The 72,089-nt window shown below is 35.2% G+C and overlaps 5 protein-coding genes across 6 annotated transcripts in view; 2 read left to right on the top strand and 3 right to left on the bottom strand.

Annotated features, from left to right (window-relative positions):
• Positions 1-4,254: 4,254 nt before the first annotated feature.
• Positions 4,255-7,563, bottom strand: LOC117913785. Its single transcript, XM_034828823.1, has 5 exons — positions 7,368-7,563; positions 5,098-5,212; positions 4,900-4,989; positions 4,724-4,822; positions 4,255-4,626 (listed from the first exon to the last, which is right to left on the bottom strand). The coding sequence occupies exons 1-5, from the start codon at positions 7,433-7,435 to the stop codon at positions 4,525-4,527; spliced, it is 474 nt and encodes a 157-aa protein (XP_034684714.1). The 5' UTR covers positions 7,436-7,563; the 3' UTR covers positions 4,255-4,524.
• Positions 7,564-17,947: 10,384 nt separating this feature from the next.
• On the top strand, positions 17,948-22,070 carry LOC117915458. Its single transcript, XM_034831053.1, has 5 exons — positions 17,948-18,118; positions 20,923-21,037; positions 21,140-21,229; positions 21,356-21,454; positions 21,550-22,070. The coding sequence occupies exons 1-5, from the start codon at positions 18,051-18,053 to the stop codon at positions 21,649-21,651; spliced, it is 474 nt and encodes a 157-aa protein (XP_034686944.1). The 5' UTR covers positions 17,948-18,050; the 3' UTR covers positions 21,652-22,070.
• A 2,388-nt stretch (positions 22,071-24,458) lies between these two features.
• On the top strand, positions 24,459-66,155 carry LOC117914700 (actin-related protein 9). Of its 2 annotated transcripts, XM_034830144.1 has the most exons (20): positions 24,460-24,707; positions 24,783-24,855; positions 29,576-29,694; positions 29,818-29,877; positions 29,972-30,037; positions 30,757-30,859; positions 34,570-34,778; positions 35,067-35,187; positions 40,119-40,183; positions 42,809-42,898; positions 43,843-43,893; positions 48,788-48,919; positions 55,797-55,886; positions 60,816-60,886; positions 60,979-61,178; positions 61,709-61,752; positions 61,840-61,889; positions 62,884-62,929; positions 63,435-63,485; positions 65,796-66,155. In XM_034830144.1, the coding sequence occupies exons 1-20, from the start codon at positions 24,705-24,707 to the stop codon at positions 65,937-65,939; spliced, it is 1,788 nt and encodes a 595-aa protein (XP_034686035.1). In that variant the 5' UTR covers positions 24,460-24,704; the 3' UTR covers positions 65,940-66,155. The 2 variants fall into 2 exon arrangements, with proteins under 2 accessions (XP_034686036.1, XP_034686035.1); XM_034830145.1 differs by lacking the exons at positions 63,435-63,485; positions 65,796-66,155 and having other exon boundaries at positions 24,459-24,707; positions 62,819-62,904.
• Positions 66,156-67,872: 1,717 nt separating this feature from the next.
• LOC117913828 (enoyl-CoA delta isomerase 2, peroxisomal-like) lies at positions 67,873-68,897 on the bottom strand. The gene has a single exon (XM_034828880.1). The coding sequence runs from the start codon at positions 68,844-68,846 to the stop codon at positions 68,130-68,132; it is 717 nt and encodes a 238-aa protein (XP_034684771.1). The 5' UTR covers positions 68,847-68,897; the 3' UTR covers positions 67,873-68,129.
• A 1,990-nt stretch (positions 68,898-70,887) lies between these two features.
• LOC117914371 (enoyl-CoA delta isomerase 2, peroxisomal-like) overlaps positions 70,888-72,089 on the bottom strand; it is a 9,053-nt gene continuing 7,851 nt past the window's right edge. The window contains exon 2 of the mRNA XM_034829682.1: positions 70,888-71,753. Coding sequence (XP_034685573.1) covers positions 71,080-71,753 — 674 coding nt within the window. The 3' untranslated portion in view covers positions 70,888-71,079. The remainder of the gene's footprint in view (positions 71,754-72,089) is intronic.

Here is a 72,089-nt window from a genome sequence, read left to right as displayed (position 1 = left end):
GACCGCTTTCCCATTCCCACGGTGGAGGATATGTTGGACGAACTCTATGGTGCCTCGTACTTCACCAAGCTAGATCTAAGAGCTGGGTACATCAGGTACGAGTAAATCCCCAGATATTCCTAAACTGCTTTCCGAACTCATAACGGACATTACGAATATTTGGTTATGCCATTTGGCTTGTGTAATGCACCTTCTACCTTTCAAGCTATTATGAACTCTATATTTCGTCCTCATCTTAGAAAATTCATACTAGTTTTCTTCGATGATATATTAGTTTATAGTCCTACTTGGGACAAGCATTTGGTGCATGTAAAACAGACTCTGGCCATATTGAAGCAGCAACAGTTCTTTGTCCAGGCTAGCAAATGTGCTTTCGGGCAACAAGAGTTGGAGTATTTGGGGCACATAGTCACCTGTCAAGGAGTGAAAGTAGACGACAGTAAGATTGCAGCGATGGTGGCATGGCCACGACCTACTAACATTACTGAGCTACGTGGTTTTTAGGGTTGACAGGATATTACCGGAAGTTTGTCAAAAATTATGGCATTATAGCACGGGCCCTCACCAACCTTCTTAAGAAAGGCAAATTCGGGTGGCACGAGGAAGCGGAGGATGCTTTTCTGGCTCTCAAAAAAGCCATGACCACCACACCAACACTGGCAATGCCCAACTTCAACGACATCTTCACTATTGAAACCGATGCATCAGGAGATGGTATTGGAGCTGTGTTGTCCAACAAGGTAAACCAGTAGCTTTCATGAGTCGGGCCCTTGGGGTAGCAAAAAAAAATCATGGTCCACCTATGCCAAAGAGATGCTAGCCATCGTGGAAGCAATACGACTATGGCGGCCTTATCTCCTAGGCCGAAAATTCTATATTCAAACGGATCAAAGAAGCCTAAAATATTTTTTGGAACAACGCATCTCTACGCCTGAACAGCAAAATGGGTAGCCAAACTCTTAGGCTATGACTACGAGATCACTTACCGTTCGGGACGTGAGAATTCGGCAGCTGACGCCCTTTCACGAAACAAGGTAGCCCGGTTCTTCACAATATCTTTATTCCTCAGGTTAACATATGGAGGAAATCAAGCGAGCTGCAAAGGAGGATCCGTATATTCAAACATGAGTCGGGTAGCTGCGGACCAGCCCACGACCACTATGTGTGGCGCAATGGTCTACTACGTTACAAAGAACGGGTCATCGTACCAGCCGATCCTGCCTTACGTTCCAAGCTGATGCACGAGATGCATGACACCAAGATGGGCGGACACTCAGGCATACTGCGCACATACAAAAAATTAGGGCAACAGTTTTATTGGCCAGGGATGCTCAGATCGGTCCAGGAGTACGTCAAGGGTTGCATGGTGTGCCAGAAGGCAAAGGTTGAAACCTTGGCACCGACAGGACTCCTACAACCGTTGCCCATTCCAAATCAAGTATGGATGACATCACGATGGATTTTATTGAAGGGTTACCGATTTCACAGGCAAGGATACCATCATGGTAGTCGTCGATAGGCTCAGTAAGTCAGCCCACTTCCTTACTTTAACCCATCCCTTTACCGCTAAGGGTGTTGCAGAAAAATTTGTGGAAGGTGTCGTTAAGCTACACGGGATGCCCAGATCAATCGTTAGTGACCGAGACCCAATTTTTGTGAGCAACTTCTGGCAAGAGCTCTTCAAGATGTCGGGCTCCAAACTGCAGCTCAGCTCCGCGTATCACCCGCAGACTGATGGACAAACGGAAGTTGTCAACCGCTGTGTTGAACAGTATCTCAGATGCTTTGTACATCAGTGGCCACGCAAATGGAACTTCTACTTACCTTGGGCTGAATACTGGTACAATACCACTTACCACATCTCCACGGGAATGACCCTTTTCAAGCATTGTATGGTAGATTGCCACCCACCATTCCTTCATACAACGAGGGCCTCTCACCAGTGCATGAAGTTGATCAGCAACTACGAAACAGGGATGAATTACTCCAACAACTCAAGGCCAACCTTACACGCTCGGTTAATCGGATGAAACAACTAGCAGATAAAAACGACGAGACGTGTCGTTCGAGGTTGGAGAGCGAGTGCTGCTAAGGTTACATCCATACCGCCAGCAAACCGTTTTCAAAAGAGTTCACCAGAAATTAGCCAGCCGTTTCTATGGGCCTACGAAATCTTGGAGAAAATCGGTCCAGTCGCATACAAGCTCCACTTACCAGAAGGGTCGCGCGTTCATCCAGTATTTCACGTATCCCTACTCAAACGATACAACACTAACGAAGAAAATGGGGTGAACCACAGCGAAGAGTTGCCACCATTCACAGACGAGGGGATAGTCATGCTGAAGCCACGGGCTATACTAGATCGCCGCTGGATAAAACAGGGAGCCCAGATTATCGAAGAGAGTTTGGTCCATTGGGAAACTCTACCAGTAGAAGAAGCAACGTGGGAACCCACCAAACAGCTGTTGGAAAGGTTTCTGAGCGTGGACCTTGAGGACAAGGATCCACCTAATGGGGGAGGTATTGATAAGCCACGACGGTCAGCAAGGGCCCTTAGGCCAAATCCCAAATATTTGGGATGAAGTTGTACGTGGAAAGAGTCGCAGGCGAAGTGCATGTAGCTGGGGTAGGACTGGGTCACTGGCGTTGTGGTAGTGGCGTTGTGGTTGCGAGTTTTTTTAAATTATACGTCAATTTCTGTTAGTCATGGTTTGTGTTTAGTATGGGTATTGTTTTGTTTCCATTTCCAGCTTTTCTTTTATTTCGGTTTCCGTGTATGGCTTGGCTTATTTAAAGCAGCCGGAAGATATCAGTGGAGAATAATCACTTGCTATTCAGAATTTTGTGGTACTTTCTCACCCGAAGAGAAACCCATTTACTAATTTTTTATATTATTTGAGTTTGGGACCTATCACAGCCCTGATGGGAAATTGAATTTAAGCCAAAGGTTTAAGCAGAAAAGGTTGAACACGATCATTTTGGAACAAACACCATTTCTCTTCTTCCCACCTATTCTAAATTTCAAGGACTCAATATATACCTTCCGGGGAGGACAAGTGATAAATTTATGTGCTCCTTTGTACCACATACAAATTGTGAACCATAAAAAGCATGGTTAACAGCAATAAAGTATATAGAATCATGTTCAGCATAATGCAAACCAGCCCATCAAAGATCTCCAATTTCTGCAACCAGATATTCCTCTACTTGGGACACATGGACTAATTTCCATTGACAACTTGAAGATTTAGTAAAGAAAAATGGTAAATTTAAAAGCAAAAAAAAAACAGCGTATTTATTCTTTTTCTTTCTTTTTTGGTACTTTTAAAGATCTAATCATTTTCACCACCATTTTGAAAATTAAATTAAATTTTATATTATAGAGGAAAATAAGTGAAATAAGTGAAAAAATATTTAAAATAATTGATTAATTTTACATTTATTTTTTTATTTTCTTTTTTTCATATTTTTTTAAATTATATTTAATTCTCAAAAAATACTAAAAAGGAAAAAAAATAACAAATGATTTTTTTATATTTAGTTTTATTATAAAAAATTAAATATAATTAAAATTATTATAAATTATATATTTTTAAATTATTTATTTTATATATAAAAAAATTACATCCATAAAAAAATTAAAATAACTTATAAAAATAATTTATTTACCTTAAATCTATTTTTTTTACTTCCCTCCCTTTCTTTCCTTTTAAGGAGCCAAAAATAGCCTTGAAGGTTTTTGAAACCAAAGATAACGATATTGGTAGGCTTTCAACACCTAGAAAAGTATAGGATAAACTTACCTTTCAATGGCTTGTAAAAAAAGTGAAGTAACATACAACATTCGATATTACAGCAACCCACCAATTTTCACATATGGCTTGCTAAAAAAGTGAAGTAACATTCGATTATGATAGCGACCCACCAATGTCCACATACTAAAATCACACTAATGTTGTTTGAACATCTGTCATACCACTGATGGTAGTTGGTTGGAAGTCTAAAGGATCACTCTTTCCAATTAAGTGCGCAATGGGCGTCGCCAGCTGTAGCTGTCAGATTAATCCTGACATCGTATGAATTTCCCAACCCCACTGTCAAGGCCTCTCTACCAAGACCACGGCGTCAAGACCTTTTAACACCCTTTTGACTTAACGTAAAATTGGGGTAGAAGATTTTTTTAGAAAATGATCTCTAGATACTCGCGCCTAAGAAGTCACCGGCCGAATAAACAGAAGTGAAAGAACCAAAGGAAGCAGAGAAACACTGTAAATTTTCATGGATCATAAATGCCTCTAAACCTCGATTTTTAAATATCCATAAAACAGGCCTAACAAGAAACAAAATCACACCCTCAAAGGAAATAAGTAAAATCTTCCATGTGAACTGGAAGGGGCAAAACCAAAAGAAAAAAGAACCTCCAATATAAGCATACAAAACTAGGTCCTGAACAATATCTCGGCTGGCTGGCATCGTGACCATCATACAACTTGATCAGGAACTATATACCCAATCTGTCCACTTTTAGACTGTTTTTGCCTTTGGAGCCTTCTTCTTGAGTTGTCTCCTGGGCATTGAGTTCTTCATGCCTATGAAAAAAAGCAATGCTCCGAACAGTGCCAAATTCTGTAAAAGAAAATGCAAAATGGATATATTATAGTTATTTGATTCATGTAGATATACAACACAACCTGCTTATTGGCACAGGAATTTAAGGACTAACCTGAGTGAACTTGAGGAAGAGTACAACAAATTCTTTCTTGTCAACATCATAGTTGTAAAAGTCATACAAGATAGGAATGACGATTGCCTGATGAAGAAGCTGTACAACAATGAACGCTCAATAAGGTTCATTTACTTGTTGTAAAGGGTAAAGGCAAGAGATTTGAGATTACAAACCAAGAGATGCGCTCCAAGAGAACTGCCAAAGATAAAAAGAAGGCCTCCAAGGCCTTTCAAACCTATAGATGCAGCCACTAAATTTTTAATCTGTAAATAGCATGTCCAAGTTAGTTGTATCTACAAAATTAAAGAGAAATACAAGAACTACAATCATCCCAGTTAGATGGGAAAAAGTAAAGGAAGATCATTTCTCACTTCTACTTCTGGCACTTGGACCCCAACATTAGCTGACACATGTTTAGAGAAAACATCTAACTTCGGGGCCAATGACTCTGCTGCAGGCCCTCCATCAACACCAAATTCATTAAACCTATCAAGAGAAAAGGAGCAGGCCATCAATAACCAAAATCAAGGGATACATGATCCACACATCAATAGTGAATAATTGATGGTTTGAATTTAAAGCATATAAAATAGACTTGGAGATTAAAAATCTTACAATTTATCACGTGAAAACCAATTACTCTCAATCTTTGATGGATCAAATGAAAAAAAATAAAATAAACAAATACAATGCTAGGCAATCAAAATCAATACATAAGTGAATGCAATATTGAGCCATCAAATCAAAGAAACTATTTCCATTCTAGGATTTTCAAATAAATAAGATAGGATTTTTCAAGTCCTTAACTTCATAACGGAAAGCAGAGAGGAGGTCTGAATTCAATTTAAGCATCTCAAACCCAACAGAGCATGCCTAGCTAACAATGCCAATCTATGTGTTACAACTAAATTTGAAGTGTTCTATTTGGTTGCGTTATGCCAAGAAATGAATGAATAAATAGAATGACAATTCCATTAAACTTGAAGAAATCAGTTTCTGTGTACACTTTGTAAATAACATAACATTACCCAACTCATTAAACCTCTGCAAACAAGCAAAGAGGACATGAGCAACTAATAAGACCCAAAGCTACCAATTTGTGAAAAAATGCCACCACATATCCAGCATTTTTCAACATAAAACACAACCCAGTTACCGCTTGAAATGACAAAAGCAGCAGATATACATATGCTTTCAAGGACAATTATCCTAAGCACCCAGCATTTTGTCCACACAAGAAGTCCATTTCCATAGTCCAAACCCAAATAACTTCTTATATAGGGTTTCACTAAGACATTCTAATCCAAATCCCCAGATTAAATAATAAACCATCACACATTCTTTTGAGGAACCATCAATACAAAATTTTAATGAGGTACTTAAGTCATTAAAATTTATCAAAATACACCGATTGAAGGATTCACAATCACAGAAGGGATCAGATGGCTACATATGGTGAAAAGAAAAGCAACACAATGTATAACATTCTGTAAGGACATTTTCACAAAAGCAGACAATGTTAATCCATTTCTCTTTCATTTGTTGACCTATATGTTCTCTGTCTCTTTTCTTCCCTCTCTTTCTTTTTTCTTTTCTCTTTCTTTTTTAGCCAGAACTCATGTTAAGGCAATGTGCCACCCATCCTAGGAAGCATGGATTGGGAAAATAAAGATATGGGTGTCAGGCTCTTATCACATGGGTCAAATATAATGGACAAATCTGGACGACCCACATCAATAGTCCATGATGCAAAAAACCCCGTGTCTAAGAGCAACACTACTATTTGCCTAGGCTGAGGCAAGTTAAATTTATTCTGCATGATTTTCCAATTCCCATAGATTCTTATACTCCCAAAAAATCATCATTCTGACTGAGGAGGAAAAACCCTATATAACGATTACATATCCACATAAAATTCCAATTTACAATTAGAATATCTGTGGGAAACATACTTCTAATTATCCGCGTTCTTGGCGCGTCCATGGCAAATTCAAAAATAAATATTAACGTTCCAAATAACAAAAATTTACTCTGCTATGTCTTCATAATCAGAAAACAAATGATAGAAAATTCTGACGATAAACACCTTATCATAGTTTCAAACATCAAATTTACGGAATAAACCCCTCTCCAACATGCGAAAGAAACCAAAGTTAATAACATTAAATAAATAACTAAATAATCCCAGATCTTAAAATTTTGGCAGTTTGGGGCCCGAGAAATAAAAGACCTCCATTAGACTGAGGGCATGGCAGAAGCCAGTTCCTTTTTCTTTATTCAGAAACCAAAACAACTTTAAACGCAAGATCCAATCTTCTCTTTCCTTTTCTTCCCATTCCTTTCTCTCACCAACCAAAATCCAGTCCATACAGCAAAAACCTAAAAAGCACACTATACCGCTCTACTCTACATCAATCAAAAATCCAAACCAAGCACTCAAACTCTTCAGATCCAAGGACAAGGCACACCCCAACCATCTCTATACTACTCAAACCAAAACACAAGAAATAATAATAATAATAATAATAATAATAATAATAATAAAAGACAAGAAGGAAAGAAAAAAAAACTAGTTTTTACACACACATACAGATCAGATTCAAAGAGTGAAATAAATGAGGGAAAAAAAAACTCATTAAACTCTTGCCAAGCAGAGAGAATGAAGACAGAAGCAAAGAGAACTCTCCCAACGAAAGAAACGAACGCCATTGACGTACGGACGCAGCTCAACTGGTGAAAGGCTTTAGAATCGCGCCTCTGTCTTCTCCCTCTCTCTCTTAAATGCAAGACAGGAGAGGCGATATAGGTGTAAAAAGACCTAAAACCCGCAGAGCCGACCTCGCTATTTCTGCTATGCCTCACCGATTTAAATAACCCAGAGCGGCCTAAAAAGCCACGCGTCCCTCCCACCACATCCGCGTCTACCATAAACACAGGTACGCGCTTTGTACGGTGAGTTCGGAGCCCCGCGATGGTTCAGACAATGTTACACGTAGAACCACCAATAGTATTCGGCGAGACTGCGTGCGGCTGTGAGACGTGTCGATTACCAGAAGCGAGTTTATTGGTTTGGTACCTTGGAGAGTACGGATTAAGGTTTCTTGTGTTGGACTCTGGAAATGTCCCTGTACCTGTAATGTTTTTACATGAGTGCCCTTTTGTGTGACTCCGTGTTCCGCTTTTTCACCATGGTCTTCATTTTTTACTTTGAATAATATCAATATGGACTCATATTCAAATGATCAGAATCAATGCTTTTTCCACTTTTTAGAAAAGAAAGCTGGGCCTGCGGTGCTGAAGATCAATATTATTTTTTCTGGCTTTTTCCTTTAATTTGATTTTTTTTTCATCAAAATATTATATATATATATATATATATATGGCAAATATATTTATAGGCCATTTTGAAAAATACATTCAACACAAAATATTAATTAAAAAAATTTAAAAATATTATTTTCTACTAAAAATAATTCAAGAAAAAAATGTGTTTATATCCTTACTTGAATTAGAATTTTTACATTGATGGAATAATTTTATTAAAAGGTTATGTGGTTTAAAATTAAATTTAATATGAAATCCAAAAGAATGTTGCCTTTTAAAATCTTTGTTTTTGTTTCATATAATAATAATAATAATAATATGATATTTGGATAAAGGCTAAAGTTATTAAAGTTATAAATAAATATAAATTTCTCTTAATTTTATAGACGTATTTTAAAATCATGAATATACTTCTAAATATAAAGTGAATAATATCTATATGATTAGGCGCGGATCCTCATAAATGGTACCATAGTTGAGGGTTTGTTTAACCCATAAAAAATGTTTGTCTATTTGATTTTATAATCCCAAATAACCCCTTTGTGATATCATGCATTAGACAAGGAAAAAAACTTTTAACAGTATATAAATATAAATCTCTCTTAATCCTATAGACGTTAAAGTCGTAAAGATCCTTTGAACCCAAAGTAAACATTATTTGCACGAAAATTACTGAAACTATGTATAAAATCTTTTAATCTTATAAATGCATTTTAAAATCATAAAACCTCATTTGGATCCAAAGCGGATATCTACATAGGATGTATAATTTATATTTGATTAAATTTTCATGATATCAACGTTTCTTAACATTTATGATATCTTTTGAGCTTCAATTTATAAGTAAAGTTGAAGGAAAAAAGGACACAAAAAAATGTGTTCTTATATTTTTACTTTGATAACAAGAAAATCCCAAACACAACCTTGCATTAGGAGAATAATACTCAACTTTACGTAGTATTCTTGGAGTGATGAAACGGCCAACTCAATTGGACTCGGACTCTTGTTTTTTATGGTGGTGATGGGAGCATGTCAACCATAAGGTGCTACACCATTATTCTAAGGGGAAAAATTAAAAAGAACACGAAGGCAAAGCGTGAGCGCTCGCCTGAACCAGATCGGAAGCACCAGCCTACCCAGATCACCAAAACAATAAACAAAAAGCAAAAGCAAAAATTGCAGAGACAGTTGCAATGAAATAGAGAAGTCAATGAATAAAAAAGGGAAAATGAAAAAAAATTACGAATCCCAGATCATGCTATTCAATGACGGAAGCCTGATTTTTGCTTGTGTTGCTTGTTCTTTTCTGACTCGTAGCTTACAAAAATATGGACTGTTGGGGAAGATGACCCCCCACCGTGTCATGCGCCTCCACGTGAACATCACAATTCGCCCAAAAACTACATGACACGGAATTAATTAAAGGCGATCGGATCTCATGCTTTTCCACCTCAATTCTTAATTCTCTGTCACCTTAATTGTTGGCTAAGATAAGTGGGCATTGGGTAAGATGGTCCATTATTAATCAATGGTCTGGCTTGCTACACAATCAATCCACTCTTCATTTTCTTGGTGGCGGGTGAGGAATTTTGTAAGTATTGTTCAAAAATTTGAATCATTTATTTAATCCAACATTATTTTTAATAAGGAGAAGCCTACTTATTACTTCCACTTAAATTTCCTCGGCAAGCATGGATTGACTCAAAATTCCGTGATATTGAAGGGTTCTAGTACGGGAACAGTAGACTAAAATGACTCATAAGATTTGACAACTTTCAATGGTTAATAACCTATTAAGTATTATTTGAAATGACTTATTTATTTATTTTTCGCTTAAGTCACAAGTTTTATTCCACGTTAAAGAGGTTTTATATCAGTTACTATAAATTGTATATAGTAAAATGGTATTTTATTAGGTTATGATTGATTCCCATAAAGTATCATGATAAGAAAAATGGTTTTTCATATTTGATTTTATCGTAAAAAAATATATATAAAATTAAATCAAATATAATTAAAATTAATTAAAAATTTATATATTTTAAAATTCTTTAAATTTTATATAATATAAGAAAATAAGTCAATCATATAAAAATAATTTATTAATTTTTTGGTGAAAAAAAAAATTAATAGACGGGTTTGTCATGCATGCATGATTAATGGTTGAATGATTCTTATTTAACCTTCTCAAAAAAGATGTTGTCATGCTTTCTTTTTCTTTTTCCTTTTTTCTTTTTTGCTTGATGTATTGTGTTGGCATTCTAAGCTATTTCAACTTAAATTTCCCAAGTTGCAAGTATTGAATGATGAAAAAAAAAATGGTAAACTAGAAATTTTTATCCCATAATTCTTCCAAAGATTCAATACGAAAAAAAGAAGTCAATCCACTCAACCCAAATATCATCAAGAAAATAATTTCGTAAAATTCTTTGAAATTAAAAGTCTTTTATTTGCCAAAATTTTATTTCATACCCACAATCAGATATTTTGGAACCCAGTGTCTTTCATTGGAAAAAGGAAAGGGTTACAATGAGGTTATATGAATTTATCGTGACTATCCAATACTTATAAATTTTTAATTAAGTATTCATAATCTAATATTTTTGTAAGAGAAAAGTAGATTTCGTCTCACTAATTTAAAAATAGATAGAAAAAAAGACTCCAAATTTTACAAATCAATTTTATTTTTATCTATCTAAAAATATTTTAGAATATATGCACTTTTTCTATAAGTCAAATAATTATGTCTTGAAATAATCTTTTTACTTGATAACATTAAACAAAATTAATAAAAAATTAATTTATCATTTTAAGTTAATAAGGTATCTTACAAATAAATATATCATGAATTTTTTATTATATAATATGAAGTACAAATCATTGTGGAAAAATCTTCTAGCATCCTCGAGTGATAAATAAAATCATTTCTATTGTTGGAAAGAAAGTTTCCTAATATCTTTGAAAAACTAAAGGTTCAAAATTTCCATTATGATGTTTGTGAATATACTAAACATCACCATTTGTCTTTTTCTTTGAGTAATAAGAAAAGTTTTGTTCTATTTAGTTTAATCTATTTGAATGCATATTTGAGGATCTACCGAAGTTTATAGTATATCAAGGGTAAGTTGATTGTTTTGTTTGTTGATGACTGCATTTAGTTTACTTGGAAACAAAAATCCAAAGTCAGCACAATCTTTCCCGGGTTTCAAAATATGCTAAAAAATCACCTTCATATTGTAGCCTTAGTGTTGATGACTACATAATGTACGACTCTTAGAGAGGTTTGCTACCCTTTAAGCTCCATTCTCTCAAGATTGGTGTCCTAAGACATCTGAGGAAAAAGATAATATGAAGGTGATACCCTATGCCTATAAAGTGGGTAGCCTTCCAAATATTTGTTTTTGTTGTAAAGGTGGTAAGTAGATGTTAGTATAATCCAGAACCAAAGCATTGGACAAATGTCGAGCATATACGCAAGTACCTTAGGAGAACACATGAATATATGCTTGTGAGTCTTTGCAATGAGTTAGGACTCCTTGGGCATAAGGATTTAGACTTTCAGTTTGATAAGGGCTCTTGTAGGTTTGCTTTTAGATGTGTGTACGCTCTAAGTGGTTTTTATTACTACTTCTAAAATAACAAAGGAATTTGGCTAAGGATGTTCCACTTGGGATTGAGGGTATTCCCTTAGTTGTATCATTCATGGTCTTATTTTATGATAATAGTAGGGTGGTGACATAGTCTAAAGAACCAAAGAACCATTAGAAAGGAAACCATATAAAGGGAAAGTACTATCTATTTTGTAAGATAGTTCAAAGAGATGATGTACTATATAGCAAAATCTTTTTGCAGTGCCTAGTTTGCTTTTAGGGTTAGTAAGAGTTTGTTAGGATAGAGCCCTTCAAGCATGACATGATGTAATAAAGTTAGACTTGAGTTTCCATTATTCTATCCTTAAGTTAAAATTTATTTGAGCATTTAAGCTAGCATCACTTACATTGTACATGACTTGAGTGTATTGGAAGTTGCACGAAAGATCCAAGTTATGGGTTTCTTGCAAGTTGATAAGTTGCTCATAATTATTTTATGGACTTAGGTAATGCATTTGAAGTTATATTGCATTACCTCTTAATTGAAAAGATGACTTATCTTGGTGAATGATATGAATTCTCAATAGTAAGTACACTAGTATATATGATTTCACATTGGACAAAACTTATAGTGAATCATAATATTAACTATCAGGAAGTCATGATTTTACCAAACTACTATACTGCATAGACTCTCAACATTAAAAAACTATTGAGGTAATGCTAAGATCTTCAATGGCTTTAACCTATGATTGAAACCTTCAAGTGACCATATATTCCTCATGAAAATGGTCACTATTAATTAAGACGAATAATAATAAGTATTCTCAAAATAGGCATCATAATATCTCATAGGCTAGTGTGTCCCCTTTGGTGATCTTAAAAACTTATAATCATGAAATTTGTGGTTTGTAGTAATTTTTTTAGTGAAATTTGAGATATATTCTTAGTGAGCTAGAGAATGTCAATTGAACATATAATAGGGGGACTTAAAACTCAAGAATTGTAGAGATAATCTTGAGAGGGTGATAACATCTACCTTGTTAGATTATAAACATCAATTCATGGAAAGTCTCCATGCAGTGAATGTCGAGTTACAAACTAGAGGAATTGATTAAACTGGATTTAAACAATTTTTATCTCGATGTAGTAATATATGATACTGGAATATGATTGACTATCTTTAGTGGAATGTTGAGTCAAATTTTAAATTAGGTTATGAGAAATATTTTCCTATGAGTCCCCACTCAAGCTCACAATCTCTGTTGGCACAAAGGTTTGAGAGAAATTGAAAATTTAATCATATATGTGCAAAATGACATTTTAGTAAAACATTGCACAAATTTAATGATTAATTATGATGGGTTTTCTAGATAGAGATAATTAATTAATTCAAGCTTAGTAGGACTACTTAAATAATTAAGACTTAGTGGACTATATTAAGTGATCCAAGCTCAAGTTGTGTCAAAGTCACTTAAGCCCACAAGAGTGTCTACATAAACCTCTTAGAGTTTATGATTAGTCAATATATCATTTCATTCTTCCAAAAAGAGTCCTAGCCTCCATCTCTCTTCTTCTCAAGCATGTAGTCACTCTATACATGTGCCAAGGATCAAAGACAAAGTCATCAAGTGGAAGATCCGTGGCTTTTGAGATCTCTTTTACGAAAGAATTTTGCTTTAAGAACATTTAAACCTTATATATGATTTCTAACACACCCAATAAGGCCAAAGCTTTATTATTATTATTATTATTTTATCATTTTTGTTATGTTTAGGATTTTAGATACATATACTATAAAGCCTAAACAAATATCATATCGCTTAACAATCACTTAGTATAATCTTGATCCAAAGAAACTCGTAGATTTTGTGCTATAACCTTAAATTCAACTTCTATATTCGACCTTGTCATCACTAATTGCTTATTATTTTTTTGGATTACTAAATTTCCTTCCAAAAATTTACAATACCTTGATGTTGGTTTTCAATTTGTTATTGACCTAACACATTCAGTATCCTTGTTTCTCCTTTTGGGATGACTACCTTGTCTAGGTGAAGACTTTATGTACTTTAACACTCTAAACACTACTTCCATCGACAATTTTGTAGGATCATGCATAAATTAACTTACCATAGTCACAAATTAGGCTATGTTAGGTTTTGTGTGTGCTACGTATGTCAATTTCCTACTACGAATGATGTATTTCTTTATCCAATAGAGTGCTTTCTTTTCTTTCATTTAATTTGCAAGCTTGTTTTATTAGGGTCTATGTCAATCTACAACCACTAATTCTCATCTCTTTTAGGAGATCTAGAATGTATTTTTATTGTGAGATTACAATTCCTTCATATAGTGTGCAACTTCAATCCCTAAAAATTATTTGAGTTTTCCTAGGTCTTTGATTTTGAATTGCTTAGATAGCTACCTCTTCAATCCCTCCATTTCCATAAGGTCATTTCCTAATAAAACTATGTCATCAACATATAAAATAAGTATTATTACCTTGTTCATTTTTTGATGTTTGAGGAATAAGAGATAATATCCTTGACTCTTGATATATCTCATACCCTCCATTTCCTTTGTAAATCTTCCAAATCAAGTTCTTAGTGATTGTTTGAGTTTGTAAAAAGTCTTTTTAAGTTTGCACACTTTGTTTTTTTTTTTTTTTTCAAGTTTTTCTTCCAACCCCAGTGACACTTCCATATGGACTTCTTCTTTTGAATCTCTATGTAGAAAAATATTCTTGACTTCTAATTGCTATAATGACCAATCAAGATTAGCAACTAAGGACAATATAATTCAAATAGTGTTCATCTTTGCTACGATACAAAAGTTTCATGGTAATCAATTCCATGTGATTAAGCGTACCTTTTTGCCACTAGTCTTGTTTTGTATCTAGTGTGCCATCAACCCTAAACTTTGTGACAAATACCCATTTGGAATCTATTTTTCTTTTTCCCATAGAAAGATCAATGACATTCCATGTGTTATTTTTTTATTAAGGCACTTATTTTGTTCATCATTGCTACCCCTTAATTGTCATTTCTAAGTGCTTCTTTGATAGGTTTGTGTGTCTTTATTAAATTTAGTTTTAAGATAAAGGTTTGGTAAGAAAGTGATAGTTATTCTAGGAAGCTTAGGGATTTGATAAAAATGGTAATGGAGTGATAGATAAAATAATGTTATACCTCCCATAGGCCTACACAGCTAACCTTGCAACTAGAGTTAAAGGAAAATACATCTCCATCATGAAACTTTATCACTTATTGAAAACCTTGTAAAGAATCATAGATAGTGAATTCAAAGTCTATCCACCGTTATATATTAAAAAGTAAGAATATGATGTGTATTTTCATTTTCCTAAAGTAATTTAGGCCCTCTTATTCTGACATTCAAAAAGACCATAAAGGAATCACTTGTCCTTAAGCTTGTTCTCTCATTTTCTCTATTAAACTATCCTTATTTGATATTGTTGTTCTTCCTTATTTTGTTCTCTTATTTTTCCCTTCTTAGTATTATTTTTGCTATGGTGTTTTGTAATATTTTTGGGTTACTTATATCTAGTCATACATTATGAAAAGCAAGTTTTTTGAGTTGTTAATTTTTTTTTGAAAAATACAAAAACCAAAATTTTGCTCATATCCAATTAATGAATCAAACCAAATTGAATTAATCAATGTAAGAATGTAAACTTAGCACAATGGGCTACGTATAGCTTCCCTATCCTACTTGTAATTTTTTTCCAATCCCCACCATCTTAAATTAGGCGTGTCAAGGTTACAAAATCTCTACTACCGAATAGGTTCCTCGTCTTCATCCTTGCATATGTCATTTTAATAAACATATTCAATATGTTTAATCGTATATATACAAAAAAAAAAAAAAAAAAACCACCATCAAGTCTATTTTCTTTTGTATATAAAATTATAAATAATTACCTATTTATATAGTAAATTTATAATTTATTTTTATTGGTGCAAGTAAATAATTGAGTTTTTATTTTTGAAAATAATCATTTTAATGTATAAAAACTTATTTATGAAAAGACAGTCATATAGTACATGCATTTGAAAGATTTTAACTTTTACTTATTCAATATTTTAACTAGATTAATAATTAGTATTTGTATGATTTTCTAATATTGCAAAAATGAACATATTTAAGAAAAATTTTGAAGATCAGGAAATAATTAATTTAAAATTTATTTTTGCTAAATTGTTATTTTCATTATATAATAACTTATTTATGAAAATGTAACCATATAAAAATATTTATTTAAAATTTTTAATTAAACTAATAATTAATATTGATAAACTCTTTAACATTAAAAATTTTGATATATTCAGAAAAGAGTTATAAATTGAACTTGTTATATACATACAATAATAAAAACTTTTAAAAAAATTACTTTTTATTTCCTAAATTTGAGATAATCTCAAAGCATAATAATACCAATAATGTAAAACATCAACCCTTGGAAATAAAATACAATGAAGGATACCTACAAATTTAAAGCTGAGAAGCCATAGTACACTCAAAGGTCACCAAACAAAGACAACAAACCTTCAAGTAAGCTTTGTTAGGGTATCAATAGGATCATTTAGCAAAATGGAAAAAATGTATAATTTTTTTTTAATTATAGGAGAATATTCCACATAAGAAACAAATTGCTTAATTATTAAAGATGCCTATTCATATAAAAAAGTTTCATAATTGAAAAATATAAAATACTTATGAGGTGCTTGATAAAACTTAATACTTATTACTTAATGATTTAAGTTGACTTTAAATTATATTATAATTAAGTTATTAACTTAAAACTTATTACTTAATTTTTACTTTAAGTATTAAGGTTGTTTGATAAAATTAACTTAAAATTTATTTTAAATCATCATATTAACATATTTATATTCATAAATTATAATTAAAATAAAATAAGTCAAATAACAACGAGCGTTGTAGAGTAATAAAAGATATTATTAATTTAATATGTTATTAGTTAGATTTTTAGTTTTGCTAAATTATTTTTGGATAAATTACAAAAATCACCATTTTACTTTATAAATGTCCCAATTTGACCCTAAACTTCTTTTTTGAAACAATGTTACCTTCAAATAGACTACGATATATACATTATGCTTGGATATGTTTGATTTGTCTACATATTTGCCATTTCATCTATTTTTTCTATAAAAAAAATTAACAAAATAACATATTTAACATTTTCGCATAAGGTTGACATTAAGTGTTGTTTTAAAATTATTATTTTTATTTATTTAATATTTTAAATATTAATAAAAATTTTTAATATTAGAAAATTTTCAAAGATATTTAAGATGAAAAGAATATTTAAAAATTAATTTTTCATTGTTTATTTTTAAAATAAATAAAATCAAAGATATTTGATAAATCTATTACCCATATTTAAATGATTACACCATCTTTAAATATCAATAGACTTTTTATTTTTGATTGATAATTGAATCTATTAAGAGGATGATATTTTTGGTAGATTAAATTATTATTTTTATTAGATTGATATGTGACATTATCCATTAAAAATACCAAAAGTATAATGACAATAATAAAAAATTAATAAGTTATTCTTTGACTCTAATAAATGCTTCATTTAAATCAATAAATCATTTTTTAATAAGTTTTATGGTATATATTGGAAAAACTTCCGATGACCATTTAAAAAAATGGAAGAAAAAATTATTTTACCATTAAGTTATTCACCCCAATTCTTAAATATAACTACGCTAGAATCGAAAGTCAATTTATTTCATAACTTAAAATTTTTCCACCATATTCTTTTTCAAAAAACTTTTCTTTTTGAGTTTTCAAGATTTTTTTTTTCTAGAAAAAAAAACAAAAATGAGGGAGGAAGACTCATTGGTTTTTTTAAAAAAATTCAACTCTAATAAACTACTTCCCCAATATCTTATTTGGTTGGAACGAATAAGGTCAACTCAATTTTAGGCGTCCATGCAATTCCAATAATATTAAATAATAATAAGATTTTTACTGTGGATGGAATCTGTTAAAACTATATTAGAAAAACATAATAATAGAGTTTTCGAGCTGAAAATTTCGGATAGGTTTTTATTTTATTACTATGATAATTTTATAAATACCAAATTATAAATAAATAAATATCTTTTATTTAGTTATGAGTCTTATGAAAAGTCTAGATTGTCCAAAAGGCAGTCGTAGCCTCCCAGGAAGCGAGTTGTTCCGTAAATAAATCGAAACACACGACCCAATTGATTGACCCGAATCGCACCCGGTTGCGTGTCCGGCTCACCTCGCTCTCATTGCTTTTTGTTTTAGGTTGACCCAAGCAGCAAGTAGCTTGGTTCGAGGTTATCAAGGAGGACCCGAGATTTGCTGTCTGTGTTGTGAGAATGGGTTTCTTCTCGTTTCTCGGAAGACTCCTCTTTGCTTCCATTTTCATTCTCTCAGCATGGCAAATGTACGCTCTCTCTTCTGAGTCTTCTCAGATCTGCTTCTATTATGTGGTTTTGTGCTGTTTGACTTCTGAGAAATCATAGGGAAAAGAAGAATTTTTGGATCTTGTAATCCTGACGTTTGCCTCAATCGGTTTTCAACCTTTTTGTTCCTTTGTTTTTATCACCAACTAAACGCAGCTGGCTTTTATTTTTTTATTTTTCATCTTTTTGTGCTTTGTGGATTTACAGACAGTAGCCGAGTCTAAGGTGTATAATGTTGGATCTAGGGTTTGGAGCATGTTTTGAAGCCGTTGCTTTAGATTCTTGGATTGTTGCTTAGATGGATTTGTTGTACTTAATGAGTTTGTACTTTTCTTTGAATATTTATTTTGTTGTTGGTGAGGTTGCTACTTATGATGATAATGAATGGCAGAGTCATTTCCGCCATCTGTGATTCCTGCGCATCCTTTTTTCCTGAAAATGCTTCAGGGGCAAAATTTCTTTACTATAACCATATAGAAAGTGTATTAGACAAAGAAATTTTTGGAACATGGGTCCACTTCACCTATAAGTTAGAAATTAACGGCATAACATGATATGCCACATGAATTCAAAATTGACATTTGTTGTGGAATTTATTTCTTTGCCACTGTTTTGACTTTTTGGTGAGTTTTTTGAAAGGGAGGTTGAGCCATCTATAATTATTGATATTGTATTTGAGTTTGAATGAGCTGGCAGAAACCAGCAGCTCTCCAAATTTAGGTTACAGGATTTATAGTTTTTAATCTTACGTTCAGCTGTCATCTCAATTGATGGAAGCTGCTGCATTCTGGTTTCTTGGGTAGAAGTTCAGTTTATGGGAGCCTATATAGGGTATAAATATGATGGGATCATGGGAGTCTATATATAGTGTCGAGAAATGAAAATATTTTGGCTTCCTCTTTTTATGTGGGCTCAATACAGGTTTCCTGTTTAAGCTTATCATGCTGACATTCTATATGCAAAAAATATTCTGGTGCTTTATTGTAGCTTCTTTGCATTTTCATGACTACATATGAGGGTAGAAATCTCTCTCTCTCTCTCTCTCTCTTCAATGTTTTGGATAATGCACATGTGCATATATGCTCTAATACTAGGTGTAAGGGGATGGTGGATTTTGATGAAATGAAAGTTGTTTCAGATTGTGTGGATAGCGTTTATTCCAGTTTGGCATGCATTTGTTGATTGTACACATTATTGTTCTTGATTAGCACCTTGCAAGTGCACTCTATTTATCCATCGTTTTCCTTCTTAAAGTTTCTCTAAAAAAAGGTTTCCATTTATTTAATACCACTGCACAAGATATGTAGTGTCATTTTTTTTTAATGTTGGATTCATAGCACCATTGAGATTTTTGTTATTGAGATCTATTCTATCAGAAAATATTATTGGGAAATTAAGCTTTTGTAAGAATGAGGAGCATTTAAGTAAACCATTCATTTGAAAAAATTAAAAACTTCCTTTTTAAGGTTTTTGTTTTGATTGATGGGTACAAGGGACATGGAAAAAATTTCCATATGCAGTCTTCTAATTGTTAGTTTAGCGTTTAAGCATTACAAATTAGGAAAAAAAGAATCAGAGTTCTAATTCAATCTTAGCTGTTTGGATTTTCAACCCTAGGATTACTGAGTGCTTCATGTTTCACAGTCACGAAACTAAACTGCTCCTTAAAAGTTGTATATACTTTTGTACACCCTTTTGTTAGGTGCTATTCATATATTCTATCTTTGCCTATTAACAAAAACTGCTCCTTAAAAAGTGGAAAAGTTAGGAGATACCCAATTAGAGGGATCGTGTAAATGTCACTGAATGGCAGAGCACATGGTGGGAATGGGATGAACCTTTACAGTTGTCATTTTGTGTGGTTACTTGAGTTTCTCTAAGTGTCTAGGACCTTTGTTGAATTGATATTGGTGGATTTTATGCCCCAAAATTTTTCAGTGTAGCTCTGTATTTCTGTTGTTTTGCTCACTATGTTTCACCCTCCTCAAATGTTTAACTGGCATTCTTGAATTTCCATGAGAAAGAAATAGTTGGTGAAAGAGGATTGCCATTTTCAATGCCACTTGTGCCATTTGTGAAGCCAAGCTCCATACTGAGACCAGATGATTGCATAACTTTCATGGATCACAAAGTTTGTCAAGTTGTAGTGATGTTATGAATTCTTATTACGACATTGAAGCTTATTGTTGTATCAAGAAGATCATTTTTTTTTTTAAATGACCAATTGTCCTTGTTTTGTTGCATCTGAAATGAGAGAAATCAAAAAGAGTATTATTATTATTATGGTTGGAGCATTTGTGTTGGCATTAGAAGATGTCCTTCTCAGATCTCTGTTTGCTAGGTGGCAGGGTTTCATAGGAGTTGACAATTTTTCTTATTGATAGCTTCTCTGGGAATTAAGGCCCTTTTGGTATCTGTTATGATTATTTTCCTTTGCCTTTGGCTTTTGGTGATTCTCATTTACTTCCTGTGTGCTAGGGTTTTATCCCATTTTTTCTAGGCACCTATAATTCATATATCTCTAATTGGCCAGGAAGAAAAAATAGGATCGTTGGAGGAGGTTTGATTTGTTTAGGGTCCACCCTTTCTTTTGACAATCTTTTTGCCTCCTTAGTTTTTCTTTTAATGTCCATCTCTTTTTTTGTATGCTTTCCATGTTCATGGCATTTTATGTCCTCTTCACTATTATTTTTCTAATAATTCATAATTTAGCAGAAAATGAAAAATATGAAAAGCAAATAGAACCTTGAGGATCTTTATATTGATTGAATACCTATCTGTATAGGTTCGATGAATTTGGTGTTGATGGTGGACCAGCTGCAAAAGAATTAATTCCCAAGTTTACAGTCATCAAGCAACATATATCCTCCAAATTGGGGTTAGGGGTGCCAAATATCGATGTAAGGCACTGACTTTTTAAATTTTGTCTTTATATTCCTCTGATTAAATGGATTTTCATCTGTTGCTGCATATTTCTTATTTTGGAGACATTTTTTATTCAGGTTCGTAATTTGGTTGCTACAACTATTGTTCTGAAAGGGCTTGGAGGCATTCTATTTGTGTTTGGCAGCTCATTTGGAGCTTATCTCCTGGTTAATATCTCCTCCCTTCTGAATTATTGATTTTTCTCTTTTGAAGCTGAAATATTATGGAGGATCCAATTATTGCTGTCTTATATTCATTAAACAACATTTTCCATTTTAAAATATTTCCTGTAGCTTCTCCACTTGGCAATTACCACTCCGTTGTTGTATGACTTCTACAACTATGAGCTTAACAAGCCAGAATTTCATTTGCTTTTGCCTGAGTTCCTGCAGGTTTGTTAGGGTTTATGTTTGATGTGGCATATATTTTCATTTTTTTTGGTTCTGCCTGTGGAACCTAATTTACTGGATCTGTAATTTCTTGGCAGAGTATAGCCCTCTTTGGTGCATTGCTCTTTTTCTTGGGGATGAAGAACTGCATCCCAAGGAGGCAACTCAAGAAGAAGATCCCTAAAACAAAGACAGTATAGATATAATACAAAGAAGTTGAATATTGGATTGTTTTTGGAGGTGTTCAAATTTCTGGGTGTCAAGCAGCTGCCTGGCAGCATCAGATTATGGTTGTGGCCGTTTTCTCAAGCTATTTATTCATATACCACTTTCTGTAATTTTCTTTATTTTCCTTTTCAAGGGGTTGTCACATGGATTTATCTCCATTCCAGAATGACGCAATTGCCATTTAAATGATTTCTGTTTTAACCATTTCCTTTTTGTTTTTTACTTGTAATGGTTACTTTATGAGCTTAGACAACCCTGATAATCTGGATTCTGGAATGCATAATACTCTTGGCACCGTTTGAGCAGCTTGTTTGGGATGATAATCGAACGGTATCTCTGGGTTTCAATTTGTGTAATTTTATTGTCGTTTCATTTGATTCCCCTGTTTTCAGATAGAGTTCTACTATCTTCATTACGTTTTTAGGTAGGATTGCTGTCTCTCGATAGGATTTTTGTCTCTGTTTCTGGTTATATATGTACAATTAATATTTTGGTGGATCATGGATGATGTGTTGCCGTGGTAAACAGGAGTAAAATTCCAAACTGCCTTGGTTTCGGACAATCGTAGGAGTGAAAGAACAATCCCTTTCAATCCATCATCTACCTCTTTGCCATGTCAAGTTAGTAGAAAATCGAGATGTTTTTGGCACTGGATGCCTGTGTCGTTGATATATTTTTTTTTCATGGGACAGAACTTAAGCTTCTTCATACTTGGTTCATCAAGAAGACATATGTTGTGTGTAGGGATTATTTAAGCTTGCGATGAATTCATGTGCATATTCTGCAAGGATAGTTGTGATGGGAGTCATGGGACTAATTATGAATAAAACAAAAAAATGTTTATGGCTTTTGGTAATGCGATTTATAATAAAAAATGATTTTTAAAATAATTATGTTCTCAGTGACGCACCTATTTTTATATACCAGCGGACTTCAGTGTATTGGACTCTAAAACCTCAATAAGGTGAAATATATTATCCCTTCAAAAATAAAAATTTGAATGGTGATTGGAATTACTAATGTTAGAATTTTTTTGTATTTTTAAATTTTAAAAAAATAATTTTTATTTATAATATTTTGTTTTTAATTAATTTTTATATTTATATAACTATTTTTAAAACAGTGGTTATAAATAAAATATTTTTTTAAAAAAATAAATTTTGTATACAATATTTTATTTTCAAATATTTTTTATATTTATATAATTATTCTTAAAATAATATCAACCCAATAAAATATTTAAAAACAATTAAAATATGTTATAGAATGGGTTAAAATAATGATTAAAAACCAGATTTGAAAGTAATTAATAATCACACATGTTTTCATGGTTTTTTTTTTTTTTTTTAAACCAAAAGAATTGTTTCCAAGGTAAGACTACTTTCTATAAAAACGGTTCCTAGGTGTTATGTGATTTAATGGATTTTGATACAAAAAAGAAAAACTGTTCATGGTTCTGACAGAACCCTACTTTCTATGAAAACGTGTTCCTCGTGTTAAAACCGTTTGGTAGTGGCTTTAAAAGTGTTTTCATCCCTAAAAATATTAGAAAGTGTTTTTACGGTAAAAAATAAATATTCAACAATATTTTAAAAAATTTTAAAAACACTTAAAGTGTATTTTAGGATACCACTTGGAAGGTGTTTTTTTTAAAAATAAACACACTTAATTTTTTTTAAATATTTCTAAAATACCCAAATATTCTCACTATCCTTCTTTCACTTTCACTCTCATCAATTTTTTATGAAATTTTTTTACTCATAATAAAAAAACTAATATCCAGAAAATAATTTTAAGATTTTGTATAATCTCATCGAAAAATCATCACAAGCTTATCATGTTGTAAGCTTAATAACATCAATTTCTAAATTTTCATGTACCATAAGTTGTTTCTATTTTTATAAACATAAAAATAATTTTTTGAATTTTTTTAACAATATAAAAATGTTTATATACATTTTTTGTAATAAAAGTTTTTAATTTTTTTTTTTTGTAATGAATGTCCTTTTAGTAATTTATTAATATTAAAAGTGTCATTGTATTTATGAGATATATTATCAAAAACACTATTAGAATCACTTTTTCAAATTCTTATAAAAATGTGTTTTATAAAAGTGTTATAAAATAAAATACTTCAAATAAAAACACTTGTACTAGCATCATTGACCAACTCTTAATAGATTTAGAAAAAACATACCAATAATTGAGTTACATAAAACTGATAAATTCTTATCTAAAATTAAAGGTGACAAAATTTGATCGATCAACACAATAATAACCCAACACATTTTTTACAATTTTGGATTTAATATAAATGAATTTAAATTAATAATTTTGTGTTGATCTATGTAATCCTTTTAATAAATATATAATTTTTTAGTCTCTGGATAACACAAATTTGACTCATTTTAAAATCTAATTATTAATTTAATTATAGATTTAAATTATTTAATCCATATTTACTCATGTTAAATTTATTTTTAAATGAATAGGTTAATTGAATCATAAATATTTGATTAAAACATTAATCATATAAAGATATAGACCTAATTTAACTTGGTTATAAAATAGGGACCTAATTATTAAACATAACGTGTTACCTTTTTAATTATTAGGTGATATTAGAGTTTATGTTTTTAACGTAATTATTATTTATGTGGGTTTGAATTTAGCTGTGGAGGAGAAAAACCGGCGTTTTTTAACTACACACAAACACGACCAATGCGAATTGCAACCCCAAGGAGACAAAAAATGTTAAAGATCTATCTCTGAACCAAGCAACGACGTCGTTTTCTTTTTCTTTTGCCCTTTTTCTTCCTTTGCGCTGTACCAGTACCAAGAGACGTTATCTTCCTCGTATGAATTGAGGGAAGAAATCAGGAAACGGAGTAAAAACAATGAAATTGACAAATTGTTTAGAGAGAAGGAAAACCTTAAACAGCAGGGAATAGCTGAATAAGAGTGTTGATTAACTCATCACAGCTGAGACCCAAATCGCGCCTTCACTGCAACACTCTTCATCGCCATGGTAACTTCCAAAGACACATACGTTGCCTTCTCTTCTCTTCTTTTCTCTCTAAAATTGGTTTACCTTCTTCCGCAGGATTACCTGAAATCCGTGGTTCCCTCTCAACTTGTAGCCGAGCGTGGCTCCAATCTCGTTGTCATCAATCCAGGTTTCAAAACCCTCTTCTTCCTACCACTTCTAAATTATTATTATTATTATTATTTTGTACTTTTCTTATCGGTTCCCTTGATTTTCTTTTTAATTAGATATTCATATACCTGCAAATACTGCATTACACAAATAAGGCTCAGATTTTGTAGAAAACAAACACATTACCTAGAAAGTTAATTGAAAATCAGAGCGCTGGTTTCTGTTAATGGAGAATGGAAGTGCTTTTATATGTGCAATTACAAATGGAAAACCGTAAACATCTATGTAACATCCCATAAAGTCATGCGAGTAGTTTGTATAGAAATCTGCATGTTGAACTGTCAAAGGCAGAGGAGGCATTTTGATTCATTTGTGCAACACATTTGCATTTCACAATAGGGAATATGTGTGGAAGTAGTAAATTCCAGCCAATGAGGTGTTGTGGTCAAACATTTCCAGCAGTTGTATAAGTCATGACAAGTTCTACTGGTTTTGATCTAGACCGAGGTTCAGTATCTACTTTCATGGTCTTCTGAGAGATAAGAGGATGGTTGGTAAAGGTAGAGAAGGCAATGGTGGAACATGGAATAGTGATGTCACAGGTACATTAAACATTGGCATTGAGTTATGGTACTATGAATATGAAAACTTGGCCTCGAGTATCTCATACTGGTGTTATTAGTTGTATTATAATTTATAAACACCCAAATCTAGAGACCATGAGGTCTTCAGAATATGTTAGGAGGCTGCCATGGCTAACAAAAGAAACAACCACTACAGTGGAAGATCTAGTGAGTGCCATTGCACCTTGGGATTGGGCATCGACACCTCATGCTTTAAGGAAATCCAGTGGCAATGTTAGTTGCAGCAACTACTTGGCAGGTAGTAACAAAGTTTTGAATACTATATCTAAATTTTTAATAATTTCTATTTGGACCAGCTCACAAGGGGGGATGAAAGATACAGAGCAGAACAGATGTTGTTTTTGCAAAGAAGAAGAAATGATTTATCACATCCTTCTCCATTGCACAAGGGCTGTTTATCTTGTGGCAACTTTGCCCTATTTGGAATTAAGTGGGTTTAATTAGAAGGGTCCTTTTGGGTTGACATGGATCCTTTGTTGGGAAAAAGAGTAAGAAAGCTTGGATCACAGCCATTTTGTGTTTAGGTTGGATCAAATGGAAGGAGAGGAATAAGAGAGCTTTTGAAAATACTAAAAATGTGGGTCATACAATAAAAAAAATCCTTTATGTATAATTTCTTGGGGTTGGTTAGAGTGTACATAGGTGATTACTCAAAGTCCATGGTGGATTTCATTGATTGGTTGAGCTCTAAGTAGGGAGAGGGTATTTTTTTTTTTTGTGTCTTTGTCCGCTTTGTATAGCCTTTTGGCACTTTGTATACAATGTATATACTTTTGTGCACTCTTTTGTTAGCCGCTTCTAATAGATTTATCTTTTTTCTATTAAAAAAAAATAGTTTTTGTAGAGGTGGAAGAGACTAACATTAAAAAATCTGAGATGATGCTGAGGAGTAGCTGAAACAAAAATTTCCTTGATTGGTTCATTGTGACTAATGTTTGGATGAGTTTCCTCCTGATCACTTCAGAATAAAGATTGAAAGCATAAATGATGCACAATTTGACCAAATTAAAATGCAAAATCGCTCAATTAGTGCATTAAAAACTGAAAGAAATGCAGATGATGCAAACCCTTTTATGCTCAAGTGCAAATTGAATGATGAGAGGGTTTAATTGTAGATAATGGTCACCAATAGTATGTTGTTAGGGTTTGGAATCATCTAGCTAAAGAATTGACACACATACCATAATTGTTCGTAAGAGCAATAAGATTATCTGGAATCAAATGGCACTTGTTAGGATGTTTTGATTGCACATAAACATGAAAACTGTTCAATCCCTTTGTCTGAGGCAAAATGGTGAATCTGAAGCCAGGAGGTGAATGAGAATTTGAAAATGATAACATAAGACAATGTTAATAGAAAAATTAAACAATAGCCTTCACACAAGTTGTGTTGGATGATTTTGTGTCTTTCCTGTCAATGCTATCTCATATTTCATGATTTCTGATTTATCTGGGCTGGGTTGTACTAAACTGAGATTCATGTCATTTTGGAGATGAACTTAGTACAGTTTTTTTGGAGTCAAAAAGAAATTAGCAGTGAAATGCCAAAAATAATGTATTGTAATAAGAGGAAGAAGCAAAAAGGAAAAAAATAGCACCTGAATGAAAAAATATGCAATGCCAATGCCTATCCAAAAAAAAAAAAAAAAAAAAGAATCATAAAAAACAAAAGAAAAAATATGGATGGAAAATAAAAACATAGAAGGGTGAGTTGCAAAGACACCCTAGAGGATCCAAGCTATGACAATCAAGCACTGAATAATAACTAGAAAAAGGAGCAATAACTCTATCCTTGATCATTAAAAGGAATAAGATATTTTAATATAGAAACAATTTGCTGTTAGAGACTCAAAGAGGATCATAAAAAAATTCTAGGATACAATTCCTTATGAAAGAGCTTGGTGCTGAAAATAAGAAGTCTATGGTTTTGTTTTGTTAATCAAACCATTACATGTATTGCAAGTAAGTATATGTTCCATGAGTGCAGTAGATATATAGTGGTGGATTGTCATTTCACTCAGGAAGTAGTGATGAGAGATAATGTAGTTACTTCTTAAGTCAAAGTAAAAACCTGCTTGGAGTTCATTGAGGTTGTTTGGAACAATCTGTTTGTTATCCATAAGTTCCAAGCCAGGCTTTGAAAATTTCTGGGCTTCATCTCAAGGGAGAGTGTTTAAGTATTTTTCAGAGTATTATTATAATTTGGTCCTTAGGATTATTATAGGATTGTAGTATACAAAATTTGCTATTGTAGTTTATTGTTTTCTAATTTAATTAAAAAAGGAGAGCAAACACATTCTCTTCTCCCATTTTTTGGTTCTCTAACAAGGTATTAGAGTTATGGGTTAACTAAAGATTTTGAGTTTTAATGTCTCCTATTATTTATTTCCCATCCATTTATTTGTAATTTGTAATTATTGTTGATTCATTTTTCAGCAAGCAGTTATGGGCGGCACATGAGGGAGGGAGTTGGCCTAATATACATTGTGGGCTTATATCCTAATAACTTAAGCTTTTAGGAAAATTGGTCGCAAACACAAGTTATGTGTGAAGATGAGAAATTTAGGGAAAATAGCATTCTAGAATTGTTTAATACCATTAAAGAAAATCATTTCCATGATTAGATAGCAGTTTTGAGATTGAGTTAAGAAGGTGCAAAAGGATCTACAGTCTTTCACTAATTTCTAAGAATGCATGGATCTTTGAAGATAAAAAAGATTGATATCTGAATTGAGGAAAAATATTACTTTCACACATCTCTTTGGAAATTAGTTGCCTAGGAGTTTGTGGAAGTTCCATTTAGCATTATTTTGCTGGGTTGATGTTCAATCTGCCTCCTAGCTTAGGAAGTGCTGAACATATGGGTCGAGTTTATTTCTCCACCAGTTGGTATTTGCAAACTAAATTTCAATGGATGCTTCTTGTATAATCTGGGTTAGCCAGATATTGATGTACTTATACCGGATCACAAGGATAGAACTGCTAGAGGTTTGTCAAAGGGAGTTGGTTATGGGCTTGCTATTAAAGTGGAGATGGTTGCTTTATTTGGAAATGCCAAAATTGCAAGAGTTGGGCATCTAATATCTTGGTAGAGGAGGACTAATTACATCTTGAGTGGCTAATGATTGGAGAAGGTCCTCAAGATACAATCATTGGATTGGAAAGTCAGGAAGCGATAACCTGGCAAAGAGAGGAGCCTACCCCCCCCCCCCCCCCCCCCCACTCCCCCATCCCCCCAAAATAAAAGGGAAGAATAAAAATAAAAATAAAAATCAGTACTTGGGCGAAGAAGTTATCTTTTGGCAATGATGTGAAAATTTCAGTAGGAAAAAACTAATAAAATGACCATTTCATTGATTTGTGGGATACAACAAGAAATGAAAACTTGACTACAATATTATTAATGACAATGCCAACAACCATTGGCCTTTGGTACCATCCAAAATGTAGAATAGAAGAAATAAAACAATGATAAAAATAATTTATATTTTGCTTTTACAACAATGGCCAAAAAAAAGAAAAAAAAGAAAAAAATTGGAAATGAAGTTTTTTTCCTTGCAAAGTTGATGTATCATGTTTTGATGCTTTCTATTCTTTCTTCCTAAGTTTAGGATTTAAAAAAAAAAAAATCTGAAATGGTATCAAAGATTTTTCTTTAGCAAGAGCTTTTATTTAAACATTTGGTTTTAAATAATTAAAATTAAAACAAACCAAAATTCATCAATTGAAGTCTAAAATTTAGCTTAGTGGAGATCAAGCAAATTTTGATTAGTAAAATGGTAAATTTTATAAATATCAAATGAGGATGCTATATACCAAGAAATAAGAACTTTAGGGTGTGCATATTCATTTATGAACAAAGGCCAAACATGTTTGGTATGATAATTTACAATTTTTATTTTTTTTTTGGTAAAAGGCAATAATATTAAACAATACAAACTAATTACAACATCTAGTTATATACACACCTCTAGCATCTTCCTCACATATGGATAAGTTACTATATACTATAAGAATGAATTACATATATTTCCTGGATTTAATGTTGTTTATGGCCTTTAGGCAATATTTACAACATGTTATTGTGATGATCAGGTTCTGCAAATATTCGAATAGGCCTTGCTCAGCAGGAAACTCCCTTTAATGTTCCTCATTGTGTTGCTCGATATACAACTGTGGGTAACCAAGTGCCTAAGAGACATGTGCAGGACCAGGTAAAGGAATCTCATAAATTTATTTCCATAGTTCATCTTGCTATTAGTTCCAGTCAGACTTGAATCTTTATTCAGTTTGTTTCTTGATTGTTAGTTTTTCATTTTTTTGTTTTGGACTTTCAGATGCTTAATTCTCAGATTACAACTGCACAGCATATGGAGCGTGAGAAGGCATATGATATTGTAAGTGAATAAACACTGGTTCATCATACTTCCAAAATTTATGGAATCTTGTATTATTATATTAAATATGTTTGGGTTTGTTTATCTTCTCCAGATTGCATCATTATTAAAAATTCCCTTCTTGGATGAAGAAGTTGCCAACAACTCCTTCCCACGTAAGGTACATGCAATTGACTATTTGTTGAGTTAGTTTGGTGTATTTTACTCTCTTGTACTATAATTGCCTTCATCCCATAAAAATATAGATGGACAATCATTGTTAGTTGGTAAGTAGTGGCCATGGCTGCTAGAGTTGTACAGTCACAATATCCTAGAAACTTAAATTTCAACCATTGTTTTATTGTAATGGTGATTGTCATGGTAATAAAGGAGCATATTTCATTTTTACTGTGAGTTGATGATTGTTGTAGTGACTAGAATCATGTAAATTCTTGTGGACATGCAAAGATGTTGAAGGCACTTGGAAGGTTAAAAATTTGTTCTCTGGTTTTAGGAGCATCCTCACTGCTCACATGCCCCCTAAATTTCATTCACTAGTTTCTCGTTTGTTTATCAATCTTGTCATTGTAACTAAACATTTGACTGTGATAGTTCTTATTGAATGGTGACTACTAAGTGCCTATTTGTTAGTGTTTTTTCACAATGGTTTGCTAATTTATGAAGTTCTATTTTTAGGCAATTCTAATCTGTATTATTGTTTAAATTTTTTAGTTTCCTATTCATCAGTTGTTTAATAAGATTTTGCTGAACTCACTGTGAAAGAAAGGTTCATTTATGAATCTGAAGAATGCAGGGACTATATGATACACCTTGTTTATATGATGGTGAATTTTCTTATCTTTGTTATTTGCTCCTATAAGTGACAAAATTGTTGTGCAGATGGCACGTGTTGATGGATACAATCCACCAAACACTAGAAAAGATACAGCCTTCTCCTGGGCTAACATATTTGAGAAGAAATCTGATTCATCTTTGGCACCAGGTTATAAAAAACTTCATCTGTCTGCTTCATGTACATGTACCTTTTCTTTTTTGACTGAATCATATTATGATGGCTACTTACTGTTCTTTTTTCATCTGTGTGTTCCATTGTTGAATTCCCATTGCACTTTCTGAGTACCTTATCCGAGCGGATATGTTTATTTATATTCTGAGGCAGATCCAGGAATCTTACTGCAGGTGGGGAGTAGGGGGCAGAGTAAAGTATTAAAACAAGTAAAATTTAATAACATATTTCAAGCTTTAACTAAAAAGAGAAAAGTCACACCCTGTCATTTTCCCAGCAGAAATTTGATGAATTTGTGCCTGAGCCCAAATGTCTGTTTTACTCACAAATGCTGTGCCTGTGACTTGCAACCTGAACTTGTTCTGGGAATCAACCTAAAAAGGCCATGAGGCCTGTAGAGATTTGTTCTATTGCTGGATCACATGGCACATGAGGGTGCAATGGAACAACTGAGCTCCCATCTAGCGACTGTCACAATCTTAGACACATAATCTGTAGCCTATAAGTTCTGATGTCATTGCTTGCAGCACTAACATCATTGCTTGCAACACTGCTACTTCAAGGGATGATCTGAATTCATTTTTCCTTTGTCAATTGTTAGTTGTAGTTTTATTGTAGAGACTGCTTTATGCATCTGGAAGGATGGGGGTGGTGGGCCCTGGTTTATTTTCATCATCGTTAAAATTGGGATTTGTTTGCTCATTTCTTTTTCTTTTGCCTTTTTTGGTTGGGAAAAGAGAGAGGAGGGTAGGGTGGGGTTTCAGCTTGAATAGACTATTAGCTTGTTACAATTCCATTTTGAGTTTTTGGCTGGATCAACTCTTAAGACCCCCGATGACCTGTTGTGGTTGTTAGAAATAAGTTGATTTAAGCGTTCTATGTTTACCCTTGAAGGTTTTGTAATATGTTAGCGAGTTTATGGGTTCTTTAGCATGCTGAAACTGAAATTGCTATCAGATTTGTTCTCCGTACACCATGATTGTTGCAACTTGCAAGTAGTGGGGGATTTCAACTTGAAACTTCCATATATACAAGCCATCACTTTTCAACAGTTACTAACGGAAGACTCGGAGTGGAAGGCAGATATAGGGGGGTTAAATTTGAATCAGATTAGCCAACAAGAAGCGGACATCTTGGAGCTTCCCTTCATGGAAGAGGAGGTTCATTCGGCCCTAATGGACATGAATGGGGACAAGGCTCCAGGTCCGGATGGCTTCACGGGGGCCTTTTGGCAATTTTGCTGGGAGTTTGTGAAGGAGGAGGTTTTGGAGATGTTCACAGAATTCCATGAGCAAAATGTTTTTCTCAAGAGCCTCAATACCACGTTTTTGGTTCTTATCCCAAAAAAATGAGGAGCGGAGGAGCTGGGGGACTTCAGGCCTATCAGTCTCTTGGGCGGGCTGTATAAACTTTTGGCTAAGGTGCTAGCCAATAGGATTAAAAACGTGATTGGTAGAGTGGTCTCTTCAGATCAGAACGCATTTGTCCTGGGTAGGCAGATTTTGGATGCATCTCTAATCGCAAATGAGGTGATTGACTCATGGAAAAAAAAAGGAGAGAAAGGTCTGATCTGCAAATTAGATATTGAAAAGGCGTATGATAGTGTTAATTGGCAGTTTTTGATGAGGGTTATACAAAAAATGGGATTTGGGGCTAAGTGGAGGGAGTGGATATGGAGCTGCATCTCGATTGCTAAATTCTCAGTGTTAGTAAATGGGGAGCCAGCTAGGTTCTTTTCTAGCTCTAAGGGGCTTCGGCAAGGCGACCCTCTATCCCTATATCTGTTTATCATGGGAATGGAGGTGCTGAGTGCCCTTATTCGGAGGGTTGTGGAAGGGGGGCTGCATCTCCAGGTGCAGAATCCGGAGGGGTAGGGGGCAGGCTGTTAATATTTCCCACCTTCTCTTTGCGGACGATGCTATAGTTTTCTGTGAGGCTAAGAAAGATGACATGACATATTTGAGTTGGATCTTATGTTGGTTTGAAGCCGTTTCAGGGCTGAGGATTAATCTGGCTAAAAGCGAAATTATTCCAGTAGGGGAGGTGGATGAGATCCTTGAGATGGCTGTAGAGTTGGGATGCAAGGTAGGTCAGCTGCCATCAACTTACTTAGGGCTGCCTCTGGGGTGCGCCCAATAAAGCCGTTTGTGTGTGGGATGGGGTGGAAGAAAGGATGAGGTGGAAATTAGCCCTTTGGAAGCGGCAATACATCTCTAAGGGTGGTAGAATCACACTCATAAAGAGTACTTTGGCTAGCATGCCATTATATCAGCTGTCCCTCTTCCATATGCCTAGGATAGTGGCAAGAAGACTAGAAAAGTTGCAAAGAGATTTCTTGTGGGGAGGGGGAAGTACGGAAAGAAAAGCACACCTAGTCAATTGGGAGAGGGTGTGTGTGGGTAAGGAGAAGGGGGGGCTTGGTTTGAGGAAATTAGTCCCTTTGAACAAAGCTCTACTTGGAAAATGGGTGTGGAGATTTGCTCGTGCCAAGGAGGAGATGTGGAAACGTGTTCTTGTGGCAAAATATGGGCAAGAGGAATTTGGGTGGAGGACTAAAAAGGCAAATGGGGCGTTTGGTGTTAGGGTTTGGAAGGAGATTCTGAAAGAAGCTGATTGGTGTTGGGATAATATGATTTTTAAGGTAGGAAAAGGCACCAAAATCAGGTTTTGGAAAGACCCTTGGTGTGGGGATGTGGAGCTGGCCCGGAGGTTCCCTCAACTCTTCAATGTGGCTGCCTAAAGGAGTGCCACTGTGGGGGATATATGGGACCAGAATTCTGGCCAAGGAGGTTGGAACCTAAGGTTTATTAGAGGCTTCAATGATTGGGAGCTGAACATGGTAGACGAATTGCTTCAAATCCTAAGGAGTCAAAGAATTACCTTGGAGGAGGACTTGGCCTTATGGAAGGGAGGAAAAAATGGGAAGTTTGACATTCAGGAAGCGTATGGGCTAATGACCAGCCATAGTATCCCTTTGTTTCCCAAAAAAGGCATTTGGGTGGAGAACGTTCCTTCCAAGCTAGCGTTTTTTGCGTGGGAAGCTACTTGGGGGAGGGTTCTTACTCTTGATAGGCTTCAAAAGAGAGGATGACAGTTTCCTAATCGTTGTTACTTATGTGGTAGTGATGAGGAAACCATTAATCATCTTCTTATTCATTGTATAGTGGCTAGTGTGTTGTGGGGGATTGTTCTTAGTCTGTTTGGAGCCCAGTGGGTCTTTTCAGAAACTGTAAAGGAGGCGGTTATCAGCTGGAAGGGTTCTTTTGTGGGTAAAAAGAGGGAGAAAATTTGGAGATCCATACCGTTATTTATTTTTTGGACGGTTTGGAAAGAGAGGAATAGATTAGCATTCCGGGGGGGGAGTTAGCTATACAGAAAGTTAAGAATTCTTTTGTTTGTAATTTGTGGGGGTGGGCAAAATTGTATAATGGTGCGGAGCCTCGTTCCCTTATAGGTTTCTTGGAGTGGATAACCTCTAGTTAAGGGTCGGTGGGTTTTTTGTTTCTTTTGGTTTATTTTGTTGTGAGGTCTTCGTCGCCTCGTATACTCCCTGTATACTATGCGGCGCTTTGCCTTTTGCTAATATATGTGTTTACTTATCGAAAAAAAAAAAATCACTTTAGTTTTAAAATTGCATTTTCTCTATATGTAAAAGATTATGTATAATTGGATTGATTTTTATGCAGAAAGTTTGGAGAATAAAGGTGCAAATATGGAGTCTATTGACCAACATGAAAGTAATGATTGTAAGGAAGCTAGCTCTAGTGAATGTAAGTACAGACAATTTATTTGTGGAGAGGAAGCGCTTAGAATATCCCCCAATGAGCCCTATTGCTTACGCCGACCAATTCGCAGAGGTCATTTTAATGTTTCTCAACATTATCCCATGCAGCAGGTAGTCTATCCTTCATTTGTTGGCTGTTCTTGTTGAGAGCATGTGTGGTTTCCAGCTAAAGGGGAAAAAAACTCTTGAATTCCTCAAATTCATGTGTGGCTTTATCATCTACTATTTTGAGGCTGAAAATTTTATACTGGACATTTAATCATGAAATGTCACATCACATTGAAATGCAATAATTTATCCTATTGAATATGTATGCTATATGAATTCTCAGAAATTAGAAACTGAATTTCTAGTTACTAGCAAACTGTTGTGCTTCTGATTAAATTGCATTTTTGACAGGTGTTGGAAGACCTGTTTACAATTTGGGACTGGGTTTTGATTGAGAAATTGCATATACCTCACTGTGAAAGAAACATGTATTCTGCTATTCTTGTTGTGCCTGAAACATTTGATAATCGAGGTACTCACATGCCTATTGTTATTCCATTCCTGTTTATCTTGATTGAAACCTTTATTTAAGGAAATTGCTTCCTCATTTTGATATCAGTGAACTCTTGTATGTTGTAGAATTATAGAACCTGCTTAAGAACGTTATTGAAAACAGTTTTCTATCTCAAAAAATACATTTGCCAAATTTTTGATTGAAATGGTTTTTTGAGAATTTGTCCTAAAAATAGGTTGTTTTTGAGAGCAACTTTTAAGGTGCTTTTAGTTGTTTTTTGTAAACTGTTATGAGAAACAATTGAAAATATGAAAAATTCTTCGAGAACTTTTTTATTGTACACAAGTGTAGTGCATTTTCACAAAGAATAAGCAAAAAAAACTGTTTTTCAAATTTGAGTTCTCGAATAGAATTTTATTCCAGAAAATAATTGAAAACTGTTCTTAAAAACTATTTTAAAAAACTTGGCCAAACATGACCATTCTCATCGCTACAATTTTGTTTTGTATACATTCACGTGCTTTGATGGTAAGGCCCTTTGATAAGGTGATGAATCCAAGAGATCACTTAAGATGTACAAATCTTCAAAGACATAATTTGATAAGGACTTCCATGAGTATTTTGAGTTATCAGGAATCGTTTTTAAGAATGTGCCATGTTTTCTTATTTCTAGAAGTTTTGGGCCCCATTTTATGCACTGTTTTAACTATCTAATAGCTCTTTTGGACTGTTAAAAGAGCTTTACATGTATTTGATTATATGTTGAAGCATTTTAAAGTACAGGAGGTTTGAGACTTGGATTCTCTTTGTAATAAATATAAGAGCAAGGGTCTTCTTTAGAAGAGCTCTTTAGTGAGACACTGACTAAAGATATGATGGCAAGACACTAGATCACCTTTTCTTTTACTGCCCAACAGTGTGGGAGCTATAGGATATGATGGTGGTCACTTTCTGTAGGTTTGGAGGCAATCGTAGGAGTAGGGTACTCTAGTGTACTTCTGGACTTGCCTTGTTACAGATGAATGCCAGAATTTTCGAGGATCAATGGAGTCTGTGGACTTGATTAGGCTATGGTGGATTTCTTCTCTTCTGTGGGTGTTGGTTTTTTTGGGGTTTTTGGACACTTGAGTGTAATTATGTTGTTCTACAAGGAGAAGGCCCACAGTAGTGCATTTTGAATGGCTTAACTTTGATGGTTGTCTTTTTAGTCATCCAGGATAGTTAGGCATCAGTGGGGTTTCCTAGATCACAAGGGAGGGATGGCTAGAGCTTTTCCCATGCTTTCTGGATGGGTTTGAACAAAGAGACCAATGTATTAGCCTTATTAGAAGGCTTGACCCAGGAAAATAATTTGGGCTTCATTAATTTCTTAGAGGAGAATGATTCAACAAAAACTGTATCATGGACATCCTGGAGAATGAGAGGCCCTTGGGAGTTGGATTATTCTTGTGTAGGATTTTGGATCTGCCTTTGGAGCTAAGAATGTTCTTTTCAGTGGATTTCATGCTTCACCGAGTTGGCAGCTCTTTTGGCTAAGCATGGTCCAACTCACCTTGAGGTTTTTGTAGTGGATCACATGACTCCTTGTTATTCTTTGGTTTGTTGCATGTTCTCTTATTTTTTTCAGGCTCTATTAGGGGCCTCTTTCACGTCTCTATGTATTCATGCTTTGAAGGACATTTGTTCCTTCTTGTATTTGTAAAAGTACTAGAGTGGAAAGGGAAGATGTTACTGTTTGGAAATTGTTGAGAAGGGTGTCTTCTTTGTTTTCCTCCTTTTATTCTTTTGCCTAGGGTTGTAGTTACAATACAAGACCAAGTTAAACAAATAATGCAAAGATTGGGCTCTTTATTTCCTCAAAACATAATTTTTTCTTCTCTTTCCATAAGAACCATATCAAGCATAGGGTAGCCAGCCTCCAGAATCTCTTTTGTTTCTTCTCCCACAAATCTCCAATGCTAACCTAATAACTCTTTAATTAACCTAGGAAGCACCCATGAAACACCAACAAAGAAAATATCAATTACCACTGATTTTGAGTCACTCTACAATGAATTCCTATTCATTATCTTGCTTACAAAAGACACTCCAACTAGCTTTTTTTTTTTTTCTTTTCGATGGGTAAATGAAGACTGCATTAATGGAAAAATGTATACATGACATATACAGTGCAACCAAAACCCAAAAAAGCATGATACACAAAAACCAGCAACCGTACCCTACGAAGAGCCTGACTAGTCTACAAAGTTTAACAATAGCAAAGAAGCATCCCTAATGTACATTCTAACCCAAAAAAGAACTTCTAATTGTTTGGTCCAAGCTTTCACAATTCTCAAAGGCTCTCCTATTTCTATCATTCTAAATGGTTTAAAAAAGGCATAACCCTTCCAAGCCTTTTTTTTTTTTTTTTTTTTCGGCCAACAAAGGAGCCCTCTCCAACTCAATAGTGCCCCTCTCATTGAAGAGTGCATCACCTATTGTACATCAAATAGAGCAAAAATCAATTGCCACAAAATGCAACCTTTTATACAATGAAGGAGAAAATGATTACCCGTTTCTTATTCTTTGCACATATAGCATCTATTAGGCATCCTCCAACCCTTCCTTTTGAGTTGATCTTGAGTTAAAATCTTAACCCAAGTTGCTTCCTAAGCAAAGAAACTAGCTCTTACAAGAACCCAGGAATTCCAAACTGTACCATAAGAGAACGACTCTGCTCTCTTGCTTGCAAGGAGGAGTAAAAAGACTTAATTGAAAAGTTACCATTCTTTGTCTCTAGTCGCACCATAACATCATCAGTTCCTAAACAAATGGAGTGATCATATAACCTCCTAAAAAAGACATCTACCTCCTCTAACTCCCAATTATGCAGTTGTTTAATAAACCTAGGGACCCAGCTATCGCTGTCTTAGACATCAATCACCCAAGCATCTTTTTAGGAGGCTATAGAATAAAGATCCGAAAAAGAATCCCTCAAAGGCGTGTTCCCATACCATTTGTCCTTCTAGAACTTCACCCTGGAACCAACCTTATAGCTTGTATTATCTTTGAAAACCTCCCATCCATGTTTGATTGCCTTCTATAACCAACCCCCCCTTCCTCTAATTTCTTTAGTACACCACCCCCCTTCTTGTTTGTACTTACCTAAAATTATCTGTTTCCAAAGATGATTTATTTTACTCACAAATCTCCAAGATCATTTTCCTAAAAGAGCCTTGTTAAAGATAGAAAGGTTTCTAAAACCTAAGCCCCCTTTTTAGTTTCCAAGCAAACAACAAGCTAATTTACCAAATGTGGCTTATTGACCAAAGCCCTCCTCCCCAAAGGAAGTCCTTTTGAATATTTTCCAGTCTAATAGCTACGCTTTTAGGTGTAACAAAAGGGGACATGCAATAAATCGATAAGTTGGATTTATCAATATCTACCTTCCATCTTTTGAGAGATGCTGACTCTTCCACAAAGCAAACCTTTTTCTAGAGGACTTGTAAGGGGCTCCTAAAGGGAGACCTAAATAGGTGGTTGGGTCCACCTTGTAGCCTAAAACCTCAACAAACTCCTCCATATTTGGGACATCCCCAATTGGAATCAACTCACTTTTCTTTAGATTAATATTTAGCCTTGAAATTGCCTCAAACCACATGAAGACCCAACTCAGGTGCTCTAGCTTCTCCTTACTAGCATCACAAAGATGAGGGTATCGTCTGCAAATAACAAATGAGAGACCTCCACTCCCACATTGTCCCTTCCTTTGACTAAGATGCCATCTATATAACCCTCTTCCTTTGTTCTATTAAGAATGTGGGGAAGAGTCTCCATCATCAAAGGAGCCATAATCCCAGTTTCTTAAGTCAGTTTGACATAAGAATTTCTCCAAAACTGACTCTTATGCAAAGAAGCCAACTTTAATTGGCACCAACAACAACCAAACCTCCTTCACAGGAAAGGAGCCCTGTTCCTTCGGATTCAAGAAGCTATAAAAAGATTGAACCAAGAATTTTTTATTCCTTACCTCCAATGCAGCTTATTTGAACAATCTACCCTGAGAATTGTAGAATGGATAAGCTGAAGAAAATCTTTCACTGGCTCAATCTCCGTCTTGGAATTTCTTTGAAAGTGGGGTGGGTTGTTCAGAGTACTTTGAAAGGGTTCCGGTAGTCAGGAATTTCTCTGAAAGTGGGATGGATGATAGTTTTCTGAACTCTGACTCCCTCTGAAAAATCAGCTACCAAGCATCTTTACCATAGGTTTATGGACAGGTTGATTACTTTGAGTTTTTTGGCAAGGTGATGTTTTCTATGCTGTTTTATGTTTTCTTTCCTGACTTGCTTGGGTATTTGTGTATATACTTCCTATATACTAGGGTGCACCCACTTTGGCACTCTAAAATATTCCACCTTTACTAATAAAAACAAAAAATGCATTAGTTTTTGGAAGGTTTTTATATGTTTTCGGGGTTTTATAAAGCTTATGGAGAACAAAAGTGAAAGAGGTTCTAAAATGTACCTCTTCTAACATCAAAGAAACAAGAAAAAAAAGAAAAGCATTAGTTTTAGAAAGTTCAATTTATCTCAAGTACTTTATTTTGTCATCAAAGTGGGAGGTTTTATGACTGCTATAAAGGCTACAAAATATTCTTCATACATGTTGCTTGCATTCACCATGGAAACATGAATGATGGATCAAAATCATAGGGCTGGTTTCTAGTTTGTTATATAAGAAGGTATATAAAGATTTCTGCAATGTTGGAGACTTGTGGTGATTATCTCAATTGAGTGAATATCTTCTTTATTTCCAAATTGAGAGAATAGCCTTGCTTTTTGAATATTGCACACACTGTCAAGAGCATGCATCTTCAATGACATAGTTGGGGTTCTTCTTAATTATCTTTCTCAACTACTATTTTATTTATATAATCATATTTTAATTATTTAGTTCCTTGTTATGAGCAGAAATAAAGGAAATGTTGTCTATTGTATTGCGAGACTTGCGTTTTAGCTCTGCAGTGGTTCACCAGGTGAGAAAATTTATTTCCTTGATGTTTACACACTAGCTCTGGATAATTATTAGATAATCTCATTAAACCTGTACATAAAATTATTGTAGCATGTGAACACTTTTCACTAGTAGCTGTAATTTTGCAGTGTCATATTAGATTCTTATCTGCAGGATTTTCTTTTGTTGTGGCAATATTCTTTTAAGTGGACGCATAACTTGAATTATAGCGAAGATCGATCCTTTCATATCAACTATGGCACCCTATCAAAAAAGGAAAAAAAAAAAAAAAATCATTTGAAAGCTCTTTCTGGACCTATCTGCCGAAAAAATTTCTGTCAAATTTCGTTTAGGGATGCTAAGGTTCAACGTGACATGTCTACATTCATTCATGCCTTTGTTTTTCTGTTTCCTTCTTGGGCAACATAGGTTATTGATATCATGGCTCAACAGGACAGCATGTATGCAGGAAAAACAAGCTTATTATGACATATACCAGCGTGACCCAGCCATCCCCCTCCCTTCTGCCACTACTAGCAACCCTACCTAGCCATACAGCTACTATAATTCCCACCATGGCACCGCCATTTTTTATGCATTTTTGGTCTGTCTGGTAATAATTTCTATAAGACAATTTTCAGCGGGACAATTCGGAAGAAGTAAATACTTTCATCACTATTGCCACAATGGCACAACCACACCTCATCATAGCACACCACCCCTGCTATAACAAATACCACCACTTATCAACATCATTACGACATTGCACCGCAGCACATCACCCCTGCTGCCATAAATGCTACTTTTCCCAACATCATTATCATCCAGGGGAATACCCTGGAGGTTTCACTTAGGAGGCTAAGGGAACTTCCTAAATAAACTTGTGGGTGTTATTCAATATACATTCTGTTAGGGCTTCAGCCGAAGTTAGCTTGATATTCATTGCTGGCACATTACCTAATAACTCAAATTTATGGTTTAACATGGTATTGGAGCCTTAGTTTTTTAGAGTCATGAGTTTGAACATTCCCACTTATTCAATTTGCTAATTATTGGGCCCATGTGCAAACCATAAGAAGGTTGTTTGTGAGACAAGGTGTTTGTGTTTTTAGCCCAAGTCTGCTTGATCTAATAGCTTAAGTTTTTTTGGTGATTTAACACATTCTTTTTTGTGCTCTGTCAGTGTGCTTGTGTTTGTTGGAGAAGAGGGAATATTTTATCATATCTTATGATGGGCTTCTTTGTGAAGACTAAAATAATGTGTTTGTTGATGTCAAAAGTGTTTTTTTAAGCATTTAGCAGATTAACAAGAAAAGCCCTTCCTGAGTTGATATATCCCTAGAAAATTATGTACATATTGAAAATGTCAATTATTTGCATTCCTGAAACAAATTTTGAGCCCAAAAGAAAAATTACAACTCTACTGATACAGGCACCAATACTACTCTTAATTTGTTTTGTAGACTTTTCTTATGGACACCAACCCTATAAGAAAATTCATGTTTCACTTGGCTTAAACACAGTTGCTCGATTTGTTGGCTAAAGAAATGAGAGACTTTTTCCCATTATCTGAAAACAACCATCTCTTTCTAGGTTTTGTGAAAAACATGTGCTATGACCTGAATCCACTGTCAATTTTATGTCGGATAGGAGCAGTTGGTAATTGAATCCAATTTTTCCCATTATTTGGGTGTTGGGAACATATCATAAATCCTCTGATTGCTGCTGCTTCTGTTATTGCCTCTGGTTTGGCGAAACCTGAGTTAGGTTCAGATCTTTGTGAGACAGTGGGAGAGTTGGATTTATTTAGGCAATGCATGGTTGGTAAACAAGGATCTCATTGACGCTAGAAGTAAAAGGGGATGAAAATAGATTTTTGGATGGAATCCTATTTCGGTTCCTTTTGTTTGATTTATATTTGGGCTAAACACTTCACAAATTTTTGGGCCTGCTAGGTTTAGATGATTTTTTTTGTAAAACTGTATGCCTCTGATGTCATTCAATGTTACATTTGGTTTCTTCCATGTGCTACTCTTTGTTGTATGAGTATAATTTCATGTAAGTGGCATACTGCAATCCGTGTTTTAAGTGTATTTTTTTCTTTTTGATAAATAAGCAGTTTCGCTAAATATGCCAGAGAAAAGGTGGAAACGAAGTCCAAGTGAAGTACATTTGAGTGAGAAAGAAAGAACAGAAAAGTTCTATTTAAGAAAAATACAGAAAAGAAAGCAAAACCTGCATACAATACTTCATATCAATAAACTTTGATGGAGTTTCTCCTTTAGCCAACCTGTAACTGTGCATCCTGTGGTATTGGTTGCTAAGACACTTGGGCTTAAGCTTCAAAATGACCTGCTTCAATGATTCTTCTGTTCCTTCTTTCTCATCTACACAGAGCAAACATGAATAGCTATTCTTCAAATCTATTTAATTTCTTCTCACGGAAAATCCATGTCAAAGCTTGGATGACTCCTTAATTGCTTGTGTGTTTAATTTGATGTCAATCATGTTTGTTGATTCGGTCTTGTCCATAGTAATTGTGCTCCCTCCTTCGACAAGTTGTCTGCTTTTTCTTCTATAACCAATTGCTCTTGCCATTGCTTTGCCACTATTATTTGATAACCTTATCTTAAAATGATGGAGCCAGGAAGGCCTTGCTGCAGTTTTTGGAAATGGGTTATCCACAGCATGTGTTGTAAATATGGGTGCTCAAGTGACATCAGTCATCTGCATTGAGGTAAGAGCATTTTCTGCATCTCCTACTTCTCCCTCTGGAGTGTTTCCAAGGCTTGCTTGTCTAGTAGTTAAGCATGTCACACCATGTGCATGCACAATACTATGAAGTGTAGAATCAAATTAGTCAAGTATTTAGTAGGGCATCATCTGAAATGTTGGAAGTAGATTTTTTGTTTTTAATAGAAACAAAAGACATGTTTGGTAATTCAAATTTATCAGTACCTTATCAAAGGAAAGAAAGTGAAAAAAATTGATTTTACCAAGTGAAAAAATTGATTATACTAAAGGAAATAAATTGCTGCTTTTGGCATCCAAAATTTTTGTTCCTTTTATCCATCATCACCAGCACAAAGCATTGGCACTATCATCTCTACAACCAGTATGGTATTACTGACTCATACTCCACCAGTCTCATCCCTGCCGCTGCCACCACAGAACCATAAAAAAGTATCTGCACAACCACCTCAACCAGCTTTAGTGTCGCTGACACGGGGCTAAGATTACCACAACCACCACTGCTGTAGTGCTACCACTGTGATCTTGACTCTTTTAATCTTCTCCAACAACATTATCACCACAGCCACCATCACCTCCTATTCCGCCTTTGCCGTCACAATCAGCACCTCCCCCTTGAAAGGTTGATTGATCCATCGTTGCCATTCTTGCATCACCACCATCCTTCCACATCCATAATCCGCATTACACTTTTACAACTACCATCAATACCAAATCCGCACATGCATCCTTGTTTTTAGTAAAATATTGCTTGAAGTTGCTGAACATGACTTTTTTGAAGCCTTTGACACACAACAAAGGAAGAGCAAACAAATTTCTTTTATTAAATTTTAGGGGAACTTTTAAATGGCATAAACATGCACTCTAGATTGCAGAGAATAATACATTTCCTCCATTGGTAATCACTTACTTATCTTTGTTGATGTTCAGGATGGGGTGGCTCTACCTTCTACACAAATGACTTTACCTTTTGGTGGAGAGGTGGGGATCCTGCTTTTAGATACAAACTCATTACCTCACCTTTTTGTTAAGCCATTTATATGTGAGGAAAATGCTAGAAGTTCAGTTTTAATGATTGACTTTAAATCCTTAATATTTGTTTCTTTAGCTTTCTCCATGAAAGATCAAGTGCTTATTTTCACATGGTATAAAATATTTATGCAATTTTTCATTAGTTCTTCTGTAAAAACCTATAATTTTCAGTTGAAGATTCGCCTAACCTTATATTTGGAATTTTTTGCAATGAGTTTACTGCTGGAATAAATTTCCTTTAATCATATATGCATTTTATTTACCTTTCTACATCACAAAGATGAGTTGCATCAGTTGTAAGATTCTTGTCCAGTCTCAATGACTTAATTTTTTATTTTTAAAATTTCGTTTTATCTCTCTCCTGTATAGATCTTGGCTTTTGTTCCATTCTGGTGACTTGTTTTATGCATTGTCTAGTACCCTTGTAATTTGGCCTTGGTCCTATTGAACCATAACTATTTAGGTGTATGACAGGAATCTGTTCACAGTATTGTACTTTTTTCAGATCTGTATTCTCTGAAAAACCTTGTGCTGCCTGCCTTTTTCTCCATATTTTTTTTTTGATAGGTAAAGAAAAGTCGTGTAAAAAGTAACGAGGAGACACCAAAAACAGTGCCCTCAAATAATACAGGAAATATACAAAAAAAGCCTAAAGGCTCAAACCAGAGGGGGAGGGAAAGAAGCAAAAAACATCACCTACCGTTACTTAGAGCCTAGCCAATCAATGAAACTTACAAGAGAAATATAGCACATATCTACAAACACCCTAGACCAAAACCACAGGTTACATATAAAAGAAATTTTCAATCTTTGGATCGATAACTCCTCATTGTCAAACATTATCAAATTCCTTTTTTTCCACACTGTCCAAAATATACATAAAGGGGCCGCTTGCCAAACCTTTTTACGAGCTTTGCCCACGAACAACCCATGCTACCCAAGAAGAGTTTCCTTCACTGAACAAGAGAGAATCCAAGACACACCAGAGAGGGAGAAAAGAAGATTCCAAAGAACCTGAGTCTTTGCACAGTAAAGAAGAAGATGATTAATAGTCTCTGCTTCAGAGAGACAAAAGAAACACCTATTTGCCAAAAAATACCCCTTCCTTGAAGTTGGTCCATAGTTAAAACCTTCCCCAAGAAGCCTCCTAAGCAAACAAAGCCACCTTAGGAGGTGCACTCGATCTCCAAATACTACCACTAGAGAACAAAGGAGGATTTTCAGGCTCCAAGATAGAATAGGGAGATTTGATCGACAAGGTCCCACACCTTGAAGCTGTCCAAATCACTTTATCTTCCATAACCTTGTGAACTCTAGTTGCTTGAATCTTTTGCAGAAAACGCTCCATCAAATTTAACTCCTAATCATTAAAGGCCCTAGAGAAAAGAGGGGTCCATCCACCCCCTTTACCTTCAGGGTTCCAAACATTCGCCACCCAAGCTTCCTTAGACAAAAAAAAGGGTAAATAAGGAAGGAAAGGACTCACAAAGTGGCTCATCTCCACACCACTTGTCCATTCAGAATCCTACTCTCTGCCCATTGCCCACTTGGAAGGCCAACCTACTACTCAAATAATTCCACTCCCTCCTAATAGCTTTCCACAATCCCACACCAAATCTCTCACTCACCTCCCGGGAACGCCACCCCCATTATCTTCACCATACTTTTGATTGATGACTTGCTTCCAAAGTGCCTCCCTTTCAATGGCATACCCCAACTCTGCTTGCATAAGAGGGTTAAATTCATTAAAGAGAGATTTCTCACACCCAAACCACCTTTCCTTTTCTCCAAACAAATCATTTTCCACCTTACAAGGGTGCGGTTTTTGCACAAGAGCCCCACCACCCCAAAGAAAATCCCTCTGTATCTTCTCCAATCTCAACCTCACTTGTCTTGGCATGCAAAAGAGAGACATGAAATAGATAGACATGCTAAACAAAGTGCTTCGAATTAAAGTAAGCCTCCCTCATTGTGAGATATACCGTCTTTTCCACATGGCTAGCCTTTTTCGAAATCTCTCTTCAACACCATCCCAAACCACTACAGATTTGAAGGGGGTCCCCAAAGGAAGACCTAAATAGCTAGAAGGGAGGCCGCCCACTTTGCACCCCAACTCCAAGGCCAAATTCTTTATATTATATACCCTGTCCATTAAAATTAGCTCACTTTTCTCCAAATTGATTCTCAAACTTGAACAAGCCTCGAACCACATAAGAAGCCTGCTTAGATAAGTCATCTGGTCTTGAGACGCCTCACAAAACACCAAAATATCACAAGCAAATAACAAGTGTGATATTGGAATCCCATCACCACTCTTATCTCTCACCTGCCAACTAGATAAGTAGCCCCCACTAATAGCCCTCCTCAAGAGATAGCTAAACACCAACATGGCTATCACGAATAAATAAGAGGAGAGAGGATCTCCTTGTCTCAAACCCCTCAAACTTTGGAAAAAGCCAGAAGGAGAACCATTTACTAAAACAAAAAATTTCACAGTAGAGATGCACCATTCTACCCATTTAATCCAGCTAAACCCAAAACCCATCTTTCTTAGCACCGCAAGCAAGAACTTCCAATTTACATGATCATATGCCTTCTCTATATCCAACTTGCACAACACACCACCTTTATTGCTTTTCAGCCTTGAGTCCACAACCTCATTTGCTATCAAAATTGCATCTAAAATCTGTCTACCCTCCACAAAAGCATTTTGGGACTCCGTGATCACTTTGTCCATTACTTTTTTGAGTCTATTGGTCAACACCTTGGCTAGCAACTTATAGAGGCTGCCCCACAAGGCTAATCGGCCTAAAATCTTTCAGGTCTTCTACACCTCCCTTCTTTGGAACAAGAGCCAGGTAAGTAGCATTCAAAGACTTAACAAATCTGCCCCCCTCATGGAAGTCCCTAAAAAAACCTAAAACCTCAACCTTCACCACATCCCAACAAAAAAGCCAAAACGCCATGGTGTAACCATTCGGACCTGGAGCTTTGTCCTTGCCCAGATCTAAGAGAGTGGCGAACATCTCTTCTTCCAAAAAAGGAAGCTCTAGCCTCTCAACCTCACTGCTATCTATGCTCGCAAAGGACAACCCGTCAATATTAGGACGCCACCCCCCTTCTTCTAAAAAGAGGTTATGAAACGGCCCAACCACACTAGCTTTTAATTCATTCTCCTCGAAATACCAGCAACCATTCACTTTCACCTTGGAAAGCTAGTTCCTTCCACTGTGAGCATTTGCCATCCTGTGGAAGAATCTAGTGTTATTGTCCTCCTCCTTCAACTACACTTCCCTTGATTTTTGCCTCTAAGTGATTTCTCCCCTAGAACCCAATTCTTATAAGACTCCCTAGCCTCTTTTTTGGATTCAAACTCTTCCAGATTCAAGGCTGAACCTTTCTCCTTCTCATCCTAATACACAACCTGGCTGAGAGCTTCTCCCTTTCTAACCTCAATGAAACCAAACACTTCTTTATTCCAGGACTTCAAGACTACTTTTAAGGCTCTCAATTTTGCATCTAAAACAATGTTGAAGGTCCCAGTAAAATTAAAGCCCCCCCACCAATTCTTAACCTGATCTTTGAACCCCTCATCCTCCAACCACATGTTCTCAAATCTAAAAAGGGAGGGTCCCCTCCTCAAGCCTCCTCCATCGAGAAAAATGGGAAAGTGATAAGAAATTGGTCTGGTTAAAACAACTTGCACAGACCCATTATTGAGATTAGTTGTTTGTTCCACCCCTCCTAGTAAACGGACCCCCCTGTAGAGGAATGTCCCTCAACTCCAACTTCTCTTAACACTTCTGAAAATCTCCTCATAGTTGAAGATAACCTTTCTCCCCTACTACGCTCCCCAAGAAAATCTTATCATGTTGAAATCCCCATCTACACACCAAGGGTCACTCCATAAACCACTTATTGCCCTAAGCTCATCATAGAAGTTCTCCCTTTCCCTTTTGCACACCGGGCCATACACACTAGTAAACACCCATGAAACACCATCCTCATGGTTTTTTGAATCGGCGTTAAATTGAGAAGCAGTCGTTGTGACCCGCCCCTATGACTACGCCGCCACCGCCTTCTATGTCTTCTCCAGTGACGATAGAACTCACGTTATGTTCTGGGCGAGGTCCATCACTGTCTTTTCCATTCCCAATAGGCACTGTATCTCCTCTTTGATTTCTCCCACTTCCTTCTCTAGAGAATCCACCCGACCATCATTCTTTTTCTGAGCCATCTAGATCGATGGTTTGATACCAAATTGATAGGCATCTAATGGAGAAAAATTATTAGGGCTATTATTGAATTTCAAGAATTTCAAGAAAAGGGCCGAACTGGTAGAAGGATAGCTATTCGAGAGGCTATCACTCTCCTACCAGACTCACAGAACAACCAACTCTAACTAATTCCATCTTTTTTCCTATTTAAGCTATTCAGCCTGTGCCAAGATTGTTACATAGGCTGTCCTAAGACTGTTACAACTAACTGCCAGGTGGCAGCACACTTCTCTTCCCTTTTTTGGAATACACATAACGTATATGAGGCGTATTAGATGGATTCGTCGCTTTTTTCTTCTTTTTCTTTCCTTTTTTGTTTCATTTTGAAATTTAAGTTTTTTCTGGTTGCATATTTTGTTTATGGATCTCTAAGTAATATAGTGGACTTAACTGATTTTTCCATTATGATGATGATGATTGCCATTACTAATGCTGTTACTTTTTCTGTTACTGTTGCTATTATAATGGGTTATCATTTTTATTTATTTCTAAAAATTTGTGCTTAACTTTTTCTTTTGTTTGTTGGTGATTTCATTTGCATATATTTCTGCACTTTACTCTTTCAGGATATATCAAGATGCCTTCTTTGGACTCAAAGGCATCATCAAACATGGCCACCGATTCGTACTGACGCATTGACAAAGCCCATAGATTTATTGATGCTTAACAAACTCAAAGAATCCTATTGTCAGATTAAAGTGAGTTCTCCTAATTTCTTTTGCCATAGCTGATAATCTTTTATCTTCAATTCCCTTGATTAGCAAATAGGCATAATTTCTTTGTAGAAAGCAATTTATATTCATCCTAGATGTCATTTATTGGTGTCTGTTTGCTTTCTTGAATTGAAACATTCTGCTTTTGTTGATCTATATCTGCAACTTGGGAAATTTTCTTCAATTCAAATAAGTCCCCATCTCGTTTCAGTCTTGAATAAACAGTTGTATTGTATGTTTGAAATTTGAACTAGATTCTGAAACACCTGTCCAAATTTTATAGCAGCATTTTTGGTTGTGTATAACTGGGAAATACCATCTATCTATCCATCTATCTATATGCTTGCACTCATATAGCATTTAGGAACAAACTATCTATCTATCTATCTATCTATCCATATGAATGCACTCATATAGCATTTAGGAACAAAAGACTTGATGTTTGTAATGTAATGACAGGCTGTCTCCTATTGTTGTGTGGTTTCTGGCTTCTTGTTAGCTAATGTGTTAAACCTAAAATAGTTACATATTGTGGAAACTCATTAGGATTAACCCGATGGACAGTCCCTTTTTTATGTCGTCCAATTGCTTAATCTTTTACTTTTGTTTTCAAAGTAAAATGTTGGAAATGATCTTCTTGAGCTAATTATTGGGTTTGTTGGGGTGCAATTTTCATTTGGTGATAAGATATTGTGGCAGAACAGGGAAGCCCATTTGGTTCTTCCAATTTAGCTGCTATGTGTAATCTGTGTAACACATATCTTGGAACACAGAGAAATATATGGGGTTCTTATGCTATAAATTGTGCGTGATACTGAAGTGGTGGGGCTACTTAGCTGCTTTGTGTAATCTGTGTAACATATATCTTGGAACACATAGAAATATATGGGGTTCTTATGCTATAAATTGTGTGTGATACTGAAGTGGTGGGGCTGTGGAGTTCCAGCTATCATGTGACCACCATTTGGCAAGCTCTATGTTGATGGACCATACTTAGGCTTCAACACTGAAAGTTCAATAGTAAGTCCAAATATATGGAAATGTGTGATGTTATTATGAGGCGATTGTGCATGTTGTTAGTCAAGATTGCCACTCAAAGTGGATAAATTTGTTTGATACATCTAACGAAAACCCATATCCTAGTTTGATATTAGGCTAAATTGTCATAACATTTCCCTAACGTTGCCCTAACATTGCCCTTTTCCATTAGCAAAACTGGAGCATTTGATTGCTAAAGTATTGTCTAGGGATTAAAATATCGTGTTTCGGTGAACCTCAGCATGATATATAGGATAGAAATATCGAGGTACCGATATTTCGGTAATTTGTCGGGAATTTGGCCGATTTTTCAGAATTTATCGGCATTTTATCGATTTTTCTCGATATTCTGGAGCATGGGTCACACGGTCAAAGTTAAAAAATGTGCTGATTTTTCTATCGTTAAGAGGACTTGAACCCCAACCAAAAGGTTCAACACACACCTGAGCCAACCATTGGGGCAAGCTTGCCACTTGTTATATATATTGCACCAAATATAAATAGACTCAAACTTATCATATAACATAATATTAAAAGAATATTTTAATGAAAAATTTTCATTTAATTGATTACCAAAAATTTTAAAATTATCATGATAATTTTCTTCATAGTGTTTTTAATATCATTAATATATTAATTAAATATTAAAAATTATATATATATCATTATTTATTTTATATCAATTAATGCAATTGAATTAAATGGATTTTAATTTTAATATTAAATATATTTTTAAATTAGACATATTATAATCAAATATCACAATATTATTATCGAATAATATTTGATATAATTAATAATAAATGTACACTTATGAAATTTATATTTTTTTATTGACTCATACAATATTATTATGAAATATTATAAATTATATCATACTGTGAAAAGAGAGAAAAGGGAGAATCCCTAACTTTTGTTATTGAAAAACTGTTAATAATACACATTGGACTTGGGTATATATATACATGTTAGTGGGACCCACAATACGATAAGGAAAGAAAAGGAAAAGTAAATAACCTAAATAACTGTACACTATCTAACACTCCCCCTCAAGTTGGAGCATATATGTTATATGCACTAAGCATGTTACAAATGTATTTAATTCTAGGACCTCTGAGAGATTTAGTAAAAATATCTGCTAGTTGATCATTTGAATTGACAAAACTAGTCGCCACACATCCTGATGCGATCTTCTCTCTAATGAAGTGACAGTCAACTTCAATGTGTTTGGTCATTTCATGGAAGATTGGATTGGATGCAATATGCAAAGCGGCTTGGTTGTCACAGATGAGTTTCATTTGTTCATCATTTCCAAATCTCAACTCCCGAAGAAGATGTTTCAGCCATATGAGTTCACATGTTGCCAGAGCCATAGCTCGATACTCGGCTTCAGCACTAGATCTGGCCACTACATCTTGTTTCTTACTCTTCCAGGATATTAGGTTACCTCCAATAAAAACACAATACCCGGAAGTGGAATGTCTATTTGTGGGTGAGCCAGCCCAATCTGCATCTGTGTAACCAACAACCTGGGTATGACCTCTGTTCTCGTACAACACACCTTGGCCTGGTGTGCTTTTGATATATCGAAGAATGTGGATTACAGCATCCCAATGGCTATCACATGGTGACTATAGGAATTGACTAACAACACTTACAAGAAAAGAAATGTCTGGACGAGAAATGGTGAGGTAGTTCAGTTTACCTACAAGTCGCCGATATCTCTCAGGATCTCCTAAAGGCTCCCCCTGTCCTGGTATAAGTTTGACATTTGGATCCATAGGAGTGTCTACCGGTTTACAGTCTAACATACCGGTTTCTTCCAAGATGTCTAAAACATACTTCCTTTGGGAAAGAACCATACCGGAACTGGATTGAGCTATCTCAATCCCTAAGAAATACTTGAGTTTCCCTAAGTCTTTAGTCTGAAAATGGGTGAAAAGGTGTTGCTTTAGTTTCTGAATACCATTCTGATCACTGCCTGTAATGACGATGTCGTCCACATAAACTACCAGATAAATACACTACCCCGAAGAGTTATGATGATAGAAAACGGAATGGTCTGCTGTATTGCAGAACATGCCAAACTCCTGAACAACAGAACTAAAATGGCTAAACCATGCTCGAGGAGATTGTTTCAACTTAGAGGTGGAGAAGAACGGTGAGTCCTCAAAGAAAGTGACATCAGCGGAGAGAAAGTAGCGATGAGTCTCAGAGGAATAACAACTATAACCCTTTTGAAGTCTGGAATATCCCAAGAAGATGCATTTTGTGGCTTTGGCAGAAAGTTTGTCTTGTCTAGGAGTGAGAATATGAACAAAGCAAGTACAACCAAAAACACGAGGAGGAAGGAAATAAAGTGGTTGGTCAGGGAAAATAAGGGAATGAAGAATCTGATCGTGTAATACAAATGAGGGCATACGATTAATCAAATAACATGTTGTAAGAACAGCGTCCCCCCAAAAACGAAAATGAACATTACTATGGAGAAGGAGAGTACGAGTTGTCTCAACAAGATGTCGATTCTTACGTTCAGCTACCCCATTTTGTTGAGGAGTATGAGCACAAGAAGACTGATGAAGGATCCCATGTTGGGACATAAATGAAGTAAATGGTGTAGAAAAATATTCCCTAGCATTGTCACTACGCAACACACGAATAGAAATATTGAACTGAGTTTGGATTTCAGCATAAAATTTATGGAAAATAGAGAATAACTCAGCTCGATTTTTCATTAAAAATAACCAAGTACATCAAGAATAGTCATAAATGAAAGTGACAAAATACTGAAATCCTAAAGTAGATACGGTCCGACAAGGACCCCAAACATCAGTGAGGACAAGTTCAAAAGGAGACTTTGCCCGATTATTCAAACACTTTGGGAACGAGACACGAGTATGTTTCCCAAGCTGACATGACTCACACGCAAGCGACGACAAAGATGAAAAACGAGGGACCATTTTCTGGAACTTGGATAGACTAGGGTGGCCCAGGTGACTGTGGATGAGGAGGGGAGCATCAGTGGAAATGCAAATTGCAGGAGTTGAAGGCGAGGTGAGGTGATAGAGGCCTTGAGACTCACGTCCTATGCCAATCGTCTTCCCTGTACTCTGATCCTGCAAGGTCACAAATTTATCAGAGAAAGTGATAGAACAGTTAAAAGTGCGAGTTATTTTGCTGATGGAAATAAGATTAAAAGGACATTCAGGGGCCTAAAGGACAGAATGGAGAGGTAGGGAAGGGAGAGGATGAGTTAAACCAAAACCTTTAGCCATAGTTTGGGAACCATTAGCTAAAGTAACAGTAGGTAAGGCAAAGGTAGTAGTAATAAAAGAGAAAAGATCCTTATTACCAGATATGTGATCAGAAGCGCCAGTATCTAGAATCCAAGGTCCAAGAGAAGATGTGTGGGTAAGACAAGCAGAAGCATTACCAGTTTGGGCAACAGAAGCAACAGAAGCTGACTTGGTGGCCTGATAGCGGAGATAGTCATCATACTCACTGTCAGTGAGGGAAATACCATGAGATGTGGAGGAACTGGGAGGCTGAGGATCAGATGACTGGGCCACGTGGGCAGTGCGGGGAGGCCGCCCATGTAACTGATAACACCGATCACGAGTGTGGCCAAGCTTATTGCAATAGGTGCAATGAGGACGTTGGCCTCTACCTCGGTTACGACTGCATCCTCCTCGAGAGTTAGTTTGAGAAACTAACACAGAAGAATCTGAAGTGTTATCAGATGGCAAAGTCTGAGTGGAGGAGATACGGAGGAGGCGAGCAAACACATCATCCAAGGATGGAACGGAGGAACAGCCAAGAATCTAATCGCAGACGGTCTCAAGATCTGGATGGAGGCCAATAAGCGTAAGAACCATGAAGAACTTGTCAATCTGTATTCGTTGATCCCCAACATCAGTTGTAAGAGGCATCACGATCAAGAATTCCTCCTTAAGAGAGGCAATCTGGCCAATATAAGTAGATAAATCCATGTCTTGTTGTCTGACATTGACAATAAAAGAAGTCACCTTATAAAGACGTTGGATATCATTCGTGTATAGCCCTTTCGCCTAATTCCAAAATTTAAAGCATGTTTTGTAGGCCCGAAGATGAAGCAGAATCTTAGGATCAACCGATTGCCATAACACACTACATAACCGTGCATCTATTTTCCTCCATTGTACTCTGTCAACCTCAAGGATATCCGCCTCCTACGTAACAAGGTGATCCTCATAACCTTGACCCATAAACCAAAGCTCCACAGAGGCAGATCAGGACAAATAATTTTCACTGCCAACCAATTTCTCCGAAGTAATCATAGGAGATCCAGATATGATAGAGGAAAAAGTGGAACTTTTAGTAGCCATATCTACTTATCTGGAGAACGAAATATGTTTGGATCAAAAAGAGCCCTAATACGGCTTCAGATCGCGGCTGAAAGAAGAAAAATTGAGGATTCGCGGTTGTGAGAGACCAAATAGTAAAGAAAAACAAATGTGGCACTACTGGAAGGATAAGAGAACACTTCCTAAGACACGTGCAGGGCTCGGGGTAGAGAGAAAGTCACTGAAAGTCGCCGGAAAGGTTGTTTAGAGGGCCGACAGAGACAAAAAACCCAAAAAAATGCACTTGCAGGGCTCGGATGGTACAAACACAGATGGAGGGTGGCTAGACGGCGTCAGGCGAGGCTAGAGGTGGAAGCGCGTGGTCGGAAATGACTCCACGCGCCGACGTGTGAGGTTTAGGTCGTCGGCGAAGAAATGCGCGTGGCCAGTGCATGGCTGAGAATCTCCCTCCGGTGCTTTGAGAAAACTTGAAGATCTCCTCCTTGCGCACCTGATGGTATGGTCGGTGTTGGAAAAGGACTTCGTCGGAAAAAGGTCGCTAGAAAAGTCACCGGCGGTGAGGGTTTCTGATGGTGGTGAGGGTTTTCTGACGGCGATACGGTTGATCGGAAAGCTTTAGGAGATGGGAAAGGTGACCGGAATGAAACACAGTCATTGAAAGATTTCCCAGAATGGATTCACGGATAAACCGGAAATAATTAAGGTTTTTTTTCCCCTAAGCTCTGATACCATGTGAAAAGAGAGAAAAGGGAGAATCCCTAACTTTTGTTATTGAAAAGCTGTTGATAATACACATTGGACTTGGGTATATATATACATGTTAGTGGGACCCACAATACAATAAGGAAAGAAAAGGAAAAGTAAATAATCTAAATAATTGTACACTATCTAACACATACATATATCAATTTATTGAAAAAACTAACTTTAAAATATCTATTATACTTCTAATTTCATTTTTAAGAGTTTTTTCCTACATTTCTATAAGTTTTGATCAATTTTTGGTCCATCGATATTTTATGTCAAAATATTTACCAATATATTTATGATATATTCGTAAAATCGAAGTACCAATACTTTCATCTTTGGTATTGTCTAGTTCAGGAACTTAACTATCAATATGGTCATTTACAAGGTCAGAGAAGTGCCAACTCCATGTATGGAAGGCTTTGAGTAGTTAATTCTCCTTAAACTTATATTCTTACTTGTTTTGCCCATCTCTTGGTTCATTTATTTGAACTTTGATTTTATAAATGTACTTGAAGAATGTGTTTTTGGATATCCAACATCTTCTTTATGTTAGTGACAAGAGCTATGACTATTTGACCTATCTAGAACGACGATTGTTAATTTTGTTGACTCTCCCTTTCTCAAAATAAGTTGCTGATTCCCATAGTACATAATAAGTTAAATGTTATTAATGCAGTTTCTTTGGAAAAAGCATAAATTGATATATGTTAATTCTGCTCAATTTGGTGCAGGAGGGAGAATTAGATGTTGTTGCTGTAGTTCATTCTTATGAGAATGGCACACCAGCTGGATCTCACAAGACAAGACTAACTGCTCTCAACGTATGCTTCTTGAGATGAAAATCTTCTGCAGTTACTTTGTCTTCTTGAAATATATTCAGCTTGATAGTGTTGTACACTGGCTTTGCATTGATGACCTACCCATTTCTGCTGAGTTGGAGAACAAAACTAGGCACATAACTTCCTTTCGTTGCCTTGGACTATACTCATATGCGGCTGAGATGCATGTGACAATATATTAAGAACTTGAATATAGTTCATGTAATTGTGCATTCTTTTTCACACTATTGCATCATCACATCATCATGATCATCATTGTCTGGCCCTGTGGTATGCACTACATATGTTACTAACTTTTCAAGCTGTTATTTTGTATTTTTTGTTACTGTGCACATCTCATGGGCTACTAGTTCTGGGAATTTATGGTCAAATACTGGTCATGTGTCTTGATTTTTTTCTTTATCATTATCATCAGCTGCTTTGGACTGTGTTCTATGTATTGTGGCTTCCATTGTTTTTCTCTCTTACCTTTTGTGGTATGCAGTGTATTTGTCACTAACTGTTGAGCCCTATTGATAGAGGACAGCCTTAAAATGGTTGTCTACAATCAAATAGGAAGGCTAGGGCTTCAATCTTTTAGGATTTAAAGAGAGAAGTAAGGAATAAATATTATGGCTGTGGGAAAGTAAAATAAAATATAGGAAAAGAAAAATAAAGAAGAAAAGGTAGAAACCTTAAGAGTCTCTCTAAGGCCTTTTAGAAGTCTCAATTGGAAAAAAAGTAATAGCTTCTCACCTTCAAAAATTTTAAGGTATGCAAAAGAAAACCTTAATATTATTGATCATCAGCCATTTATCCAATTTTATATCAATTAGTTTTATTTATAGGCTGTTAAACACTAAAACCTGAATAAAATTATGAAAAAGTAAACCTACTGCATATATTTACTTATTAGGACTTTTATTTTTTTCCCCAAACTATTAAATCTTCTAGAAAAAGTTAAAAGAAATTAAAAACTTTCTTTTTAGAATTAGAAACTTCTTGTAATAAAAGTTTTTGATGAGGAAAATTTTTAGATTCTAAGGACTCAAATACAAACTTTTAAGAAAAAAGATTAATTAAAAAAAAATAGAAAGCTTAAAAACTATTTTAAGGAGAATTCTAAAACTTTCCAAATTCCTAATAAATCTCAACCAATTACTACTAATTATGATTCTAGAGAGCTATAAGATTACAAAATTACCTAAATATCCTTGATAAAGTAATTTAGGATTTTTTTTTTTATTTCTTTTGAGTAGATCATGGAGATTGATCCCCAACTTGAGGTATAGTGACTTTTCATGGTCAATTGAAATCCCGAGCGGTGCCTTCTACCCTTTCGTTCTATTGACCTTCACAAATCAATTTATAATGCATAGCATTGAAGTCTTCTTTAGACCTTTGTAAACTTGTTACTAGATGCAACCACCATTTGAGAAGTGTTCTTCAAGCTTATTATTTTGTTAATACATCAAAGGATTTCAAAATCTCTTTGAATGAAACACGATGTTGGAACTTGGCAATCTTTTTTCAAAACATGACTATCTAGTCTTCTATCAAACAAAAAAATTGTAGATGCAGTCCTTCCAATGTTCATTATGACACTAGTATAAGATTTTGGAATTTTCAAATCAGTTGTAACAATCTTTCACTTTGAAAATTCAAGCATTAGGTTTCCTTGTGCTCACATGAATCCCAAATAACCATCAATATGCATATAAGATATTTGTATGTACTCTTCAATATTAATCAAAACCTAGCTGAGATCGGCATAAAATTGCTTAGTGCATTGATTAATCCAAAGATCATGATCAACCATTCATATAAGTCATCCTTCCTAGGAGTTAGTAAAGAAACTCCATAAATACTCAAGTTTTCTTGAACAAAGTTTTTAGTAGTCAACTTATTGATTTGTTTTGTAAAGTCCATTTGTTCCTTAGGTTTCCTTGTGCTCACATGAATCCCAAATAACCATCAATATGCATATAAGCTATTTGTATGTACTCTTCAATATTAATCAAAACCTAGCTGAGATCGGCATAAAATTGCTTAGTGCATTGATTAATCCAAAGATCATGATCAACCATTCATATAAGTCATCCTTCCTAGGAGTTAGTAAAGAAACTCCATAAATACTCAAGTTTTCTTGAACAAAGTTTTTAGTAGTCAACTTATTGATTTGTTTTGTAAAGTCCATTTGTTCCTTGTGAAGTGTATGTTATTGTTTGGCTAATAAATTTGGGAAAGAAGAATTTGGAAGTAAATTAATAGCATCCTATAGGTTTTGCATAGGCAATGATTCACTCTTTATTACCTTAGGAATTGGATTACTAAAATCAACCAACAACAACTATTATGGTTCTATTAGCACTCTTACAGGTTGTTTTAGGATAGGTTTGATTACATCTCATATTTAAGATTCATCATTGAAAACTCCTTTCTTCTTGCTCACAATTTCAAATTACTTCTTAATGGGAGTATTTGATGGTTCTTTATGTTTCAAGGATGTTGATTTCTCCCTTGGTTGCTTAGATGATGGAATTTCCTTAATTTTTATGGAGAATCTTTTTATGCCTATTGCACACAATTGTATAAGTGTTTTCATAGCTATCATGTTGGACCCTTTCATCAAAAAGTCATGATCTTCCTAGTACAATATGAACAACTTTTATTGGAAAAACATCACATTATACTGATAGCTCAAAATTATTACAAAAATGAAATGTTATTAGACAAGGAGAGCTCATCAAAATAGGGTTGCAATCTATCCATACTATCTAATAGGGATTTAGATGTTTCTCCGTCTCTAGATTAAGCTTCTCAACTAGTTCTTGTGAAGTTATGTTGGAACTACTATCTATCTCAATAATCATATTGCATAGTCTCCCTTGGCAAGCAACATGAGTTTGGAAGATGCTACTACTTCGTCAATCCTCCTCTTCATTTGCCCTCAGCATGTTCACCAATGGTTATATAAAATAAAAAAAAATTGTAGCCTTCAATCATGGTCACATAAGTTGTTCTGTTTCGTAAGTAGTAGCTTTAAGTCGAGAACTTTTGCTCTGATACCAAAACTGATGTTGGACAACTCTAGGATGATCATCTATAATTAAATAAGTAGGCTAGTGCTTCAGTCTTTTAGGGTTTAAGGAGAGGAACGATGAATAAAAACTATGATAGTAAGGAAAGGTAAAATAAAAGATAGGAAAAGAAAGATAAAGAAGAAAACAAAGTCAGTCGCAGATGAAGCTCTCGTTGCCGAAGCCAATAGGTTCCAAGGCATGGATCCTAGGGTTTATTCTATGGGGGGAGGGTGTTCTTCTTTTTCTTGTCCTTTCTCGGTGGTGGAGCCCCAAGATGAAAGACTGTTGGATCTCATGGGGAATGAAGAGAAGGATCCTTTGGGTAAGGGGTTGGTGGGTAGGGCTGAGGAGATGGAGGTCAAAAAAGCATTGGAGGCCCACAAAGGGTTGGAGGGGGAGAAGCTTAGCTTTGCAATTATACCTAATAAGTTTGCCGAATTCAGTAGTTCTCTGGGGTTGCTGGTGGTGGGGTTTGAAAAGGAGATCACTGTTCTTTTGAGGAAAATGGAGTCAAAGAAAGGAAGTGGGATTAAGTTCCCAAGGGGAAGTAGGAAATCTTTGTCTTCTCATCTAGAGAGGGAAATCCGAAAGCTTGAAATGTTCGGTGAATTACAATTGCTCTCCTCTCTCAGTCAGGGGGAAAAAGGGAGCAATGGGGATTCAATTCTCCCACTTTGAAGTCACGGTCTTCTTCCTCAGTTTGCATGGTGGCTTGCGCTTTTAGAAGGGCTTCGGGTGGCTTGTCATCCTTCTTAGGGTTTAACTAGTTTTCTAGCGGGTTGGGTTAGGTTGTTGTATGGGTGGTTTATATCAGCTCTGCCCCTTTTTCTCTTGCTAGCCTTTGGGCCTTTTTTGTATACTCCATGTGTACTTGGCTGCGCTTTTTGCTAGTGCTATTTAATATATTTTCCTATTTACATATAAAAAAATAAATAAATAAATAAGTAAAAACCTTAGAGTTGCACTAAGACCTTTTAGGAGCATCACTAGCTTCCCAACTGTAGTAGAAGTGACTACACCGTGTTATCTCACATGTTTATGCCATGGCCTTGGATTTTTGCATGTGCACTTGGCCCAGCAGTGATGCTGTGTTTCAACTTTTTCATGCTTCTGAGTTGTTTCCCAAAAAAATATGATACTCTGCATGATTATGATTGTGTGTCAGTATTGAGAGTAATATTTTTAGTTAACTGGAAGTTTTTAAGTAAAGGATATCTCAGGATATTACACATTGCCTTACTTTGCTGATGATGAAGGTTCACAACTGACTAATTTCTCCCAATGTGAAAGTAAACTTTTATTTTAGTTTTGATGTGTCTTCTTTGGTAGCGTTTATTTGTAAGCATGTATATGTAAATATTACCAGAAACTAATTCAGACTAATAGGACTTAAACCTGCAACAATCTGAATCTGACTTTAATTCCTTATGTTACCCTTAACAAAGACCCATCACCTTTCTGTATAGGTAGAATGAGTTACCCTAATTAACCTGACTATTGGCTTTTCATGTTGGTTCTATTTGAAACTACAATATATCTGGTTTTGCAGAGACAGCAAAATTGGAACCTTATTCAGTATCTCTGGAGCTTCTTTTACACGGAGAGCGCCCCTGTTTTGCAGTCTTTATTATTTTCTTCTAAGTAATTAAAACACTTTTATTTTTTGATCTCTGATTTGTTGTAAACTGTGCTGCCTTCATGTTACCATCTACTTACACAAATTTATGCTGAAGAGTAATATTGTTACACTAGAAACTTATAATGCCTATTTGAAGTTTCATTTTTCTTTGAAGTAAAAAAAGAATAGGGTTCTAGAATGCAATTGATTCCTGATAATTTTATATAATAGGTTCCCCCTATGGGTCTGTTCTACCCTATGCTCTTGGTTCCAGATGTTTATCCTCCGCCACCCCGTTCATGGTGAGTGACCACCCTCATCAAGTTTTGCTTCTTTTAGCTGTTAAAATAGGTATGATGAATTACTTCCTTCCAAAATGATTATACTTCACCAGGTTTCATGACTATGAGGATATGCCGGAAGATACATGGCATATAGAATTTCCCAGAAGAACTGACATGTCAGATGGTTTATTTGCTGGTGTCAATGGTGGATTATCAATGTGGGACAATTTCCCAGTTTTTCCAACTAAACCAAAGAGAGAAGAAAAGGTTGGCCTTGCTGAAGCTATCACAAGTAGCATTCTTTCAACTGGTGGGTCTCCATATATTTACTCTTCTTTGATATGGTAAAGTTTGATGTGATACCACAGTTACCAGAGTAGGGAGTGTGATAAATGTGGTTCAAAAAAATGTGGGAGGCAGGAAAGACAAAGATTATTTAGAATAAAAAAAAGAGAGAGAGTGAGAGAGGCACCACTTACACATTTGTCACAAGCATTCTTAAGAAAGCTCTTGAAAGTTTCCCAAGAATTTTTAAAAGTTTTCAAGAGGTTTCCCCTAATCTTCCACTAGTTTCATTCTAGTGAGGTTATACCACTTATACTCCTCTTAAGACAAGACACTCACACATTTGTCAGGAATGTTCTTAGAAAAGCTCCTAAAAGTTCCACAAGGATTTTTAGAATATTTTCAAGAAGTTTCCTAGTGGTTTTCCCTGATCTTCCACATGTCTCATTCTAGCTTTGGCATTGGACTTTCAGAAAGTGGGTTTCCAACCTAAGACTTAAGTTTCCACGAAACTATTTATGATTCTAATTAAGCTGTCTGGTACCGTGTTGACAGGGCGTATAGACCTCCAGAGAAAATTATTTTGTAGCATGCAACTGGTGAGTTTGGAAGCTATGATAAATTGTTATATTCCAATATTAAATATTCCTTTATCTCTGAAAAACTGATGTAATTCTGTGCTTTAGATTGGTGGAGTTGCTTTGACTAGTGGTCTTATTTCTGCAGTGGAGGAGAGGTTTGTTCAACTTCTTGCTTTTAGCATTAAAAAATATAATTATATGAGTAAGATATACTCTTTGTTATGATATTTCTTGTGAAAAAAAGGGGTGAAGAGGTATGTAATCTGGGTCCCAACAAGGGGAACACATTAGAATGAACACTCACTGTGTCCATTTGGAGTGTTGCTTTATTGAATGAGAAGATTACTTATTTCAGGATAAATTGTCGGTGTAACTCCCATAAAATAGAAGAAAGGAAGTCGTTGGTTTGTTGGTCTTACTTTGGCAACCAGTTTGCTAGGTTGCATGTATGGCAATTCAAATCCATGGAGTTGATTGACCATGATTGTGACGTTGTGTGAGTCCATGGACCTACCAAGCTGATTTATAGGTTTTACCCATGGAAAAAGTGTTGCCAGGATGGTGTAATTGGAGTTCTGTTCTGCAATGAATTGACCAACATGAGTACTTCATGCCATTGAGATTATAAACCCTGAAGTGTCCCATTGTAAGATTCTAATAAAAACTGCATTGAGGAAATCCATGGCAAAAGCAAATGGAAGTTGTAATTCATAACTTGGCTATGTTATCTCATGTTCACAAGTAGATGCTGTGTTTTTTTACTTGTAGCAATTAGGAACATTTTGTTGCTGTATCTTGATGCAGCCGGCTCAACTTCAATGTGGACTTGTCACCACTCATGTGAAGTAAAATATAAATGTTAATTGTAGTTATACCATGTTTGTTAGAAATGGTTCCATAAAGATATCGAAGCTCTTGGAAATCCTGTGAAGATTGGATTCCTTCAACTTGTTTTAATTCCATTCCCATGCTTATGGGAGAAAAGAAAAAATGAATTCATATATTAGAATCTTAAAATGCTACTGAAGGACACTTTAGACTCCTCCATTCCTATTTAAAATACATTGGACATGTTCAATTTCAGGGGAGCTTCAAACGCCCTGAAAGGTTTTTTTGCGGATAAGTCATATTGATCACTTTTTATTGCAGAGTTTTACATGCAATTCCTTCAAATGAAGCAATTGATACCGTTGAGGTTAGTTTTCATGTCTAATTTTCTTATTTTAAATAGCAGCATATGATTGTGATCTTTTGTCAATGTGGTAATTTTTTAAGTTTGTGCTTATTATGTCAATATAGTACCTTTGCAATATTTATACATGCTTGTGTGCATTTCTCATCCTTCTTATAAATTGAGTTGTAAATTGAAGTGGTTCTGTTAATTCATGGCGTTCTTCATCTGTATGTTATTCATTTATTAATATGGGAATTGGTTGTCATATTTAGAATTAAACTTTTTCTAAACCTCTAAAAGAAACTTTTTGATGGGAAAACTGCCCCATAGAAGTATAAATCATAGTCTTACAGATGGGATGCATAGAACATTCTTGGTTTGATATGAATAATTTCATAAGCTGAACGTATCACAGCCTTTCTGCCTATGGTGATTCCACTTGTATCTTAGATATTATTCTATTTTGTCCTTATTCAACGGGTGGTTTCTGATTTTGATATTAGCTAACCTTAATGTATGTTAACAGGTTTTGCAATCAAGAACAAATCCGACCTTTGTGTCATGGAAAGGTGGAGCAGTAAGTCAAGCACTCTACTACCATATTGTTAATTGTTATTTGTCGTCATATTTCATTTTTCCTGTAAATGTTCTGTTAAAGTTGAATCTGATTTTTGAATTACCACAATAACTTGAATCTGACTTTTGAAATACTACCACTGACTGCATTAAGTGTTTATTTTATGCGTTGGTGAAAATTTCCTTTATACATTTAATCTAAGTTTTCTTAGGAAACTAATCTTCTTTGAGCCACTTTATCCAAAATGTGGTTGTGAATATGAACATTATGATAAAGATACATAATCTGTTTGTGATGTGAGACAATTAATAAAGAGATAACTCATCAATACTTCTTGTCACAATTGATTTTAGGAAATTTATTGTAATCTAGTTTTATGTAACAGCATGTCCCCACCTTAGGGGAGGCATAAAGATGTGCAGTGTCGTTTCACAGTGATTGGGCATCTTGATCAAACTTACTTGTTATTAAAATTAGGGAATATCCAGTGGAAACATTTGTTTTCTTTTTTTGAGTTCTATTTCTTGTCAGTTTGTCTTAATACCCCACAAAGGCTGCTCTTAGAAAGGATCAGTTTTTAAAAGGCTATTGAGGCTTACGCCTTGAGGCTTGCCTTAAGGTGAGGCTATGCAAATTAGCCTTGAGGCGAGGCTATGTAAATTAGCCTTGAGGCTATAGCTTGAATGGAGGGTAATCGAGGCTTAAGCCTCACCTAATTGAGCCTTATTGTCTTAAGGTTATATAGCCTTGAGGCTATTGAGGCTTAAGCCTCAAATATTCAATACGTTTTAATGGGTTTAGGGCCTTTATGGGCTTTTTGTATACATTTGTTAAGAGGTTTAAGCCTCAATATTCATTGGTTGTAATGACTCGTGCTTCTATAGGGTTTTGATATTGAATTATAAATTTAGTGTTGCATCCAATATTAAGGTTAAAAAATAAGAGCTTAGTTAGCTACCAATTAACTCTTGAAAGACATGAAGGGGAGAGATTGGGAAGAAGAAATAAACAATTGTTAGTCACTATAGTGACAAAGATTATATGTAATCATTATGTTATTATTGATGGATAGAGAGAAAAAAAATCACTGTAATTAATGGATAAAAAAGAAATATGAGTTGACATTAACATTGATGGAGAGGATGGTACAACAATTGAATATAATTATGATTCATTGGAGGATCCTACTAGTGATAGTGATGGTAGTTTTGAAGATTATTTGATAAATGTATGATAGGGAGTTGGATTTTAGAAGAGAAAAAAAAAACTATTTAATTAGAATCTATTGAAAATGAAATACAATTAATTTTATTATTATGCAATTTATGGTTTTCTTAGTATTTAATTTTCATGTTATTTTATTAGTATTTTTCTTATTTTTAATATTTTTTATTTTTATTATCATTATTGTTTTTAAGTTGATGCTTACGCCTTGTTTCGCGTTGAGGCTTATGCTTCGCCTTATTTGGGCAAAACACCTTGGGACCGCCTTAAGCCTTTTAAAACATTGGAAAGGATCCATTTAAACTTTGAACTTTGTAGTAGTTAAAGGTTAAAACCAGCATTCTCTATTACAATGTGGAGACATCATCAAATGTGGGTTTTTTCACTGTCAGTTTTATTCTTCGTTATTGGCCATAAATAATTGGATGTTACATATTAGCTAGCTTCTTTTCATCCTGTTTCTTAGGCTATGGTGGTGCAACCATTAGAGACATGCTTGCACTTTTCACCTGTGGTTGAGTCCACTTAGCATTGATGGGAAGCTTCCTCTTCTTGCACTCACCAAATTTTTTATTTAATTGAAAATATAATATTTCTTATAACTGATTATTTAACAATGCTGTCCTATATATATATAAATGGAAAATTCATTGTTCTCCTAGGTTATAAAGATGATATAAGGTCTGTCATTTTCATTGGTGGCATGAAGGTATGACACAGTACTAGTCAATTCAATTAATGTGATCCCTAGTTATGTAATTTGTGGTGTTCTGAATGAACATTAACCACCTACGGAAACTTAATAATTTTTCTACAAACAAAGATAAATGAATGCAAAAGGAAGTTGCCTTTAATGTTATAAATAATTTGAACTTTATATACTGATGAATCTGTTTTATTTTTGAAAAAAGAAAGACGTTTGTTGAGTTGGTTTGGGCAATGGTGACTGGTTGGAACTTTAATATGTTTGAATTGAGTGCTGCTACCTATTTGAGTGATAAAAACCCTTGATTCACCACAAGTGAGTATTTATCTGTTCTGACTTTCCATATTTTCCTGATGACCACATCCTCTTTCTCATGACAGATTCTTGGCATTCTTGATTTTGGTCGTGATGCTTGGATACATAGGGAGGACTGGATTCGCAGGGGGATTCATGTTGGAAGTGGCAGAAAGTACAAGGACTCCTATTATCTTCAAGCACAGGCAATGTGTTACATAAATTCCTAAAAAAGGGTGATGGATACCACACCTGTATTATAATGAAAGTTTTGACTCATTACAAAATAAGAAGGGAGGACATGAAAAAGGAGAAAGTAGTAGAACTTGATCTAGTTGCTTTTGAATACGACACCACATAATTAGAGAGAACTATTAGTCTTCATGATCAGTATTTGATTTTGAAATTTTTATTTTTAAATTGATTGGCAGATTGGTTCTTTTTCATGTGTTTCCTCTAAACATGATATTGGTGAAGGTTCAAATTATAGAGCATCACACACATGACTAGTTGTGTCTTAAATACTTTAGTGAAAATCAGACTTACATCGAATTGAAACAATACTTAACTTGATAGTAAATTTTCTAGATGGTACCCCCTATTTTTTAGAAAAAAGGGGGAAGAATTATGGTTTCTTAGTCAAATTGTATACTAGGTTATTTCTTAATTGGTCATTGTTACAGACTTAGGTTTTTTCTAAGATTATGTGCTATACTTAGACAACTCCAGTCACTTGACGTTGCTAAGTGAACTTCATTCTTAACTTGTTATGCTAGTAATGTTACATGACTTGAAAGTTAGATGTGTAACGAAGACAACACTCAGAAAGGGAGTTTTATATTGCATAAAAGCTTTTTATAAAGGGAGTTTTATATTGCACAAAAACTTTTTATAATGCTAAAAGCCTTTCAACTGTTTGATGTTTTGGTATGAGATCATTTCCTATTTATGCAAATTCAAAAACTCTTTCGAATCCACTAAAGTTTCCTATATCTCTAGAATTCTTTAGAAACCCTTACACAAAACGTGTTAAATATATGCTAAAGAGTTCTTTGGAACTCCTTAGAATACTACACACATTTTCCCTTTATTTTTCATTCTTGTGTAGAGACTATGGGCATTTTTAAACTTCTTTAGAATCTTTCATACTTCTCAATTAATATGTCTATAGGATTCCAAAAGCTTTTTGCTTTTAAAGCTTTAAGACGGGTCATTTGGGAGTAGGGATGGTAACGGGGTGGGTTTGGGATAAGGCACCCCTATCCCATTCCTGTCCCAAACTCGAGTTGGGGCATGTTGATAAGTACCCATCCCCGTTCACATAAAAAATGAAAAAACAATCCCACATGTCGCAACTCATATATGTATTTTTGTTTTGATGGGATATTCCCAAAACCAACAATATTACATCAATCCACATAATCCTCAATTTTCATAATTTTTATGCCTATACACTTTTATGAAAAACAAAAAAACACAAAATCCTCAATTTCACAATTTTCATGCCTATACACTTTTATGAAAAAAAAAAATACCTCAAATATTTTGAGATATTACAATGGCTTTTAGAAAGAAAATATTGGGAAAAAAAATGAATGAGTTTGAGACAGATTCACACTTGGAGCAATACGAGATAAAGTTGATTATCAAACCAAAACTCAATTTAGGAAGGAAAGAAGATCCAAAATTTCCAAAAAAATCAAATATTTTTACACAATTCAATTGAACAAAACCCTAAAATATAACTAGAGTTGAAAGCCCAATCAAAACAACTTGAGAAGATGAGAGGGCTTGGTATGTAGGTTGAAGGCTTTGGCACTTAATGAATGTTGAAGTTGTCATTATTACAATGGAGCCGATTCCATTTCTATTTGAACGTTTCTCAATGTTGTTGCTCTTCTTGGATTCATCCTTGAAGATGGATTTCTGAAGGTTGAATTAGAAAGGGGCAATATGCTGAGACAAAGGAGAGCGATGAGAATAGAGAAGCCACTGATCTATTATCACGCAAAACTGTCATTGGGAATATAACCTTTTAACAATAATAATAATTGTTCTCAGGTTTTCTTATAAATAAATTTTCTTATTAATCTATAAGTAAATAATCAAAATCATAGATTTATATGAAAAATAGGAATAGGTTATTTTTTAGGAGAATTTAAATATATAAATTTGACGATTATTTCTTCTTCAATTGGAATTAAACAAACCATCTGTTGGAACTCAACAATGGCAGAATTGGGGGTGCAGCAGTACAGGAGTACACTTAATTTATACGGATATAAGATCAGACAGATGCCACAGATGTTCACGACCTTCGCAGCGAATGATCATCAAACCGAGGCGGTGCTGAACAATTTAAGACAGTTTTTGATAATATTTATGGTTTAATAACAAAGCAAGGAAATGACTTTGATTTCTCAAAGCCGTGGCGCCACAACGGCCCTATGAGACAATCCCAGCAGTCCGCATACTTCGGGATGCATCGCTTTCCTGATCTCAGCATACACCTCGCCGTTCCATTTACGACCGCTCAACTGCTCCGCCAGAAGCACCGCAGCCTTCACCGTGCTCTCCGCGCTATCGTGCGCCGAATCCACAATCCCCATCCTCACTGCCTCCTCCGCTTTCACCTTTTTTGCTCTCAACATCACATCGCGTCTTGCAGCCGGATCGCTGATCTTGGACTTCATCATCGCCATGAAGTAGTCGGGGAAGGACAGGCCAATGTCCAGCTCGCTCATATACAGCACGCTTCTGTCGTTCTTCATGAGAACGTAGTCGTGGCTGATGGCGAGCATAAATCCGGCGGCGGCGGCGTGACCGGAGACGGCGGCTATTGTGGGCATCGGGAGTGAGAGCAAATCAGCGACGATCGGCTTGAAGCAGTCGAGCAAGTGGCTGAGACGGTCTCGGAAACTGGAGGATCCGGCGGCTTGGGCCCAGGCGAGGTCCAAGCCGTTGGAGAAGAATTTTCCCTGGGCGGTGGTGATGAGAGCAGAGCCAGGAGTGGCTTGGGATTTAACCTGAGCAAGAGCGGATCTGATGGAGTCGAAGAGCGTGGGGCCTAGTCGGTGTTCATTGTCGCCGGTTAGGGTTAGGAAGAAGAGATTGCCCCGCTGCTCTAAGGTGCACATGGTGGTCGTGGTCAGCGTAGTACCTCTTGGGATTTGCAATGTTTCCTCCTTATCGCAATCTCAAATAAGAGTTCTCCCGGAGGTCAACGGGAGAAAAAATTGAAATTTACGCCCGTGTCCAGATTAAGGGTATTTTAATAATTAATGATAGATAATAACCTTCAATTTAATTTTTATATTTTATTTAAATTTTAGATTTAAATATACGAATCTTTAACCAATTTTTGAGCCAATGGCCCAAAATACAATTCTCCTAGTAGTTATCCGAGGGAGTGATGGAAGCTATGGTACAAAAGGCTAAAGAATTCCAAAGGGGACTTGGCTGAATATGATTGGGTAATTAAGGCAAGAGGGACGTCAGAGACAAAGAAAATATTGGTGGCCATCCCAAATTGTTGATTACGGGTGTGACCTAAGCACGTAAATTGTTGCAGAGTTGAACTACCCATTTTTAATAAACATACAGGCCACAGGGTAACTACAAACAAAAACTCATTTCCTGTCCGACGAAGAGAAAATCTATGAAAATCCCATGTAAGTAGTCGTATGAGTCACGGGAGTTGGGGTTTTGATTATTTAATTTTCCAAATTAGTGAGAGAGAAAAAACCTGGAGGTTATTTGAGATATTTTATTTTTTGTTTTAGGTTCAAAACTAATTTCTTCAATAAAAAATAATTTTTGAGAATTTATGTTAAAAATAGAGTATTTTTTTCTAATATATTTTAAGTTATGTTAAAAAAATATAGATGAACAAAATTTAATTTTAAAAATATAAAAATGGAATTACAATATTTGAAGTTCTTAAATAAATTTTTTATTTTAAAAAATCATAAACCTGTTTTTAAAAATTATTTTAGAAAACGTTTTCAAACAAAACTTGAATTTTCCTAAACTTTCTTAGCAAATGGGGGGATTGATCAGACTTCGCACCAACACGACGTGACTTCTTGGTTTTTTTGGATGCTGTCCTTCCCTACCGCTAGTGTTGACCATGCAAGTCTCGATCTTCTACGGCCAAGAAAATCCAAGTAAAAATCGGCAGATCACAATTTCTATTTTTTTAAAAAAAAAAAAATGCTAAAATCACCTCCGGAAAAGAGAAGATTTCTTTAAAAAAAAAAATCAATGGGAGATATGGTCACTTGAATAAACGATTTCAAAAAAATTAATTTTAAAGAAAAAAATATTTTCATGCTACATATTTTCTTATTTTTAAAAATAAAATTATTATAAATATATGTATTATAAAATTAATTCATTTTGATAAAAAATATTTTAAAAATAATATTAAAATTTTGATAAAAAATATTTTAAAAATAATATTAAAATTATAACACCATTAAAATAGGGACGGATTAAAAATAATTGTAAAACCACAGTTACTAACTGTGGTTTTAAGGGAAATTATAAAACCACAGTTACAAACTGTGGTTTTAAGGATACTTCTTTAAGAGAAATTATAAAATCACAGTTTGTAACAGTGGTTTTGGGTTGTTTTGATAAAAAAAATATTGTAAAAATAATATTAAAATTATAACACCATTAAACAATTTGTAACTGTGGTTTTAAATCCTTAAAATCATAGTTAGTAACTATGGTTCTAAGAGAAATTCTAAAACCACAGTTTGTAACTGTGGTTTTAAGGAAATTTCTGTAAGTTTTAAAATCACAGTCACCAACGTGACAAAAAAGACTACTTTGACAAATATTTTCAAATAGATATTATTCTTATCATTTTTTTTTATAAATAAATTATTTTGGTCTTAAACTCAGCCTGCTGAGACTCAGCTTTTGCAAACCCAAGGACCAAGGTCGCGCGGTGCGTGAGAGGAGTGTGCCCGAAAAATCGGTCATAACGCCGAAATTCAGAGGAAAATACGGAATATATCGGTGAAATTCTCACTTTTTTATTATTAAAAGATTTTTAAAAAAAATTACAGTATAAATAATCAAAATGATGAAAAATATTTATATCAGAAACGATTTATTTTTTTCAAAAAGAAAAAAAAAAAAAGAGGTTAGATTTACGATTTGCGATTATTTGACCAATTAGAATTTATAAAATGATCAATTCAACAATCAATACATATGCCACGGATGTCAAATGATCATGGTGACAACCTTCCAGGCGTGGTGATGCCAGAATACTCTTCCGGTGGAAGAGTGCTGATCAATTTATGACAGTTTTTTTTATAATATAATTGTTTAATAACATAGCAAGGAAATTACTTCTCAAAGCCGTGGCGCCACAACTGCCCTATGAGACAATCCCAGCAGTCCACATACTTCGGGATGCATCGCTTTTCTGATCTCAGCATACACCTCGCCGTTCCATTTACGACCGCTCAACTGCTCCGCCAGGCGCACCGCAGCCTCCACCGTGCTCTCCGCGCTGTCGTGCGCCGAATCCACAATCCCCATCCTCACCGCCTCCTCCGCTTTCACCTTTTTTGCTCTCAGCATCACATCGCGTCTTGCAGCCGGATCGCTGATCTTGGACTTCAGCATTGCCATGAAGTAGTCGGCGAAGGTCAGGCCAATGTCCAGCTCGCTCATATACAGCACGCTTCTGTCGTTCTTCATGAGAACGTAGTCGTGGCTGATAGCGAGCATAAATCCGGCGGCGGCGGCGTGACCGGAGACGACGGCTATTGTGGGCATCGGGAGTGAAAGCAAATCAGCGATGATCAGCTTGAAGTTGTTGACCAAGTGGTTGAGACGGTCTCGGAAGCCCGAGGATCCGGCGGCTTGGGCCCATGGGAGGTCCAAGCCGTTGGAGAAGAACTTGCCGTGGGCGGTGGTGATGAGAGCAGAGCCAGGAGTGGCTTGGGATTTAACCTGAGCAAGAGCGGATCTGATGGAGTCGACGAGAGTAGGGCCCAGTCGGTGCTCATTGTCGCCGGTTACACTACAAGAAAAAAAGCCTTCGTTGATAGTTTTTCACTATCAATGTAAGGTATATGTAGGTTATTGTTCATATATGTTATCTATGTCAGTGTCAAGAAAAGTTTAAAGGTAACTTGACATATACATATGTTAAGATTTTCTCCATTTTTACAAATGATTAAATCTTATTAGTATGTGATATGTCAATGTTTCTTTTATATATGTTAAGGTTGGATTCAACTTATATCAAGATTACTTAATCTTATGTCAAGGTTAACTCACTCTTTTGTTAAGATTAGTCCTACGAATGTCAAGGTTAGATATCATATATGTCATGATTAACCCCACATATATCA

Source organism: Vitis riparia, chromosome 5 (assembly GCF_004353265.1).
Source record: "Vitis riparia cultivar Riparia Gloire de Montpellier isolate 1030 chromosome 5, EGFV_Vit.rip_1.0, whole genome shotgun sequence".
NCBI lineage: Eukaryota > Viridiplantae > Streptophyta > Magnoliopsida > Vitales > Vitaceae > Vitis > Vitis riparia.
The sequence above is the reverse complement of the archived record's forward strand: the minus strand, read 5'-3'. Positions and strand labels throughout refer to the sequence as shown.

Coding starts and splice junctions, on each gene's coding strand:
- LOC117913785 (XM_034828823.1), bottom strand. CDS start 7,435: ATGGCGTTCGTTTCTTTCGTTGGGAGAGTTCTCTTTGCTTCTGTCTTC. Junction 5,213..7,367: donor ATTCTCTCTGCTTGGCAAGA/GTTTAATGAGTT, acceptor TTCTCTTGATAG/GTTTAATGAATTTGGTGTTG. Junction 4,627..4,723: donor TCTTCCTCAAGTTCACTCAG/GTTAGTCCTTAA, acceptor TTTCTTTTACAG/AATTTGGCACTGTTCGGAGC.
- LOC117915458 (XM_034831053.1), top strand. CDS start 18,051: ATGGGTTTCTTCTCGTTTCTCGGAAGACTCCTCTTTGCTTCCATTTTC. Junction 21,038..21,139: donor TAGGGGTGCCAAATATCGAT/GTAAGGCACTGA, acceptor TTTTTTATTCAG/GTTCGTAATTTGGTTGCTAC. Junction 21,230..21,355: donor CATTTGGAGCTTATCTCCTG/GTTAATATCTCC, acceptor TATTTCCTGTAG/CTTCTCCACTTGGCAATTAC.
- LOC117914700 (XM_034830144.1), top strand. Junction 43,894..48,787: donor CTTTACCTTTTGGTGGAGAG/GTGGGGATCCTG, acceptor TTACTCTTTCAG/GATATATCAAGATGCCTTCT. Junction 60,887..60,978: donor CCTCCGCCACCCCGTTCATG/GTGAGTGACCAC, acceptor ATACTTCACCAG/GTTTCATGACTATGAGGATA.
- LOC117913828 (XM_034828880.1), bottom strand. CDS start 68,846: ATGTGCACCTTAGAGCAGCGGGGCAATCTCTTCTTCCTAACCCTAACC.